Raw genomic sequence first — 72,089 nt, forward strand, 5'->3', positions numbered from 1 at the left:
AGTATTAAGGGCCGTTGATGTATTATGACAAGAAAATATTAGATTCATACGCAAGTTATTCTAATTTCTAGGACATTTTACTTTATATTTGTGAGTCTACAATTATCTAATCCAATAATTTCAAGGCTGAAGTAATTAAAACACCCCTAAACTTGACACGAATTGCAACTATAATCCCTAAACTATTGATGCACTTCAAGACACCCCTAATCTTGACTAGCTGAGTTTTAATTCACCCCCGAATTGACACATGACACAACAAGTGTGCCCAAACTCCTATACGCGCGCGAGAAGCTTCCACATCATTTTTTTTAAGCAAGAAGAATCAACTTTTTTACATTTCCCTTTAATTTGTTTCCTATTCCAACATCTAAATCATCCCCTTCCTCCATCAAAAAGAGGATTTTTTTTTTAAAATCAGATTTTTTTCTTAAAATATGGAAAATCCAATTTTAAAATAAATAAATCTAGACTGGATTTTTATTAAAAAATCTGAAACTTTTTAAATCTAGTGAACTAACCTTTTTGTTTTTAAAAAAAAGAAATCTGGAAAAATTGATTTTTTTTATTAATAAACATAGACTTTTTTAAAATCTAGAAAACTGAATAAACCGTTTTTCTAAAAAAAAACAAATCTGGAAAATTGAATTTTTAATTAAAAACCTGGACTTTTTTAAAATCTGGAATACTGATTTTTCTTAAGAATAAAGTGGAAAACTGACAATTTTTTTCTTGATTTAAAAACTAATCTAATTTACCGATTTTTTTTTTATAAAAAAAATGGTTTTTCCACATTTAAAAAAAATTAGTTTTTCTATATTTGTATAAAACTCCAGTTTTAATCAACTATTTTCCAGTTCTTTTTTAAAGAAGTGTCCTAAAAAATCATGAAAATCTGGATTTTTAAGGACACTTTATAAAAAAATATCAAGTTTTCAATTTTTTTGTAAATCCATTTTTTAAAGATATTTTAATTAAAAATCTAGTTTTTTTTTTTTTCAGATTTAAAAAAAAATCCATTTTTTTAGTTTTTTTTTTAAATTTTTAAAAAATTCTTTGTTTTAGATTTTAAAAAAAAAATCCATTTTACCATTTTTTTAAAAAACAATTTATCTAACGTGGAGGACACATAGGACGAAAATGCCAAGTGGACAGCGAGTGCATTCCACTTGCTGTGGCATGTCAATTCGGGAGTGAATTAAAATTCAGTTAGCCAAATTAGGGGTGTTTTTAAGTGTGGCAATAGTTTAGAGACTAAAATTATAATTCGTGCCAAGTTTAGGAATATTTTAACCACTTCAGCCTAATTTCTAGGGAGGAATCTAGGAACCAGGTCTCTTTAATGTTGAATGTGTAAATTACTTCTAATATTGACCCAAAAACAATCTTTTTTATGAAGCTATTTGCCTATTGTTCCCTTGTTATGAATAAATAAAGTTTGTTGTCCTCCAATGAAAATTCCACAACCCAAAAACTAATTTTGGAAAGCTGATGTATATCATATTTGCTAGTGGAAATTATCCACTCAGAGTCGACATTTGGCCTTTCCCGAGTGCTACCGAACAACACACACCTTAGCAGCACGCAACCATCTGTTCCTACGCACCCTTTACTTGTTCCCCCGGCTGTTAACTACTTCCCCCATTTCTCCCACTCCAAATGTTGCCAACCGACTAAATTGCACAAAATTCTAATTGAAGAGTTCACGCAGCTTCTTTTTTCTTCAATTATCCTAATATTCACTACTACTGAGAATCTGTTATATACCCTGGGTTTTGTATTATTCACAACACTAATGCCCCTGGTGAAAGCAATTAAACAAAGTGTGTGAGTGATGTTCAAAAGCAACAATGTTACCGCCAGGCTTTTTGAGCGCCAGATTTCCACCCCTGCTCCTGGCACCGCCGTATGTCTCCTCTTCTTCCCCCCTTTTCTTTTTCCTTTTTTACTAATTTTATTTATAGTTTACTGTAAACTTAATTAATTATACTGATTGAACCCTTTACAAATTCGAGGTCTTGTCACTTTTTCTTATGAAATACTCTCTCCCTCCCAATTTAAGTGTCTCTTTCTTTCTTTATTTAGTAAGATATATTTTACGTGTCAAGTTTAAGACCACAAGATCTAAAGGACTTTATCAAGGAACCCATTTGTAGAGCCATAGAGTTCTCATCTAAGTTTCCAGACGAGTTAATTGATAAAACTCAGCTCCAAAGATTTCCTAGCAAGTCTCAACTATGTTGCAGATTTTATTCCAAATATTAGGCAGGTTTACTACACACATGCTTAATTTAAGACTACAAGATTCTAAAGTTTCCCTTTATTTCTTATACTACATGCCAGTAAAAGTAAAACACTTAAATTGGGACAGAGGGACTATTTTTCATGCTTATGCTCTTGGTTTTGTAATTCAACTGCCACGTTGCAATTGTTAGACTGATACTTGCTTTGGAAGGTTTCTTAACCTTTTCAATATTGGGTGGTTTTGATACCGAAAAAGTGTTCTGTATTATTACGATAAATTGTGAAAATGTTTTCCAAGAAAAGTATTTCCCTCACTTATGGGAAGGGGCAGGATCACATGGAGATGTATGGGTGCTCCAGGACCATAGTATCAAACTCAAAACTTTATGTACTTACATATGTCATTACTATTAGGATATAATTTTTGTGAGCAGCCATGACAACGATGTTGTTGGGTGCATTGGCTGAAAGGCTAGACGAAGTTTCACAAACATTTTGGTGAGGCATCAGTACCATGCTTTTCCATTTAAAATTCATCTCAGTCTGACATTATACTGAATAAAAATATGAATAAAAAGTACTAGCAGTTTTATATATTTCTACATGACAACAACAACAACATACCCAGTCTAAATCCCTTAAGTGGATTTGGGGTCTGAGGAGGGTAGGATGTACTTGGTGATGTAGAGAGGCTATTTCCGATAGACCTTCGGCTTAAAAAAAGTGTAATCAGAGCAGGATTTAAAGGAAAATAACGACAACAAAATAACAAGATAAACAAAGCAAATGAAGCAACATGTAGTAACAAGAATTGAAGAATAAGATGCTACACTAATACTAAATAATACTACTAAATAAGGAGAAGATGAGAAGAGGAGACTAGCCCCCTGCCCCTCCCACAGAAAAGTACGACAACACTCGGCCACCTACTATCTTTCTACCCTAATCCTCAACCTCTTTACCTTTCTATCTAGGGTCATATTCTTAGTAAGTTGAAGATGGGTCATGTCATGTCTAATCACCTCCCCCTGTTCTTCTTCGGCCTATCTTTACCTCTCCTAAAACCTGCTATAGCCAACCTCTCACACCTATTCACTGGTGCATCCGGCGCACCTCCTCTTCACATACTCGAACCATCTTAGCCTCGCTTCCTTCATTTTGTCCGCCACAGAGGTCACTCCCTCCTTGTCCTGTATATCGTCGTTCCTATTCCTACCCCTTCTAGTATGCCCACTCATGTATCTGAGCATCTTCATCTCCGCCAACTTCATCTTCTAAATGTGTGCGCTCTTGATTGGTAACACTCTGCTCCACACAATTATGTAGGTCTAACCATCACTCCGTAGAACTTACTTTTAAGCTTTGGTGACACATTCTTATCACATAATATCTCGACACGAGCCTTCATTTTATCCACCCTACTCCAATACGATGTGCGACATCATCGTCAATCTCCCAGCTTCCTTGGATTGTAGACCCAAGATACTTGAAACTTCTCTTCTTGAGTATAACTTGTGTATCGATCTTCACTTCCACCTCCGCCTCATGCGTAACAATAACGTCATTGAACGTGCACTTCATGTACTCTACTTTAGTCTTGCTTAACCTGAAACCTTTAGATTCTAGAGTCTGTCCAAACTTCCAGCCTATCTTAACAATAACGTCATTGAACGTGCACTTCATGTACTCTACTTTAGTCCTGCTTAACCTGAAACCTTTAGATTCTAGAGTCTATCCAAACTTCCAGCCTATCGTTAACTCCTCCGCGCGTCTTGTCGATCAAAGCTATGTCATTTGCGAATAACATACACCACGACACCTCACCTTGAATATGCTGCGTCAGTTCGTTCATCACTAAGGCAATAGAAACAGGCTAAGGGATGACCCCTGGTGCAATCCCATCATGACCGAGAAGTTTTCTGAGTCACCTCTCACTGTTCTTACCCGGTCTTGGCTCCATCGTACATGTCCTTAATTGCCTTACTGTAAGCCATATATACACCTTTACACTCCAAACATCTCCATAGAACCCCCCTAGGAACTTGATCGTATGCCTTTTCTAGGTTAATGGACACCATGGGTAAGTTTCTCTTCCTATCCCTATATTGCTCCAACAATCTCCTCACAAGGTTAATGGCTTCTGTAGTTCATCAATCTGGCATGAATCCGAATTGGTTTTTGGAGATAGACACATCTTTCCTCATCCGCATCTCGACTACCCTCTCCCAATCTTTTTTGATGACAAAAGAGTGTACCTGTTATGGATCGGGGGATCACCCTCTCCCAAACATTCATAGTGTGGTTTAGTAGCTTGATTACCCAATAGTTGTTGCAATTTTGGATATTACCCTTGTTCTTGTGCAACGGAATCATTGTACTCTAACTCCACACCTCTGGCGTTCTAGCCGTCCTAAAAATCACATTAAACAACCTAGTTAGCCCTTCCATACCTACTTGGCCTGCGTTCTTCTAAAATTCTACCCGGATCTCGTTTGGTTCGGACGCTCTTTCGCTCCATATCCTACAAATTGCCCGCAGACGTTATGCACCTAAAACACCCAAAATCCCAATGGCTCCCAGGATGCTCTAACTCCCCAGCACAATATCCTATATATTTCTACATGCATTATTAACTTGGCTAAGGTGAACTGGACTATGCCTGAATACACTGCAGACCTTCTAAGCTGTTGGATAAGAAGGGGAGGGAGCAAGAGTCCGAAGATTTGGTGGAAAACAGTTCCTGCCTGCATTTGGTGGAACATTTGGAAGGAAAGAAACGACAGAATTTTTAAGGCAAAGAAAGTTCATTGCAGAAGATCCAATGGAAGGTCATTACTTCATTAAGCTTTTGGTGTAAAGAACAATATGCAGAAGAGCAAGTTTAGTTAGTGGACTTTTTAGGATTACTGTAAGTATTTCTCTTTCAGTAAAGTGTAAATTTTTGGAGGTGGCCAGCATACCCTTATTGCCGAGTAATACAAAGTTAACAGTTTCCAAAAAAAAAAAAAAACACTCTAACAGGCTTAAAAAACTCCTAGAAAGCATATGGCATAAAGTAAATGTATTAACATGACTAAAACATATAATAAAAACAACTACACCGCAATGCCAAGTTAGTTGAAGTCGATTGTATGAATCCTCGATGCCATAAATGATCTTTTTGGGTCCATAATATTTCAATACTCCGTACATAGACTAATACATATTCCCAACTAATTGGAATCGCGTATATAGGTTTTTTTCTTCCATGACGCCTATCTTTCCCTAAGTCTGCACGGACTCAAAGAGATTGCAGGTCTTTCAAGACAATTCTTTTTCATGTGAATTTAGGTTTACCTCATCCCAGTTTAACACATTCACTCATCATGGTTTTACACCTATGGACCCGTTCATTTGGAGGTCAAAACAGGACGTGACCAAATCATCTCAATCGACCTTATCTCATTTTATCCTTAATGGGTATTTGCAACTTCTTGAGAATGTGGTCCATTTTAATTTTGTCTTATCTTATATGACCGCACATCCATCTTAGTATCCGCATCTCTTGCGACCATCATCTTGTGGATGTGTTGACCTTTAGCAGCTCAACATTCACCTCATATAACGTTTTGTTATGAGACTTACTTTTCACTTTGGAAGAAATCCTTTTATCTCATAACACCCGGTATCACTTCCCAATCAGCCGTCTGATTTTGTTCCATTTCAACCATCCAACCACTAATTTTAAAACTTTGCGAACTGCCCTTTGAGCTACAAAGCCTAATTGCGATGTGCCGATGTTCCCTTTTTTTGGCTTTTGTATTATCTATAACCTCTCACCAAATCTGGCTGCCATCTTTCTTTTGTTCTTTTCCGTTTTCTTCATGCCGATTCCTTTTTTTTTTTTTTTTTAACTTTTCCTTTATTCCTTTTTGTTTTTCCCCTTTCTTTTGCTCAGCATGTACAATCCACTGACCTCCCTCTTGGTCTAGATATCGAACACCCAAAGTCGGGTTCTTTTCCTCCTTAAAATGTAAAAAAGGCGACGATCTTCTGTGGTTAATCTGGTTCTTCTCACTCTGTTGCAGCTGCAACAACAGTTTGCTTTTTTTCTTTTCTTGCACATGACTTTCAAGTCCTTGTCTGTCACTGCTTATGGGCAAAATTCATCCTCCTTTACGTTCCAACTATTACTTCATATCACTTATTTTAATCAACACATACATTGTTGTCAATTTTTAATGATAAAAAATACGGTCAACACGTTGTCATCAAACTTGGCCAGCATGTTGCGGTGATACTATATGTCACCAACTCTTATAGCCAACTAGGCATTGGAAAATGATCCAAAAGATAATTTCTAAGGTACAACATTTTCTATAAGAAACAATTTTCTCCATACCAATCAAACCTTTCTCTTTTTCTTCGGATTGTGCATGGTATATTTGGTCAGATTTGGAATCTGTGATGTATAGAATGGTTGCTTAAGAGTGCTGATTCACCTTTTGCAGATTCATCGTGCCAGAAGATTCTATGAGAACATTGTACCAGGTTATACCATATACGATGTTGAATGTCCCGACCATTCATTTCGCAAGTTCACGGATGATGGTCTATATCTTATAAGTTTCAGCCGAAATCATCAGGATCTGATTGTTTATAGACCAACATGGTTAACATTTTCCTGCAAAGAAGAAGATTGTGATTCTCATGATCTTCCTTTGAAAGCCAGAAAGTTTGAGAGCTTCTTCACGCAATTGTACAGTGTTAATCTTGCTTCTAGTGGGGAACTTATATGCAAAGACTTCTTTCTCTATATGGAGAGCAACCAATTTGGACTCTTTGCAACTTCAACTGCACAAATTCATGATGCACCTCCTACTGGAGGGGCAATTCAGGGAGTCCCTTCAGTTGAAAAAATAACTTTCTACCTTTTGAGGTGTGTAATCAGTCTCAACTATTAGTTTCATGAGCACTTGGCATGATTTTTTTGGTCTTTGAAGTTATCATGGTTGCTTTTGTTGTGGTTTGGTTTATTAACTTAGGTTGGAGGATGGAGCTAGACTTGACGAGAGGGTTTTTCACAATGATTATGTTAATTTGGCACATAGCATTGGTGCTTTCTTGTATGATGATTTGCTTGCTATAGTGTCCCTTCGTTATCAAAGAATACACATCCTTCAGATCAGAGATTCTGGAGATCTTGTTGATGTACGAGCAATAGGGGAATTTTGCCGTGAAGATGATGAACTTTTTCTCAATTTCAATTCCCAGGTAACTATGATGCTTCAAGTTCTTTAAGGAAGTTGGGATTCAGTTTCATCCGATCCTCATTTCTTTATTCTAAAGAACGGTAAGGTTGTATAAATGAAGCACAAGATTGTGCCAGAAATTACATAAAATTCAGTTCCTTAACAATTACCGTAGGAAGCTGAGAAAGTCTGTCATCCTATCAACTGTATTAGCATCTTCTAGTCTCCACCAAAAACCCAAAATGGAAATACAGAATACTTTAAAGTATGAATCTTTTCATATTTGCTTTCAAAACATCATCTCTTCGACTTAAAAAGTACCAGGATTTATTCAGTGCGATATTGAAGTGAAACAGAGAAAGGTTCCATTTCTTGTTACTTTGCTGATATAAAAGAGTGGAACAGTTGTAAATGAGCCAGTAGAAGAGAAATGGAGAAAGTCCACTAATTTAAGGAATAACCAAAAGGCAATTGTGTTTTCTTTCTCTCTCTTTTTGTTTAAATGTTCACAGCTTTGGTATAACCTAGAAATTGGACTTCTATTGTTTCTCCACAGTAGTAGACTCACCTAGATGTATGTCTTGTCATTACGTCAAAGAGGTCTAAAAAATCTTGTTTGCTGTTCTTTTAAGCTTTTGAGCGTTCCTTGTTAGGCAGCCTAAAAACCCATTCGTTACTCACCACATTTGAAAGAATTTCAGAAAAATGCATATTTGCTTTTGCCCATTTCTCTCTTTATTTTTATTTTATTTTATTTTGGGTTGGGGTAGGTGAGCAAGCAGGGGATGGTGTATTGTATTTCTCGCTAAGTGTAGGTACCTGGGTTTCTGAAATTGATAAGTGGGTTGTGCATGCTAATCTCTAACAGTAGCCTATTGCTTCAGGTTCTTGTAAATCATGTTGGAAATGGTTTTCATCATAGTATGCCTGAATTGGAAACTTCTTTCATGGGCGGTATAAAGCAGCGGCTACTTTCATTTATATTTCGAGGTATATGGAATGAAGAAACTGACCAAACCATGGTTAGTAATAGAATATTGAATTTTTTTTATATGTTAAGAGCCTTAGTATGTTGTTGTTACTTGATTGCTTATTTAGTTTATTATGTCAACAAAGCTGCAAATCATAGATTATTCTGATTGAAGCTTGAGGTTATTTTACTAATCCTTATGTGTTATCTGATACTGATTTTTGACCTCATACATCTGGAGGTATACAACTATTGGTTTTATATGTGCTTTATGGGGAGGTTTCTCTTTTCTAAATGAAATTTATTTGATAGTTCTGATAAACTGGAATCATATTATAACTGTAATCATCACTTGTTTCGACTTTTACAATATCTAAATGCTAATAATAGAATATCAGCTTGGACTCATTGGGAAGGAGAACAATGTTTCTTAATTAGCATTGGACTGCTGAACAGAAATGAGTTCGTAATTTGATGCCTAACCTGAAAAGCAATTCATCAAGGATCTTTCCTCTTAAAAATTAACCTGTTACAAATGCAATTCATCAAGGATAAGTCTTTCTGGATCATGTGTCCATATATTTTGTGGTACCTCGATCAATAAGAGAGTATTCTCTGATGTTATAAATAATCTAAGAAAATTAGTAAAAAATAGTAAGAAACACTACAAAGGGAGAACTTCATTAGCTTTGAACAACGGTTACTACACTAAAGGCCCACTTACAAGCAAACACTTCAAGCAACACAAAAGAAGCAAGTGTGGAGATCATCTGTACCAAAGCTGGACCCATGCTGCTTCAGAGCTTCATCTTCCTTGAATGCTTCATTCTCTTTTGATCCTTTTGAACTAGAAATTCAAGCTTCTAGTCTCAGGGATTTAGAACTCATGGAGGGGACACTGTCCGAGCCTGAAGCAGATGATGAAGCGGTTCACGCAGGGCACTCGATGGACCCACATATACCCAAACCGATATTCTCAGCACTGTCAGTTTCAAATGAATCTGACTCTGGTATCTCATCTCAGTCCTACAACAGTTTTCTTCCTTTGCCTTGGCATGATCCACAAATTCAAACTGTTGATATCCCTGATGTGGTGGAAACCTCAAAATGGACGAAGTTGACAATGATGAAGGCTTGCAAAGTGTTGGGGGTAAATGTTGCTGGGTTTGAACACGAACTTCTGGGAATTATTCTGAGAATGGAGGAAAAAAGGAAAGTGCAGATTCTTGAGCAAAAAAATAAAACAGGAGAATTAAAGAAAGGGAAAAGCAAAGCAGTTACTGAACTTAAAAGATTGGATTGGGGTCTCCAGGACGGGAGTGGGAAGAAAGAGAGGGGCAGGTCTCAAAAGGCTCATTCCAGATGAGAGTTAAAACACTCAGCTGGAATGTGCAGGGTCTCAACAATAAAGACAAGAGAAGCACTTTGAAATCTCTTATTCACAAGTGGGGAGTTGATATTATTTGCCTGCAGGAAACCAAAATAGAGACATGGAATCCATCTCTAATCAGGCAAATTTGGGGAAACAGATGGATCTCTTGGGCAGAAGTCAAAGCAATTGGTACCAAAGGTGGGATATTAATAATGTGGGACAAAAGAGCTTGGAAATGTGTTGATTTTGAAGCAGGAGCCTTTTCTTTATCATGTAGATTCGAAAGTCTTGCTGAGGATTTCAAATGGGTTTTTACTAGTGTTTATGGCCCTCATACCAATCCAGAAAGGGAGGATCTTTGGCTCGAGTTAGCATCTATCAGGGGATTGTGGTCTGACCTATGGGTCATAGGAGGGGATTTCAATGTGTGCAGATTTGTGGGGGAAAGATTGAACTGCGTTAGAAGATCAAGGGCGATGCTGGGCTTCTCCAACACTATTCTAGACCTGGATTTGATTGACCCTCCACTTCAGGGAGCACAATTTACCTGGTCAAGAGGGGAGGAGTCTCTCCAAGCCTCTAGAATTGACAGGTTCCTTATCTCAACAGAATGGAGCGAGATGTTCAATACTATCAAACAGTACCCCTTGCCTAGAGTTTTTTCTGATCATAAACCAATTATCCTGGAAAGTGGAGATTGGGAGACCACACCTTCTTATTTCAAATTTGAAAACATGTGGCTTCAAGCTGAGGGTTTCATGGACATGATAGAAGGATGGTGGATTTCTTACACTGTATTAGGCACCCCAGACTTTGTGCTAATGCAGAAACTAAGGAATCTCAAGAAAGACATTACTAAATGGAATAGGGAGGTCTATGGAACAATCGAGACTCAAAGGAACAAGGCACTCAAAGAACTTTGGAAGCTGGACCAGTTAGCTGAGCTCAGAGCTCTCTCTACAGAAGAGAAAGGTCAGACATTGAATCTCAAACTTGAAATTCAGCAAATAGCAACCGCTGAAGAGATCTCATGGAGACAAAAATCAAGATGTTTATGGTTGAAAGAGGGGGATAAGAATACAAAGTTTTTCCAAAGAATGGCCAACTCTCATTGAAAGGGCAATACCATTGACAGACTCAAAATAGGGGATGGAGTAATTGAAGACAAAGGAAGGATCAAGGATGGTATTCTGGAGTACTATCAACAAATTTACAAAGAAACTGAATCTTGGAGACCCTCAGCTGTCTTTGAAGGTCTGTCAAGTCTCAACACAGTGGATAAAGAGGACCTTGAACTTCCTTTCACCGAAATGGAGATTTTAGAAGCTCTCATGACTTGTGCCCCTGACAAAGTTCCAGGCCCTGATGGTTTCACTATGGCTTTCTTTCAAAAATCATGGAACTTCATCAAAGCAGACCTGCTAGCAGCTTTTAATTTCTTTCATCAGAACTGCCAAATGGTGAGATCATGCAATGCCTCTTTCATTGCTCTTATCCCAAAGAAGAAAGGGGCCGCAGAGCTTAGAGATTATAGGCCTATAAGTCTTATAGGCAGTGTCTACAAATTGCTGGCCAAAATTTTAGCTAAGAGGCTCGGAAAAGTGGTGGATTCCTTAGTTTCTGGACAGCAGAGTGCTTTTCTGAAGAATAGACAGATCACTGATGCATCTATGATTGCCAATGAAGTGCTAGACTGGAAAATTAAAAGTGGTGAGACTGGGATCCTATGCAAATTAGATATTGAGAAAGCTTTTGATCAGCTTAACTGGGCTTATTTAGTCAACATTTTGAAGCAAATGGGTTTCGGGGAAAGGTGGATAAGGTGGATTTATTTCTGTATTTCGACAGTGAAGTTTTCAATTCTGGTGAACAGAAGTCCAGTTGGGTTTTTCTCTTCTCAAAAGGGACTCAGGCAGGGGGATCCATTGTCCCCTTTCCTCTTTATCATTGCGATGGAAGGATTATCTCAGCTGTTAGCAAAGGCCAAAGAACTTCAGTGGATTCAAGGGTTCCAAGTGGGCAGAAATCCTTCCACCTCAGTCTCAGTCTCTCATCTACTCTATGCAGATGACACCCTTATATTTTGTGGAGCTGATTGTCAGCAGGTCTCTAATCTCAACACTACCCTCATGATCTTTGAGGCCATCTCTGGACTTCATATCAACATGCGTAAGAGCACTATATATCCAGTGAATGAAGTGACCAACCTAGAAGCTCTTGCTGATATTCTTAGCTGCAAAACAGGCTCCTTTCCCACCACCTATTTGGGACTTCCTTTGGGTGCTAAATTCAAATCATCTGGGATATGGAGTGGGGTCATTGAAAGAATGGAGAAAAGACTAGCCACTTGGAAGATGCAATATCTCTCATTGGGTGGCAGGCTCACCCTCATCAAAAGTGTCCTAGACAACATTCCCACTTACTTTATGTCACTCTTCCCTATGCCAACCTCAGTTCTAAAGCAAATTGACAGGCTTAGAAGGAAATTCCTATGGGAAGGTAACAGTGTTACTCATAGATTCTCTTTGGTCAAATGGCAATCAGTTATTCAACCCAAAGGCCAAGGGGGGCTGGGGATTAGAAATCTTAAGTTTCATAACAACAGCCTACTCATGAAGTGGCTTTGGAGATATGGTCAAAATGAGGCAGGGTACTGGAAGGAAATCATCAAAGCTAAATATGGTATTCAAGACCACTGGACTGTAAAGAAAAGCAATGAACCACATGGTGTTGGAGTATGGAAACACATCAGTAGTCTCTAAGAGGAATTCTTCCAGGCTGTCTCATTCAAGGTTGGAAATGGGCTCAAGATCAGATTTTGGCAGGACAAATGGCTTGGGGACACTTTAGTAAAAGATTTATTTCCCTCACTATTTCTGATAGCTTCTAACAAAGAAGCAACATTAGCTCAATATAGAGTTAACAACTGTTGGACACCAATTTTAAGGAGAAACTTACAGGATTGGGAAGTTGATGATTTTCTTTCTCTATTAGAAAGTTTGGGACAAAGTACTTTGGTGGCAGATTTTCAGGACAGAATACTCTGGGGCAATTCTAAGGAAAAGATTTTCACTGTGAAGGAATGTTACAACAACTGGTGCTCTCAAAATAGCCTTTTAGAGGTTTGGCCTTGGAAGCTTGTATGGAGAACCAGACAGCCTCTCAGAGTTACTTGCTTCACTTGGACTGCACTGAAGGAAGCATGCCTAACACAAGACAATCTTAGAAGGAGAGGTGTAATAGTTGTTAACATGTGTACCATGTGCAAGCAGACCAATGAAAGTGTCAACCATCTATTTTTGCACTGCCCTGCAGCAGCTAGCCTCTGGTTTTTCTTCTACTCTATGCTTGGTCTACAATGGGTAATGCCCTTCAACATCAAAGATGCATATGCTAGCTGGATACTCTGGAGAGTTGACAAATCCATTAAAAGAATTTGGAGAATGATCCCAGCAGTAATTTTTTGGACCCTATGGAAGGAGAGAAACAACAGATGCTTTGAAGGAATCTCAACTCCTATTTGCTCTCTAAAGTCTAGGTGTTTAGTTAGTCTTTTTAGTTGGCATTTTTTTGCCCCTGTAAACAATGTGGGTAACTTTCTAGATTTTATCAGCTCCTTTTCTCTAGTTCAGTAGAGATAGGATATCTTTAGATTGTTCTACAGGTTTTGCCAAGCCTGCCAGCTTTTCCCATCTGTAACCTTGCATCTTCTTGATGTTTTACTAATGAATTTTATTACTTTACCAAAAAAAAAAAAATCTAAGAAAATCATTAATGTGAAATGGATGTCTTCGTACTCTATCATGTTATAACTAATTTAAGAAGACCATTGTGAAATGAACGTTTTATTTATGTTGAGCAAGCAGAAACTACCAAGAGGAAGAAGAAACTACCAATCATATTTTCATGTACATTAAACTGAACAGTGAAGTTGGTATACACGTCGTTTTGTTTCGGATGGAATGGGTAATCCCGGGCTCAATTGCTATTTTTATCTGTATGGGGGATCATTTGGGTTGTGAGGTCGTAACCAGACATTGTGCGACGACCCACGTCCAACTGGCAAGGTATTATCCACTCTGGCCCATCTTTTGGGCCTTGTCTCCTTGGTCTTTAACCCAAAAGGCGCTTTGATAGTTGAATCCTGAACTCGCCCCTATGTGGTCCCTAACCTTCCTCCTATTCCAATGTGGGTTTGCTTAAGGTAAGCTTCACAAAGAACCTGCCTTTGAGTTCAATCGCTAGCGGTCTGTGGCTGTTAAACTTAACCCCCTTAAGGACTCAGCGTCCTTTGAGTGCCGTATTAGAGGAGGTATCGGTTCTAATACCACTTGTAACGGTCCAGGCCTAACTGTCAAGGTATTCTTTGCTTAGGGGAGGTATTGGTTCTAATACAACTTGTAATGGTCCAGGCCTAACTGTCAAGGTATTCTTGCCTAGGCGTGAGCTTTGGGCTTCACAGCTTTGTCCCTTCTGATTTTTACCCAAAAGGCGCCTCAAGAGTTGTATTCCTGGTTCCACCTTATATGGTCCTTAACTTTCCCCTCCCATTTTGATATGGGATTTACCTAAGGCACTTCAGTCCTTAACTGGCAGCGGTCCTTGGGCTATCACCCTAAAATATTACACCCTGTAAATTTTAGAAAACATTTGACACACTTAAATGCTTCGTAGCTCAATTTTATTAGTTTTAGCTGTTGGGAATAATGGAGTTCGTTTTCTTTTTGATAAGGTCAAGTTTTATTGATAAAGTACCAAGATGGTATCAGAAAAGTACAAAAATCAACAACATAAGAAACATCAGCACATCAAGTAATCCCCCTAACAAGCCAAGGAAATCCATGTACTGATCCAGGCTATCTGCCCTATTGCTATTACACCAGAAATATAAATTGAGCAAACAAGAGTTCTTAATTCTAAAAGTTACCAGTTTCAAAAAAAGAGTTCTTAATTCTAGGAACATGCATCCTTTTTCCTTCAACTCAAGCCTTATTTCTTTCCAGCCATATAGTCCAAAAGAAGCATATGAAAATGATTCTATTGATCTGCTTCAGGTTTCCTGCATCCTTTGACTTTGCCAGTAATCCATTAAACTCATAATCTTCAAAGGCATAACCCAAGAAACACCAGCTACATACTCCCAACATTCATTGAAAACTCTGCAATGCAAAAACAGGTGCACTGTTTCCTGGTCTTCTTCATACAAAATAGCATCTATTGCTTAAAGCGAAACCTCTCTTCTGTAAATTATTTTGAGTCAAACATGCCTCCCAAGTGACAATCCATCCAAAGCAGGCAGCATTAGCAGGAGTTTAGACTTCCAGATGATGGCCAATTAGATTTTCCCTAACCATTCTGCTGTAATAACAGTTTATAATAATCACCAACAGAGAACATTTTATCCTTGCTATTCACCCAAACCAATTCACCCTCCTTGTTTTGATCAATTAAAATAGTGTACAACTGTTGAGTGAGTTGACAGAAAAGCTTCCAATTCCCAGTCATTTAGGTTTCTTCTGAATTCTAGATTCCAACCACAGAGAGAATAAAACTCAGAAATATATCCATCCTTAAGCACAAAGCAGCTGAATAAATCTGGATAATTGTTTTTCAAATCTGTATTCTCAAATCAAAAATCTGTCCAAAATTTAATTATTGCTCCATTACCAACCTGTAATCTAGCATATTGTAAAAACCATCCTACATCCCACCAATGCCTTCCTATTGCTCTCAGTTGTGAAGGATCTTGTTTCCAACCATCCTTCTTGCCATAAATAGACTCTATGAGCTTTTTCCAGATTTCATCACCACCCCTATTATATCTTCATAGCAATTTAAGGAATAAACTCTTTTTATGCAATTTCAAATTCCTTACTCCCAAACTTCCCTTTTTCTGTTCATTTGTAACCACTCGCCACTTTACTAAATGGATCTTTCTTTTATTAGCATTATCATCCCATAAGAACTGATTCCTAATGGAGTTCAACTTTATATAAGTTGGCTTTCCATCCAGAACTACTATCTTGGGTAACTCTCTCCCCAAAAGATAGATATTGTTTCTTCCATGGGGTTAACTTATTAGACATCGATCAATTATTCCCTGCGAAATATTCTTTCTCCTTTTTCATCCCTAATGGTAAATCCGAAATAGACTGGAAATTTGTCAACTTCACACCCCTATATATCAGCCAAATCCTCAATACAGTTCCAAATTAATTCTCAATCCGAAACAAAACTGAACTCCTCTTAAATACTGTAGTTGTTCTTTTTCAGCTTCACAGAACAGTAAAGTATCATCTGGGTACAGAATATCCTCTCCATCTTGCCATACATAGGCCCTTGAACAATCCCAAATTCTCTGCATTTCTAAGCATCAAACTTTGGATTTCCGTGACCAAAACAAAAAGATAGGGAGATAAAGGATCACCTGTTTTAATCTCCTCCCACACTTGAAAAATCCTTGAGGATCACCAAACAACAACAACAACAACATACCCAGTTGGATCCCACAACGTGAGGTCTGGGGAGGGTAAAGTGTACGCAGACCTTACCCCCACCTTGGAAGGTAAGGAGGCTGTTTCCGAAAGACCCTCGGCTCAAAAGAAAACAAGGAAAACAAGGGAAAAGAGCCAGATACGGACAAGCAAATCAAAACCATGTGAAAATGAGAAATAGCAAGAGCAACGAAGTCATGATAAAATAACAAAGATAGACAAGACCAACAGATAGAAGCAGGATAAAAATACTCCTAATACGAGAAAGGAAACCTCGCGGCCCCCCACTAGCCCTCTACCCTGATACTCGACCTCCACCCCCTCCTATCACCGGTCATGTCCTCGGTAAGCTGGAGTAACGCCATGTCCTGCCGAATCACCTCTCCCCAGGCCTTCTTTGGCCTACCCCTCCCTCTCTTCAGGCCTACCACAACCATTCTCTCACACCTCCTCACTGGCGCATCAGCGCATCTCCGCTGCACGTGGCCGAACCACCTCAACCTCCCTTCCCGCATCTTATCCACCACAGGGGCCACACCCACCTTATCCCGAATCACTTCATTCCGAATCCTATCTCTTCTGGTATGCCCGCATATCCATCTCAGCATCCGCATATCAGCTACCTTCATTTTCTGGACATGTACTTTCTTAACTGGCCAGCATTCCGACCCATACAACATAGCCTGTCTAACCACCTCTTTGTAGAACTTTCCCTTTAGAATAGGCGACACCTTCTTATCACACAACACCCCCGATGCGAGCTTCCATTTCATCCATCCCGCTCCAATACGATGTGTGACATCGTCGTCAATCTCGCCAGTCCCTTGGATGATCGACCCCAGGTACTTGAAACTTTCTTTCTTCGGGATAACCTGAGTATCCAGCTGCACGTCCTCGTCCTCTACTTGACTCCCATAACTGAACTTGCACTCTAAGTACTCTGTCTTAGTCCTGCTCAACTTGAAACCCTTCGACTCCAGAGTCTGTCGCCAAACCTCCAGTCTCGCGTTAACACCGCTCCGCGACACGTCAATAAGCACAATGTCATCTGCAAACAACATGCACCACGGTACCTCTCCTTGAATGTGGCTTGTCAGAGCGTCCATTACCACAACAAACAGAAACGGGCTAAGCGTGGATCCCTGGTGCAGGCCCCCCATCGTGACTGGAAAGTGTTTCGAGTCACCTCCAACCGTCCTCACTCGGGTTTTGGCTCCATCATACATGTCCTTAATCGCTCTAATGTATGCTACAGGAACACCTGTAGCTTCCAGACATCTCCACAGCACCTCTCTTGGGACTTTGTCGTAAGCCTTCTCAAGGTCGACAAACACCATGTGCAAGTTAGTCTTCTTATCCCTATACTGCTCCACCAACCTCCTCACCAGGTGAATGGCTTCTGTAGTCGAACGCCCCGGCATGAATCCGAACTGGTTCTCCGAAATAGAAACTAACTTCCTCATCCTCGCTTCCACCACTCTCGCCCAAACTTTCATCATATGGCTCAACAGCTTGATACCCCTATAGTAGTTGCAGTTTTGAATATCCCCCTTGTTTTTATACCACGGGATCATGGTGTTCCATCTCCACTCTTCAGGCATCTCCGCCGTCCTAAAAATGACATTCAACAACCGCGTAAGCTACTCCAAGCCTCCCCTACCCGCATTCTTCCAAAATTCTGCTAGTATTTCATCTGGCCCGGTCGCCCTCCCCTTGCTCATCTTCCGCATAACCCCCTCGACCTCTTTAACCTTGACCCGCCTGCAGTATCCAAAATCGCGGCGGCTCTCAGAGAGCTCCAATTTGCCTAAAACTATGTTCCGGTCCCCCTCTTCGTTCAGGAGTTTATGAAAGTAGGACTGCCATCTTCGTCTAATAAGGGCATCCTCTACCAAAACTTTCCCTCCCTCGTCTTTGATACACTTCACTTGATCCAGGTCCCGAGCCTTCCTCTCTCTCTCTCTGGCTAGCCTGTACAACTTCTTGTCCCCCCTTTTTTCCCCTAAATCTTCATACAAGCGTCCAAAAGCAGCCGTCTTAGCCGCCGTAACCGCTAACTTCGCCTCCTTCCTCGCTTTCTTATACAGCTCCCTGTTAGTCCTTTTCTCTTCCTCGTCTGTGCTCTCTACTAGCTTTAGATACGCGGTTTTCTTAGCTTCCACTTTACCTTGTACCTCTCCGTTCCACCACCAGTCCCTTTTGTGTCTGCCAGAGTAATCCTTTGAGACCCCTAGCACCTCTCTTGCCGCTTCCCTGATGTTAGCAGCCGTCGTAGTCCACATACTACTCGCATCGCCGCTACTCCTCCAGGCTCCCATCGCCCTCAACCGCTCCCCCAGCTCCTGGGCATTGTCCTTGTTCAAAGCGTCCTACCTAATCTTCGGCTGACCCGATACAACCCTCTTTCTCCTCTTCCTTTTTATCTCCAAGTCCATAACCAAGAGCTTATGTTGGGTCGTGAGGTTCTCGCTCGGGATAACCTTGCAGTCCGTGCATAAACGTCTATCGCACTTACGGGAGAGTAGGTAATCAATTTGGGTCTTGGCCCTCGTACTCCGAAAGGTGACCAAGCGCTCTTCCCTCTTCTGAAAATTAGAGTTCGCTATCACCAAATCGAAAGCTCTCGCGAAATCCAACAGTGCCGTACCTCCCTCATTTCTATCCCCAAACCCGAAGCCTCCATGCACATCATCGTATCCCCTAGCCGACGACCCGATGTGGCCATTGAAATCACCACCAAGAAAAAGCTTCTCTAAGTGCGGAAAACCCCGCACAACCTCGACCAAATCCTCCCAGAATCGCCTTTTGATCTCCTCATCCTGGCCCGCCTGCGGTGCGTAAGCACTAACAACGTTTAAAGTTTGCCCTCCAACTACTATCTTAATAGTCATCAGCCTATCACTCACCCTCCTGACCCCTACCACCAGATCATGGAGCTCTCTATCAACTAGAATGCCAACTCCGTTCTTGCCCTTCGGGCCTCCTGAGAACCACGACTTAAACCCATCTACATCCCGGGCCCTATCTCCCACCCATCTAGACTCCTGGACACATGCTGATCTTCCTCTTCTCAAGAATCTTCGCCAACTCTATAGACTTCCCCGTCAGGGTGCCAATGTTCCAGGACCCAATTCTCAGCCTAGCTGTTCCCTTTCCGCCCTTAACCCTCTTCCTACCTCCCACCCCTCCTTGAGGATCACCATTAATCAATATAGAAAATCTGACTGTAGAGATGCAAAATCTGATCCACTCTGTCCATCTATCTCGAAAATTCATTTGCTTCATGACATCTAACAAACAAGACCAAATTGATATGATCATATGCTTTCTCAATATCTAACTTAGAAGGTACCGTTTTCTTCTTCTTTTTCAAAAGATAATCCACATTTTCATTTGCAAGAAAAGGAGCATCAACAAATCTGTCTTCCTCTAGTAAATGCATTTTTAACTAGGAGACATCAGCTTGTCAATCTTCCAGCCAGCAACTTTGCAATGATTTTGTATACACTCCCTAGTAAACTGATGGGTCTAAAATCTTTAACCTCTACAGCCCCTTTCTTCTTTGGTATTAGTGAGATAAAAGTAGAGTTTAAGCTTTTGACCAAAGTGCCTTTCTGGTAAAAAGCCTCCAGTCCCCAAAACATCCATACAAACCGTTTTCCAGAATTTTTAAAAAACAATAAATTAAATCCGTCGAGTCTAGGACCCTTATCACCTTTGAAAGTTTTAATAACATCTTCCACTTTCTTCCAAAGTAAAAGGGCTCTGTAGCCAATCCTTTTTTTCATCAGATATTCTTCTCAAACCGTCATCTTCCCATCTTGGTCTCCACTCTTCTGTTTCACTAAATAATTTTTCATTAAAACCCAGTATATGTTCTTTTATGAGTTTATCATCTTCCACTAGCTCCCCCTGAATCACCAATTTGTCAATACAATTGTATCTTTTATGAGCATTGGCTTGTTTATGAAAGATCTTAGTATTCCTATCCCCTTGATTTATCCACAAACTTCTGCACTTTTGTCTCCAAAAACATTCTTCAGATTTTGCCACTGACTCCAACTCCCTCAAAATAGAATTCCTTTCTGTTTCTGCCTGTTCTTCATCTAGAGCCACTCTCCCACCACGATCTATTTCCTTCAATTTAGCTAAAGCCTTATTCTTCCCGTCTTCCAGCTTTCCAAAAGCCTCTTTGTTCCATTTTTCAGATCCCCCTTTAATAGTCTTAGCTTCTTTGCGAGAATTATATCAGGTTCTCCTTCTACTTCATAAGATTTCCCACCAGTTCTCAATAAGATTGGTGAAACCCCTATACTCAAACAACATATTTTCAAATTTGAAATGATCTTTCCCTTTTCTCCATTCTCCACATTTCAAAAGTCATCTAACTCTGCCTAGTTAGCTTCCATGGTCATTTTAGCCGAAAATATAACTTCCGGTACCTATTTAATGACGTGATAGCTGTAAGTTTTTCGAAAAATGAATGCTTGTATTTACTGTTAACATCTAGTTATATTTTTGTCTTCTAGTTTTTCATCACATAACAGTTTTAATCTCCTTCTACTTCATAAGATTTACTGTTGACATCTAGTATATTTTTTTTCTTCTAGTTTTTCATCACTTAGCAGTTCATCTTCTAGAGCTACTTAGATTTTTGTGTATTCTATCTAGGTGAAACTGTATTTTTATTTTTATTAAGAAACATCTGCAAAAGAGAAGACTCTCAAGAGAACTTTTTCCTCTTTATGGGCATATGTGTAATAAGTTCTAAACATAGTTTTTCCTATGTACATTTAGTATATTTAGCATTTACCTTCTTTTCCTTTCGCTAGAGTTGGATTTTAAGGTTTTTATAATTTTCTCAAAACTAGTAACTAGTACAACAATAACAACAAAATAAAAGGAAGGGGTTTTTTTTGGGGGGGGGGGGGGGGGGTTGCAGGTATACTGAATCCATCAATTCCAAATTCATGTATCAAATTGTATGCATCACTGCGTCTCTATCATTAGGAAAGTGATAAAGAAAAATGGAGAAAAACACGAGGTGATTTCTTCCAATCTGTCCTACCCTTGGGGGACAGAGTTAATACCTGTTGTTGGTGGAAGGTGACAGGTATCCCGTGGAATTAGTCAAGGTGCATGCAAGCTGGCCCGGACCACGTTTATCTAAAAAAATAATTAAAGATATAGGGAAAAGAAAATGGAAACAAAGACAAACTTACGCCAGAGCAGAGACCAAACTATTCGAGAGTTGGTTGCCTGAATGGTCACTTAACTTATAGTAATTGGCCACTAAAGTCACTTATCTTTCTTTCGTCTTTCAAAACTCATCTAACTTTGCCGAGTTAGCTTCCATTCATTTTAGCTGGAAATGTAACTACCGGTACCTATTTAATGACGTGGAAACTGAGTTTTTTGAAAAAATATTTTAAAAATTAAAATCAATACTTGAATTTATGTAGGACCCAACCCACCCTGAATATTTTTTCTGAGGGTGCACGATTCATCCCTTGTATGCGTATATATGTTTGAATTACTCATTTATTGAAATATTCTTATGTTTAAAGTAAGAATTGTCTTAAAAGGAACTATGAAAATAAAAACAATTTGCTTACTCTGACCAGAACAGTTTCAAACTTCTTCATTTTCTCCAACCATGTCCTGATCAAAAAATAAAAAATTTCTTCAACCATGTATTTCATCTACATTGACTAACGCTTCTGTCATAAGTTCATTAATAGAAAGAAAACATTGGGTCTTCATACTGTTAATGACCAAATCTTGTGGAAATACCTAAGAAAATATTAACGTACACTCATACAAGTCTGTGAAAAAAGAACAAAACTAGAAATAGGAAGAGTAACACACACAACTTTAAAGAAACTGTTGTAGGATAGACATCGTCTCCAAAAATTTCCTAGTTTGTTAGAGAAATACATCCAAACAGAATTATATATAAATTGTTTATGGTAGATTAAGTTAAAATGACAGTTGGGTCCCAAAGCGAGTATTGGATTTCTGGTGGAAAAAAAGAGTAAAAACAAACTGACCCACTGCAGTGAAAGCTTCTCATATTAGCTTTATAAGAAAAAAATATCTAAGTAGGCAAAGTTAGATGAAAAAAATATCTAAGTAGGCAAAGTTAGATGACTTTTGGAATAAGTTGAAGTATTAATTTAATTTTTTAAATTTTCTTAAAAAAAAAAAAACTTACAGTTGCACATCATTAAATAGGTACCGAAAGTTGTATTTCCAGCTAAAAAGACCATGGAAGCTAACTAGGCAAAGTTAGATGACTTTTGGAAGACAAATGAAAGATAAGCGACTTTGGTAGTCGATTACTATAAGTTGAGTGACCATTTGGGTAACTAACTCAACTAACCGGCTATGGTATTCTCACTATGAAAATCGCATCAAAACCGACAAATCTCAATGCCATGAGCATCATCCACGTCAATGAATACTTTCCCTTTCTTCTCGACTAAATTGTTTTCAGTGTCCGTGAATTATTTGAATTAAGATTGAATTGAGTTTCTTATTTAGTATTTCCTTGATCAAGGTGTGTTTAATAGTGCGAAAAGAGGAAAGGATCATAATTTGTTCAACTGAATGTAGAATGTATATATAATCAGAATCTTTCAATCAAACAAATAAGCTAGCCTCGTCCTATCATTCTTTTAGATTAAATGAATTCAGTTTTTGCTTTAGTACAAAAAGAAATTTAAGATATTTCATCTTGAGACGGGATGTAAGTTGCACACTGAACAGTTCATGATTTCACATTCTTCCTTTGCTAAGTTAATGTGGCAATACAACTTCCATCCATCTAGGATAGTAAACAGATCCAATTCATTTATTATTGAACTCCTTTATAAGGTAGAAAAGTTTATGTGCAAACTGTCAAGTACAATCATATCATAAGTATCTGGATCAATCGACAATTATGTCAACACGATAACAGGACTTCAACTTCTAGGGATAGAGGTGATGGTTTGAAACAAAGGTGTTACAAGAATGATACCTGTTAATTCGAAAGCCAAATTACAAGTCTGGTTGTGCACACCTTTAGCACTGCAAGATGGTTAAGACAATATTTTTCCTGACTCTGGTTTCTCTTTTTAATCAGCGAGTGCAGTGCCTGAAGAAGAAGTTTTACTTCCACTTTCAAGATTACATCGACTTGATTATCTGGAAGGTAGTGCGTTAACTTCAGCTTTCATATTTTTTTATATGACCCAGATGCTCTGTTCCAGAAAAACTGGACATATTCAGTTGCATCTGGTAACTTCTGTACATTTCCAGGGCGTGATTCACTTCCCGAATCATTGAACATCTTGCTACTTCTTGACTGCAATATGAGCAGGTGCAATTTTTAGACCGACATCACCTATTGATCAAGTTTGGCAGTGTTGATGGTGGGGTGAGATTTCCTTTTTTGCTCTATGATTTTTGTACTATGATTTGATCAGATTCTGGCGAGTTAGCTTGATATAAGAAACCTCGTGGAAACAATAAGATTTCAGGTTGAAACATTACCCCAAAAAATAAAAAAAGGTTTGGGGTACAAAATTGTTAAAATGATGATTTTTTAATTTAAAATTTTAACATCCACATAGGAAAGTATCTGACTCCTTTATTGCATAACTCTTATCTTAAAATGCATGGTAATAAGTAATTCAACTTGTCTCAGCAGGTATAGCTTGACCAGTAGTTAAAAGAGTAGCTACATCAGACTCTCTAGATATTTGCTTTATTTTGTAGTACATACATATTGCTGGTCTGAACCATTATATTTTGCCCATACGAAATCAATTAGTATTATTCAGGTTTAGCATAGATCGGGTTTGCAACTGAAGCCCATTTTTCTTATCCAATGATGAAGCTACTTTTGGGCTCATTTTTAACTATATATATTTAGAAGCTCATCTTGCCCTCTAAATTTGTTTGGAGTTTCCTATGATGCAAGCGAACATAAGTTGTCGCGACAGCATATACCAAAGTTTTAATCCAATTAATGTTGTTACCCGCAAGGGTGGCTCAGTTGGTTGAGCATGGCTCAGTTGGTTGAGCATGGGGCTTTCATAACGGAGGTCTCATGTTCGAAACCCCCTGCCTACAACAGCAGGGGATTTGCCTTCTGGGTCGAGCGGCTCAATTGGTTGAGCATGGGGCTTTCATAATGGAGATTTCAGGTTCGAAACCCCCTGCCTACAACAGCAGGGGATTTGCCTTCTGGGTTGAGCTCGTCGCACGGGGCTTGCCTAGTGTGGGTTAGCTCTCCTGTGTGGTTTGCTAGCTATTGCACATGAGCTGGGTTTACCCTGTGCGCTTCTGAAGGGTAGCGGTTGCGGGTTCCCATGTCATCAAAAAAAAAAAAAAATCCAATTAATGTTGCAGAGCCGTGTATATAGAATCTATTTATTTCGATCATTTTAATGGCCTGATATCTCTTGTACTATTTAGTTTGAAGCTTTTGCTCTCTATGGGAATAGCCTGACACCCATGCATGTTGACTATTGTTGAATCTGCAGGTATCTCGAAATGCTGATAGCCATCCTTCTTTTTTTGCTGTTTATAATATGGAGACTACTGAAATTGTTGCATTTTATCAGGTATATCTGAGTTTTGATTCAAGTGTTGTACTTTCTATCATGCAAATTTCTCTCAGCTTCCACTGTTTTTGTTTCCTTCAGAACTCAGCCGATGAGCTTTATTTCTTGTTCGAGCTATTCAGCGACCATTTTCATGTTTCATCCAAAAGTTCATTACATATGAACTTCATGTCCTCCCATTCTAACAACATCCACGCCCTCGAGCAACTAAGATGCACAAAGAATAAAGCAACCAGTTTCTCTCAAGTAATGTTCTCCTGAACTGACAATTTTTGAAGTGCTTAAGTGGCATTTGTTTCATGTTACCTTATCTTATATAACAAAAATGTTTTCAGAAATTGTTAAAAATTATTTTTGAAAAACTTTTTCAATTTTCCTAATTTGTTTTTCAACCAAACGCTACTGGAAAAGAGTTTTCAGTGTTTATTTCATATTTTGATTTCCTAAATTTTTTGCACCTGTTTTGAAAGAAACATGACCTAAGTTCTTATGCTATATCTCATTTGTATTTTCTTAGTATGAAGAACGTGACAGTCTGTGCGCTTTGAAATCTAAGTTGTGCGGACTCTTCACTTTCATTGCTGCACCCGTGTCGGATTCTCCAAAAATGCACTACCTTTGGAGTGTCCGACACGCACCCGTCGATATTTTTGAAGATTCCGAGCAACATAATTGAAACTGATGCCATGGTGTTTATAAATGCAGTTTGTTAAGAAGATGATGGCTTCCTTGCCTTTTAGTTGTCAGTCTCAGAGTCCTTCCCCATATTTTGACCAATCTCTCTTCAGGTTTGATGAAAAGGTCTGGTTCTAGAATTCAATCTATATCTATTATGCAAAAGCTATGTAGGAAATCCATACCTGGAATAAAATCATGACAAAGTTCATTCGAATCTCTGACGTGATGACCAGCTAATGAACTGCACGAATGGTATCCTTCCCCATTTTTGTTGGGTTGGGGGTATATTCTAATATTTGGACTAGTTAGCTCGATTACTGAACTTTATATTAATTTGACGCGTTGGTTCTTCCCTATATCTTGATCAATTGAAAGAGTTAGTGGCTAAGTCTTCGATAGAACCCCAAAGGTGCTTTTGATCACCATTTCTAACTGTTATTCTAGTATTTGGACTAGTTAGGTCGATTACTGAACTTTATATTCACGTTGTTTTTTCCCTATATCCTGATCAATCAGAAGAGTTAGTGGCTAAAAGTCTTCGATAGAACCCAAAGGTGCTTTTGATTACCATTTCTAACCGAACCATTTCAAAGTTAACCCCTGATGCATGCATTTTTTCTGTTTGTTGGGATTCATAATACATAACTAAAGAAATGATGCTCATAGTGTATCCATTTCCTGATAAAATGATCTTTTCCAGTAAAAATATAATCACTCCCTTATGTTCGGCTATAGCGGAAACCCCTGATTCTAGAGCTTACGATGGTCTTTGCAGTTTTATAGCCTGTGTGGCCAAACTTCTAAAATTAATTTATTTTGAAAAATGCTTTCGAAAGTACTTTTGGTGAAAAACAGTTTGTGTTTGGCTAATCAATTTGAAAAGTACTTTTGAGCAGCAATTAGTGTTTGGCCAAGCTTTTAAAAAGAGCTTTTAAGTGAATTTTTTCGAGGGTAATGCTAAATGGGCAGAATCTTATGGGCAGGAAATGGGCAAAAAATTTAAAAAGTCTTTATTGTCCTTATTGGTTTTTGGCTCTAAATGCTCATCTTTTCCCTCCAATAAGTTTCCCTCCAAAAAAGTAATAATTACTATCTTAGAATGCTCACTTTTTATCTTCCCAATACATTATATCTAAATTATTTATAATTACAAATACTTAGCATTAAAAGTCAACTGAAAATTCTTACTTATAAGAATTTCTAATGAAATGTTTAAAATTTAATTTTAGTCAATTCAATTAAACAACTAATGTATTAAAATTGAACTACTATAAAATTATTTTTTATTTTTTAAATTTATTTACTAATTCGAATTATGATAATTAATTTATTACACTATGAAATAATATAATACACATCATATATATTTTAAACTAACTTTTCTGCATTTTACATACTCATCATCTTATGTACATTTTACCGGTAAACAATTAATCAATAACTCACATTTTTTCATACACGTTCCTATATATTTTAAATTTAAGCAACTGACTTTCTTACATTACGAATATATGATGCTATACTTTAAAAATAAATAATTGACTCCTCTACACACACACACTCTCTTAAATATTGAATGATTAACCATCTCATATTTAAATATTTGTTTTAATATATGATGCTATACTTTAAAAGTAAATAATTGACTCCTCTACACACACACACTCACACTCACACTTAAATATTGAATGATTAACCATCTCATTTTTAAATATTTGTTTTTCTTATATTAAGAATTATGGTAATTGAGTTATATATTTTTAATTAAAAATAATATATTCAAATTGTATTATTCTTAACCTTAAGTCACATCTATGATCGATATTAATTTCGTTTTTATTATACATTATCTTATCTACCTTTTAATAATTTCATAGATTGATATATATATGCAATTTTATTAGTATATTCTTTGATGTTACCAAACTTATTATTACATCATCTTTTTTATTTAATTATGTGAGTTTTATTTTTAATGCATATTAAATTAATTAAAAATACAATCTTTATGGGATTTTTATTAATACTGAAATTCAAATGTGAAAAATCATTCTACATAAGATAAAAAAGGGCAGCCGGGTGCACTAAGCTCCCGCTATGCGCGGGGTCCGGGGAAGGGCCGGACCACAAGGGTCTATTGTACGCAGCCTTACCTTGCATTTCTGCAAGAGGCTGTTTCCACGGCTCGAACCCGTGACCTCCTGGTCACATGGCAACAACTTTACCAGTTACGCCAAGGCTCCCCTATTCTACATAAGATAAGGTCAAGTTAAATATTTGGTTAACATTCAACAAAAACAATGTAATTATACAAGTATTCAAATATAACTATCTTAGGTTATATTTCTTGCAAAAAATTGTTTTCTACGTATATAACTCTTTTTATAGTGTATAGGTAGTAGACCAACATGTATTTCTTCTATTTTTTTTTTTTAAGGAAGAACCAACATTTAATACAATTATTAGGTAATGAAATGTGAGAAAAAATATAAAAAGACCAGTTCACATTTTTAGACGGATTTAACTGATTTTAAATAAACATATTTAGTTTAGTTACAAAATTTAATGTCACGACCCAACCCCGTAGGCCGTGACTAGTGCCCGAACTGGGCACCCGAACACACTCATCAATTTTGAATCGCATACAAATAGCGTATACGGGCACAAATATCACACGCTGCCACAAATCATATCAAACTGTCTCAGACACATTTCAAACACAACCATATATGTACATATATATCAGAAGCCGACTAGGCTATCAAATGGCACAACGGCCCAAAACATATACAAATGCACGCCGACGAGGCTGCCATGGCGAGTGTGATCATACAAACACACCTGAACAGAAGTAGGCACAACCCACGTATACGTCTACAGACCTCTAAACAGACCAACTGAATCATATGGCGGGACAGGGCCCCGCCGTACCCCTGAACAAATATATACATATGCAACGAACGAAGATATATACCAAAATGTAGGCTCCGGAATAAGAGGAGCACTCCAGACAGCAGAAGAGGGTGTCCTAAACTGGTGGATCACCAAACTGTGCGTCTGTACCTGCGGGCATGAAACGCAACCCCCCCCCGAAGAAAGGGGGTCAGTACGAAATATGTACTGAGTATGCAAAGCAGAAGATACAGGAATCCAACCATAACTGAAGCATAAGGTACAGAACGGAATACCAAATCAGTATATCAAAACCGGTACGGAAATCATATGTATAAGAATGCAAATCAAAATCATGCATAAGGCTCAGGAACGTGGTCACCACTCCGACGCTGGTGCCACAACACAGCATAACTCCAGAAGGTTTCAAATCTCCGTACAACCCCGTACATAACACATCATCACAACAAATCATAAGCCATATCACAGCATAACTCCATAAACGGAACCCGGCCCTATGGCGAGGTCTCGGGAACCGTAACACAGCATACTGCCGAATATATCATAGTGCGCACGATCACAAAATAGGCCCGGGAACCGGCGAACGATATCATAGTAATAGGCACGAGCAGAGTAGTGCGGAAACCAAATTTAATTCCCAGACTCGAAAAATAAATACACGTATATATATATTGCATATACACAATTTAATTCCCAGACTCGAAAAATAAATACACGTATATATATATATATAGGTATCGAGTCTGTCAGAATTAGTATACAAAAATATGAGCCTTTAAATTTACAAAACTTTCGAAAAATACTTCATAAGACAATTTCTGAAAATTGTGAGTCGTTCACATTTAGGAGCTTTCAAATCTCTTATGGAACAAATAAAACGGAGCCTTAAATTCATAGGCAAAAGTCCCATCTTTATATCATACGAAAGTAGATTAAGTAAGACAAACGAAGGACGTCTCGGGACTAGTGGGCCCACCTCGGTCAAATCGAGATGGCGAACATAAATCACGAACATTAGACTCTATGGAGTCATCCAAGGAAGTTTCTAGGAGATTCGGTTACGCTTATGAAATTTACGAATGTTTGATCACTTTTCCAACTAAACATAAGAATTGTGATTCAATTACATTGAATGAATAGTACCCAAAATCTAGCTCGGGTTTCTAAGAACAGGATCATCCCCGAGGTTCACATCTCAACCTAGAATAACTAGGACATGCCAAAAGAAGAAAAGGGATAGCTTTACATACCTCACTTGCGCCTTACGCTCGTCCAAACTCAATCCCCGTTTCGTCCAAAATCTACAATTGGTCATAGTTGCCAAATATAAGTTTCAAGCTTTTAGAATTTCAAGTCTTAAATTCATATTGTCTACCGAAATTTCGGCAGCATTTTCCCTGTAAATACACCATCCCCAAAATTCAACTTGGCCAATTCCAATCAACAACAATGCCAACAACCATGCTAACAATTCCAATAATCAACCCAAGATACATTCTAACAACTCAATCAATAGACTACTTCCTTCAAGACCTTCCAACTCCAATAAGAACAATAACAACCTAATAACTTACGCACTAACAATACTAGCAACATTACATTCCATACATGCAAGAACATCATATTCAATTTTCATAAACTTCTAAAACAAGTCTCCAACTACTACAACTTCGCTAAGCTCATTAAGCTTTTATTAGCAATATAAAATCCACAACAACAACAACAACCAAAACACTAAATAAAATTGACTCATTCTCTCCTATGTTTCCCCACAACCACACGGCCACTTCTAACACATATACACGGCCAAACATCATGCACACACACACGGCTGCAACCTCCCTAGAATCATCCAACCTCCATTATCAACATGGCACCCACAATAACAACAACCAACCACTACATAAAATAATTAAAACATGATTCCTACACACACATACATGCACGGCCACACATGCTTTCACTCTTTCAAGAACTTCATCCCCTTTTCACATGCTACAACATACAAAATCATCCTTAACATACAAGAAAAGAATTAAACCTTACCTTTCTCCTCAATTCTTCACTTGGCTAGAACTTCCAACTTGCAAGAATATGAATTTTTCTTGTTCCAATGAACACTCCAACTTGCTAAGGACCCTTCAATTAGTAGGAAATGATTTTTAAAGAAATTTTTTCCCAAGATTCTTGTTGATTTTTGCTATGGCCGAATGGCCTAGAGCTTTTCTCCTTCTTTTTTGTTCTTGAGACTTCTTGAAATTTCTAGAGAGTTAATGGATTAAGATGACTTGGTCATCTTTTATTTGACTCATTTAACTCTCATGTGGGCTTAAGCCCACCACTAGGTGGACGGTCACATGGCTCAAGTGGTCAAGCCCAATTTTTTTTTTTTTTTTGCACTTCATGAAATTTTTTAATTTTTTCCAAATTTCCAAATTTGCCCTTGGCCTTCTTCCGTATTTCCGCATCCGTATTTCTCATGAATATCACACATATGTTAAATAACATAAAAACATAGTCTCATTTCCTACAAGACAACATTATTTCAAATTTCTCAAACGCGCAAAACACGGGATATAACATTTAATTTAACCCGTTATATTATCCTTTAATGACATAGTTCAAAAAGTTTAAAAAATTATTGTGACGCAGGCTAGACTCGAACCCGTGAACTGGCGGTCGCAAGGTTGGGCTGGTTACCACTGGGCTGGAATAGTTTCATATGTTAGTGGGATTAATCAAATTGTATTTATCCGTTTGAATATTTAGAGGGCACACTAACAAGGTTAAGTTTATAAAATAAAATGATTTAAATCAACCCATAATATACAACAACACATGACATTGGATGATTTATACAAGCGTATGTGAAAAATTAATGATTATTATAACTACATCATCGCACGCGACATTAGCTACTATACGATAATAAGTTCGTGTGTAGAAGTTAGCTGCGTAAGTAAATAATGTGGGTAAGTAGTGAATTTGTTTTTATAATTCAACCAAAACGTATTATCTTCTGTCGTAGTTCTACCATAAAAAGGCCTAGTATTAAAGTCTTAATTCTTTAATTTTTTTAATTCCTATAGTTAATTTAGTTGACCATCAAATGACTGCATTCGACGGATCAACCAAGTTCAAATATTTGTTATCACTCAACAAAAATAATGTAATTATACAAATATCCAAATATGCATTCTTAGGTTATAATTCTACCACAAAATTATTTCTACATATATAACTCTTGTGTATAGGTAGTAAACCAAAATCTGTTTCTTTCAATATATATATATTTTTTAAGATAGAATCTAATTTAATACAATTGTTAATTAATGGAACGTGAGCAAAATATAAAAATTAATTAATTTCACATTTTGATACGAATTTACCTAATTTATAAAAGTAATATGTTTAAAACCTTAATTACAAAACTTCATTTAATCCGTTATATTATTCTTTAACGATGTATGTTCAAATTAAAAAAAAAAAATTGTGACGCGGGTCAGACTCGAACCCGTGAACTGGTGATAACAAAGTTGAGATGGTTACCGTTGGGCTGGAATAGCTTCATCTGTTGAGTGGGGTTAATCAAATCATAGTTATCCGCTTCAATAATTAACAGTGCAGACTAACAAAGTTAAGTTCATAAAAAAATGATTTAAATCCACCGATAATATACCACAACATAGAACATTGCATGATTTACACTAGTGTACATGCAAAAAAATTAATGATTTAGCAAATATGTTTTAGCTACATAATTTGCGCGAGACATAAGCTACTATACGACAACAAGTTCGTGTGTAGGAGTTAGCTTTATAAGTGAGTAAATGTAGGTAAGTAGTGATTTCGTTGTTATAATTCAACCAAAATAATGTCTGTTTCAAAAAAACTTCAACCAAAATAATGTGATTATATATGTTATCAAATGTATTATCTTCTGCCGTAGTTCTATCACAGAAAAGTTATTATTATAGTCTTAATTCTTTTTTTTTTCCTATTCATATAGTTGAATTAGTTGACCATCACATGAGCATTCGACGGATCAACCAAGTCAAAATTTTGGTTGACATTCAACAAAAATATTGTAATTATATAAGTAATCAATATAGCCTCTTGTGCTACATTTCTATCGGAAAATTATTTTCTACATATCGAAGCTACACATATATAACTCTTGTTATAGTATAGGTAGTAAGCCAGCCAAATCTTATTTCTTCAATTTTCTTAGAAAAAAAAAATATTAGTTAATGGAATGTGAGAAATTATAAAAAAGACTAATTTCATAAATTTTAGATGAATTTATCCAATTCTGAATATATTTAAAACCATAGTTACAAAATTTAATTTAACCGGTTATATTATCCTTTAATGATGTATATTTAACCAAGTAAAATTTGTTGTTAACATTCAACTAATTTAATTATAGAAGTAATCAAATATAGTACTATCTTATGATATAGTTTTATCACAAAATTATTTTCTCCATATATAATTCTTGTTATAGTATAGGTAGTAAACCAAATCTTATTTCTTTTATTATCTTAGAAAAATCCATAATTTAATATAATTATTAATTAATGGATTGTGATAAAATATAAAAAAGCTTAATTCTATAATTTGTAGACGAATTTATGCGATTTAAAAAAATTAAATGTGTTTATACATACATCGTTAAAAGATAATATAACATGTTATTAAATATAGAAAATATATCTAAACGTGCAATCAAGTTAGCCTTTCATTATTTTTCAACATTCACGGTTCTTTGAATGAAATTACTATTAAGGTGTATATGCTTTAGCAAATTCTTTATTCTACATCAAGTAAAAAACATTAAAACATTTAATATCAGTAATCAAACTAGGCTTTCATTATTTTCTCCTTTCAGAAAACTTCATAAGATAGTCAATTTTTTAGTTAAGAAAAAAACTTTTAGATGGTAGATATGAATAAAAGAAAATATAAATTTGCTAGTCAAAGTGTTGGGAAGATAACTTATTAAATGTGTCAGAGGAGAGAGAAACTTTGACTACTTTTGTTGCATTGGAAATATAACGTGATAGAGAAAGAATAAAATTCAAAATTTTCATTTTATTTTTTCATGAAGGGTTTCCTTTCATTACGGTATTTTTGAACAAGTTCCTGGATAACAAGCCTAAAGGTTTTCTTCTTGATGAGATCAATATTGATGATAGTGGCGATATTGATGATTGTTACAATCTTGATGCTAGTGACGATATCGATCGTGACCTTGATACGGAGCTGGAACTGCTAACTAGGATGAATGGGCTAACTATGGATATGATGTCAGAAATAGACCGATTTTAAATCACCCTTCAATTTGAATTAGCAAAAGCAATGACTCCTTGCATAATATGGATTCCAAACATTCATGATCTGGATGTCAATGAGTCGAATGACTTATCCCTCGGTCTATTAGTGAACCATCTCTCCAGGGATTGTGAAAGATGTTTGGCACAAAAAAAGTGGGAAGTATCCATAATATCCCCCATAACCCATGTGAAATGTCTTAAACGTCCCATTCTGCCCAAAAATCATTTTCTTTTTTTCAAAGGTGCTTTTAAAAAAGAGTACTTCTGGGGAGAAGCTACTTTTTTTTAGCTTCTGAAAAACAGCTTTTGCTACTCCCCAAAATCACTTATTTTCTCCTAAAAGCTTGGCCAAACACCTCACTTTTTAAAAATAAGCACTTTTGGCCTCCGAAAAGCTTGGCCAAACATGCTATTGGCATTAATAAAAGAACTAGTGGGGGTATCTGCAAAATCTTCATTGAATACCGGGAAATTAGCTAAGCATTAATTTATCTTCTTCTTAGTTCAAGCTAGAGACATTCATAATACTGAGTCTGATAAAACATTCTTTATTAGTTATCAACACTAGTTCCTGAAAATGATTGCAATCATCGTCCATGGGTGGGGAATTAAATGGAATTGCATTTTTATGATATGCAATGTGCATGTGTTGCATGATAGAGGTATTTCTTTTCTTTTCTACATATTAAATGTGGTGAAGAAAGCTACTCCAAAGGAGGTAGAGAGTAGTTCATGAGCTAGGCATGGAGTAGGGTTGTCAAATTTACCTACAAATCCCATCTTGAATGAGTTCGATGAGGGATATATTTATTGATGGGTTAATTTGGGTGACCTAAATTTTCCTGACGCAAGAGTTTGGATCAGGGTAGCCCAAATTAATCGTCAAGAAAATTAGGAAGCGTGTTTTTTGTGTTTAGCATGGTTGGTTGTTTCTCTATACTTCCACTTACGGTGTCCGTGTAAAGAAAAGAAAACCTGCTCTCCTCTATAAGCAAAAGAAGTTTTTCGGTATGTTTGGTAGGTATGTTTATCTTTGTTTGCATAAATTCCTCTACGGTTTTACACACAACGGTGTGTCAGTAAAAATTCTCTTTGGTTTAGTTTGGCAAGTATTTTTCATTCACTACACTTCTCTCACACTTTGTGCCTCTATAAACAAAAGAAAGGAAAATGTTTTTGGTTTGGTTGTTGGATGAATTCTCACTTTACTCTTTTAATCGCTTTCTCCCTACTTTGGAAAGTACAGCTTTTTGCTTTGGTTTAGGGGGTATATATCTCTCAGTACATCCACACACTCTTTCCTATTAAGAGAAGAAAAGGTTTTTTTTTTTTTTTTTTAAAAAGATTTGCTGGGTATAGTTCCCCTTCAACCCTTTTACACGCTCACTCTCCTTTTTTTTTTTTTTTCTTTTCCCTTCTTAAATTTGGTTTCTTACGAATTTCTCTTCACTTTCAGCCCCTTGCTCTCTATATAGAAAGAAACTTTTGTTTGGTTCTGGTATATAGTATACTCTCTACAATTTGATCATATTCTCTCTCAAGAAAAGTAATTCTTTTTGTTTTGTGAATACTATCATTATTTACGCTTCGACCCATTTTTCTCCGTAATGGAAAAGAAAGTTCTTTCTGGTTTAGGTGGTTTGCAAACAAACTATGGAAGAGACAAAACAAATGGTAAAAGGTTTTTGACTTGATCGTGTTAGGTTATGTTCCATGATAACCCAGCGCATATTGATCCCAGTAAATTAGTTTTGTTGGGTCATTTATCATTCATTGATGCAATACGTCTTAACTCGCCAAAATTTGGTTCAACATACCCATTTGACACCCTAGTCTGGGTTAAGAGAGTTATCCATTGCCGATGGACATTTCATCTTTTCTAACAATAAGCCGAATCAGTTAAGGCTTGTTTTCTGCAACAGTGGATAATATTTTGTAATTCTTGAGAAAAGTGATAGCAGAGTATTTTTCTTTCTTTCGAGATTTCAGATCTAAATGCAGTTCTATTATTGCAACCATATTGACAATGTTGAGAATCATTTACAATTAGATTACAGCTAGTCCTCCACGTGCATTCTTCGTTTAATATCATTCTGATGCTTCAACAAATTTTCGGGGCGTCTTGTTTCTTTGCAGCAGTTTGTTGGATCTATGGGGTCCTATTTTCCTGTCATCTCCACCCCAACATGCATTTTTTTGCTTAATTGCAATCTATAAGTGTTGATTCTAAATACAACTTTGGAAATTTCGTGAACCTTTTAAATTCCTGATGAGCCTTCTGTTGCAGCTTATTTCCGCAATTGACCGCCATAGACAGTCTACTGACCATCCAATCAAATTCATTTCTAGGAGACAACCTAATATCCTGAAATTCAAAATGAAGCCAGGTACTGGCCATTTTACTTAAAAATGTTGTGAAACTTGGCTTGTTTTCTTATGCTGCTTATCCTTATGTACATTTATGCCAACGGTATGCTTGTTATTAGGACCCGAAGCTGGAAGCACGGATGGGAGAACTAAGAAGATCTGTTCCTTCCTCTTCCACCCAATATTACCCCTTGCACTTTCTGTTCAACAAACCTTGTTTCTGCAGGCATCAGTTGTAAATATCCATTTTCGTCGATAATGTAAAAACCTATTTTATATGTCACCTATTTGTTTATAAATTTCTCTTTATAACTTCTAGATTGAAACCAACCTAGAAACTGCAAATTGATTAAAACAGACCCGTAGGTGCTAGTTTTCTTCTACCCCTTACCTTTTCTATGCTACAAACACCGGACAAACCATTGATAGAGTGCCAAGAGGGTTAGTATGGTCATAAGGATTTGTTCTTCTGTAAGTTTCTTGTTTATTACAGATTTTTCTTTTTATTGATATACATTCAGATATTTATTTGTGAGGTCCAGGACTGATGAAGACCCCTTTTTAGTTCTCTTGAATGCTGTAAACTATGGTACACAAAATTCTTCTACCAGTTTCGGCTGCGTTAACCGTCTCTTGGGATGTTCTCTTGGGATGTTCTAGTCGGAAAGAAAGCAAAATAACATATAATTAGATTTGCCAGTTGTATTTCTAATGCTGTGCCAAGCGTTCCTTCTAGTTTCAGTTAAAAAAAAAAACCTGCAGAGGGGTCAAAAAATGCATTTTAACATATCATAAATGACTCAAAAATGTCCTCCTTCAACCCGTTACATCAAAAAATGCCATCAACTAATTCTTTAGGTCTATTAATTTTATTAACAGAGCAGTGACATGGAATTGATGACATGGATTATTTAAGGGATCATAACCCAATGTACTGCCTAAACAAACAGTTTATTATGAGCATAGCCCAATAGATTTTTACATCTAAACTAGCTAATATATATCTACATTGAATTTCAAGAAGCCTAATCCATTTTTGTGTTATTTTTTTACCTTCTTCCCAGAGCTATCATGGAATCCTCTTTATTTTTCTCTTTCATTTTAAAAATCCGTGTAACATGATGTATAAAAGTATACATACTCAATTATACATTATATACGTTCTTGTACACTATTATACATTACACACATATTACATATACATCCTTATACACTATTATACATTGCATATAGATTGTATATATAATGTATATTCTTTGTATAACCATGTATAAACAAAGTTAACCAACGAAACATTAAAATATCCCAAGGCAACCACTATTATACATTACATATGCACGATACATATTGTATAAGTATATGTTTTGTATAACCACGCATAATTATAATTAACCAACTAAAACAACAGAATATCCAAAAGGCAACCACCGAACTTGGAGTGTTGTGCTACACTTAGTCGCTATGTGAAAATCCGGCCAGCGTACTGAAGGAAACTCAACGCCTCATGTTTAGTAGCTTGAGATAATAAATTAATGAAACTGAGCTTTAGGGTGGTTGTCGACGAATCACTGTAAAAATTAGTAGCCGGAGTTTCATGCTGAAATCAATGCCAAATGATAGATCCATCCAAGTTCTATCCATTTATTTAGGTTTCGTGTGGTGTAGATGACCGTAACTTCACGAATTTGAGAAGGAAGAAATTAGAGATTTTGAATATTATAAAATTTGTGGAGATGAGGTGATTTTTGAAGGTTTTGGGTTATGGGCCTTGGTAAAGGAGAAGGAGACGATTCAATTGGCGTAATTTGAAGGTGAACAGAGGTTGCAGGTCTGTGCGCGATTTTCGGCCAGCGGAGATAATGCGGCAAACGGTGGTTGTGGTGGCAACGGCAATGGCGATTGAGAACAGAAAAAGAAGGCAAAGAAAGGTATAGGACTTGGGGGCTAGGGTATTACCAAAATCTGGCTAAATGGTGATAAACGAGTAATTGGTCATATCAGGTAAACTTGATGGCCTAATGGACATGAGCCTTTATTTTTCCAATATTCAAACGACTTTATTATATTGTTCCACATAAACTTTTAGACCCAATCCAAAAATCGATAAGATCTATAACTCTATTTTCACTCATGTAAGATGACCATTTGCAGTAATGGCAGAAAAAGAACTAGCAAGTTGTCACGACCCAACCAGAGGGCCATGACGGGCATCCAGAACTATCCTACCGAGCACCTCTGAACATGCATCTCATAATCATCTCTAGGTGGACCACAAAGATAGCTCATGGGTATCATGATCTGTAAGGGCATATATCACAAAATAATGACACATCTCTATGCAATCATCAATAACTATGCCCACAAACATAAGCCGACAAGGCTGCCAAAATATAATACAACAGTATGAACTGATAACGATATGGGACTTCTAGCTACACACATCTGTCTACGAGCCTCTATATAGAATACAAGAATCCATGAAAACGGGCAGGACTCCGCCATGCCCAAGTATACATATACACAAGAGTAGTACCACTAAACTGTAGCTCCAAAGCGACTGGAGCGCTTTTGAAGCTCTGCTGATGAAGCTCCTAAGGGTCTGGTCCGTCTACCAGTCCACCTGCGGGCATGAACGCAGCGTCCACAAGAAGGGACGTCAGTACGAATAATGTACTGAGTATGTAAGGCATGAATAACAACATAACAAGAGATACAGAACATAACATGAGATAAGGAAATAACCTGTACATCTGATTGCTTCGTAAGGCAGATATCATGTATGCTTAGCTTTCTTTTTAAAAAAACATTTTTCATATATATATAACATAATAGTGTTGCGGAACGTGCAACCCGATCCATAACTATATTATATCATCATCATATATGTTGCCGCGGAACGAACGGCCCGATCCATTTATCCTAATATCCCGCGTCCGGGACGATATCATAATATACCAACTGATCAGGTAGTTATGCGTATATAACGCCTCACCTCCCCCCCCCCCTATATATATATATATATATATATATATATATATATATATATATATATATATATAAGTAGCATGCATGAGAGCCCAAATAAAAGTTACCACTTTATCAGAGTGACGTAAGGTCGGTAACCTCCAATTTATATTATGGAATAATCATCATCACTATATCTCACCTTGAAGGGACAACTATCATAAGGTGAGATCAACAACCATGAATAAAATCAAGAAAATCATGAAATAAGCTCAATAATCTCTTAATAGCATCAAATCTATAAGCCTTGGAATCTCTAGAATGGGATCATCATCATCATCATAGAAAACATCTGTCTTTGGCATCATAAGAACTTTGGGAATCATGAACTTCTAGTTTTTTTGGGAATAAGGATGTTAAGGAAAACATGTATGGGTTCATGCCTTTAGAAAGAAAGGGATAGCCTTAACATACCTTTTCAGTCTCCTTAACTACCTATCGCTTGTCCTCCCAAGCTCGTATATCTCAAAATTCAAGAACACTTCAATTCCATGGTTACTCCACTTTAAAAATACTCAACCAAGCATCTTCAAGAAGAGGAGACAAGTTTAGACCTTACTTGGAACCCTTAACCACTTTAATCTTCACTTTGATCCTTGGTTTAGGCTTAGACATATGTTGGAATATGTTTGCAGAGGTTTCTAGGACTTGGGGTTATGTTAAAAATGAAATAAAAATGACAAAAATTGTCATATAGACTTGTAGGAATATATGTGCATGCTGTGGAAGTTGGAGGAATGTTTTAGAGGATTTGGGATATGTTTAAGGGGGGTGGGGGTGGGGGGGGGGGTGGGGTGGGGTTTGGATGAACAAGTAAGGGGTAAACCCCCTTTTATAGTGCTCTAGGGTCGGGTGGAACCGACCAAGAATTTTCCACGCACTGTCGCGCGCGTGTTGCGCACTGTAGCTGCGCGTGTCGCGCACTGTAGCTGCGCGTTTCTGCTTTGCCAGCCTGACTTGTAACGTCCATAATTCTCTACTCCGATGTCGTATCGACGAGCGGTTTGTTGCGTTGAAAACTAGACTTCATGAACTTTAATTTAGGCTTTTGCTTTACTTCAAAACTCCTCATATACTAAAAGCTTTTCTTTCCCCAAGTTGGCTCATACTTTGTTGTTCAAAGTAACGCTCATCTTTTTCCAAAGTCATACTAATTCAACTCCTTCCACTCAATTCCTTATAGGACCTTCCGGAATTCCTCATATCTCATAAAATATACTTAATAATTCTTCGTCCCTTATACTCCAAAGTTATTTTACTTAGCCATAGTTCAACATACTTACGCTCAAATTTGATCAGTGCTTCTCCGCAAGTACGGGGTGTAACACAAGTACTCCTTATCAATCAGTGGCATGAGGGGTAAGAAAAAGATGCACCAAAATTAATGCCAAACTAAACAAAATGATCACCAGATATTATCTGTCATTATATTTTTGCTAACATACCGTAAAATTTTCTTTTTTGGCCTTCTTGTTTGTGAAGGGTAGAAATTCACTGCTACAGTTGCTGAGTATGATTTTGATCTTCACTAAAGTACCTAGATTTTCTATCAAGATCAGATCGCTACATTTACCGTTATCAGAAGGCAAAATAGTCATAAGCCTGAACCTAAGTTATTAAAACTCTCCTGTATGGAGAAAATATCTTGAGGATATCATAATCTTTACTAAAGTACCTATATTTTCTATCCAGGTCAGATCGCTACACTTACCGTTATCAAAGGCAAAATAGAGTCATTAGCCCAAACCTAAGTTATTAAAACTCTCCTGTATGGAGAAAATTTCTTGAGGATTGCTGGATAGGAGCCCCTTTCTATTTTTCAAGAATTCTATCTTAATCAAACATACCAAAAATTCTATGGCATTAATTAAAAGGAAAAGTGGGTCAACAAGTTTAGAATCCAAGTAGATAGCACAAATTGAGTATAAAATCTGTCTTCAACTTGAACCCAAGATAATGTACAAGAAAATCTAAAGAAAAAGAAGAAAGAAAGAAATTTGAAGAACCCCCTATATTGGGAAAAACTGAACTGGACAGTTGTACGTAGCAGAGGTTGATGCGCGAAAGATAAAGACGGATTGGATGTGACTCAGCAATCAGCAACCCCTACCTTGGCTTACAGACCAGTCCGGGATGGTTGATTAAACCTATTGAAGATCCCGATCCATCGTACAGGTTCGTCAGAACCCGGAGGTACGTGATCATGATCAAGAAAGTGTCTGGTCAAGATAAGTCTCGACGATAACCGACCCCGAAGAGTCCAAGATTCTCTCATGAAGAATCTCAATTGTGTAGCAGACGTGCAGGTAATGGTCATCGAAGTGGGCCGAACAAGACGAAGGAACATTGCTTAGAGTTATGCTATAAAAGTATCCCTTCCCCTCACTTGTATCCCATATGATTTTTCATCACTGAATCACTGAGTACTATTACACTTTCGCTCCATTATTGTTTTTCTCGCTCTCAGGTTCTAAAGCTCTCATAGCCATTGTAATTCGGAGACGTTGCCATTCAACAACCCCGAAGTCATCTCAATAAGCATCACTTACTTTGCTTTATTCGATTACTTTGTTCATTATTACTTGCATATTATTTTACATTGCTTCCCATTTAGTAAGTTAGTATGATTAAGCCATTGTTTGGTCGACCTTAACCTATTTGTCCTTAAGCCACTAAACACGTTCAATTGTTACTCTAAGTTGTGGATTTAGGGGTACATAGTTTGACGTCGTATGTGGGAATAGGAAAATTGTGGTGTTATTTCGACCAATTACCAACTCTTTTCTAACTTACATTAATCTGTTTTTCAAGAGAAACCGATATCATGTCTGTAATCGAGGGAAATGTGTTGACTTCTGGCTAGGATGACAACACAGTGAATCTGACACTGTCCTATTGCCTACAAATAGGGCTGATGTATCCCCTGGCTTCACGGGAGTGCCCCAGACTGGGGAGCGGGACCGGGATCGGGACCAGGACCAAGACCAGGAAGAAAATCTTATGCGATCTTACATATGATTTAATATGTGGCCCACCTAGATGTAAATATAAAGGTATGTTAAGAGGCGCCCGAGTGGGCTAGCATCGGGTACCCGTCGCGGCCCTCCGGTTGGGTTGCGACAAAAGTGGTATCAGAGCAGTTCTGTCCTAGGGTGTGTCTATGAGCCGTGTCCAGTAGAGTCTTGGTTATGGGTGTGTTGCGCGCCACACTTATAAACAAGAGGCTGCGGGCATTTTTAGGGATGATTGACCTTCTTTCTTCATAGCATCGTGCGATAGAGCTATGATATAAGAACTTCCTTCTTCTTAACCGTGTATTGTGTATTTCAGAGATGCCTGTAAATAGAAAGGCCACAACAGCCCAAAAGGGCAAGACAGTGGCAGAAAAGCGGGCTGAAAGAGCACCGCCAACAGTTGTAGAGGAAAGTGAGTCCCAGAATGTGGCTCAATCTCAGTCCTCCCAGACAGTGCCTATTTCTGAGGAGCGTAAGGGAGCCTTAGCTCCAGCTCCAGCACCTCCGGCTCCTCCACCGGATGCTTCAGGCCAAGATGTAAAAGAGGCCATTCATTTGCTACTCGATTGGTTGCTGCTCAGACTCAGCGGCAAAGTACAGGGCAAGGTGATAGGGCTGTTAGTGCAAGGGCCCGTGACTTCATTAGCTTGAACCCTTCGAAATTCTTTGGATCAAAGCCGGATGAGGACCCTCAGAATTTTATTGATGGAATGTTGAGGACGCTTCATTTGATACATGTTTCGGACACCGAATCGGTGGATTTAGCGTCATATAGATTGAGGGATGTCACGATCCATTGATACACGGTTTGGATGGCTTCACGGGGGGCCAGTGCACCTTTCCCGGTATGGCAAGAATTTGTTGATGCTTTCCTCCGACATTATTTGCCTCCAGAAGTTCGGCGAGCTAGAGCCGATAAATTCTTGAATTTGAAGCAAGATAGCATGAGTGCTTTAGTGTATAGTCTCCGCTTCAATTCTTTTGCTAGGTATGCTTCGGCCATCGTAGCGGATATGGGTGACCGGGTGCACCGATTTGTGAAAGGCCTAGGGCCACATTTGATGGATAGGTGTTTGATTGCGTCCCTTCAGGACAATATGGATATTTCACACATTTAAGCCCATGCTCAGAATTTAGAAGAAAGCCTACAACAACAAAGAAGCGAGCGTGAGCATGATAGGGGACATAGCAAGAGGGCTAGATCTTTGGGCCCGATGAGTGAGTTTAGAGGAGGGCACAGACAACAGTTTTCTAGGCATTCAGGCCATTCTATGACTAGTGCGCCTCCACGGTTCTCAGGCCAAAGATTTGATAGATCCACTCATTCCGGGCAGAGTCAGAGCTTTTCGGGATCTCAGTTCAGAGGTGATTCGGGTCAGGTGAGGACACACGTGCCACGATGTTCCCAGTGTGGGAAGTTACATTGGGGTCCATGCTGATTGGGTTCAGAGGTTTGCTATTCATGTGGTCGACCAGGCCATGTTATGCGTGATTGCCCCTCAGTTGAGGTAGAAATGTCACGACACGACTAGGGGCCGCACGGGCACCTGGTGCTATCCCACCCGGGCACCCCTTATCATACACTAACACTTACATCTAGGTGAGCCACATAATAAAACATACATTTCTACTCATTAATTGTACTAGTCCCATTGTACAACGATACCTTTATATCATCATTGGCGTCTATGCCATACCAATGTACATAAGCCGACAAGGCTAACAAAATGATGTACAAAATATAGGCCGACAAGGCCAAATATATCTAACCATATACACATGTCTACGAGCCTCTAAGGAGAGTATAACATATCATATAGGCGGGACAGGACCCCGCTATGCCCATAATTATGTACACAAAAGAATCAATACCAAAAGCTATAGCTCTGAATGAATTAGAGCCCGGCTATGTAGTCCCTGAGAATGTAGCTATGGGTCAAGTCTGTCTCCTTGTGCACCTGCGGGCATGACGCAACGTCCACAAACAAAAGGACGTCAGTACAAAGAATGTACTGAGTGTGTAAAGCATGATCAACATCAATATGGAAGCATAATAAACAATATGAGAAATAGCATAGGATGGGAGATAGTAATATCATCGTCATAAGCACTTACTTGCCTCTCATAGGGACCTTCCATTTCTAACGCGTATTCGTGTACATACATCCATATCCGTATCCGTACTCATTTATATATCCTTATTCACATTCATATCCTGTACATATTCTTATTCATAATCATATCATATTCGTATTCATACTCATATCTATATCATATACCTACCCATAGCATATACATATTCATATCATACACATATCTTTTACATAGCATACCCGACCACGAATGTTCGGTGTTTCGCGTACCCGACCATAGCTCGGCTCAGTGATCATACATACCTGGCCAACCAAGGCTCAGTGTTACACATACCTGGCCCTACCAAGGCTCAGTGTTGTCCGTATCCAACTGCAGTGGTGCGCGCGCGTTACATAACATACATACATAGTAGCTCATAAGCATCTTTACTATTACATCACTATCATCGTCGTCATCGTTATCGTCATCGCTATACCATTATAGTCGTCATCAATATCATTATCGCTATTATCTTCATTCATTACATCTATCTTTATAGGCTTACTCGTCATATGAGGAACTTAGTACAATCGTAGCATATCAAGAATCGTGAGCTTACTAGCTCGGAAGATCGAATCATTTGAAGGACATCATAGACTTATAGAAGATTTAGATGTTTGGCCAAAGAACCATGCCTTATGAAAGAAGGGTTAGCCTTACATACCTTTCCGTTCAACTATTCTACACTTGCACGTTCTCCTCTGAAGCTCACGTTTCTACCTTCATTAAAGTCATACTATCATTAGAAATCGATAACTAGCATACATGACTAAAACTAGAGAAAATCAGACGGCATCTCCTTTATTTATACGACATCCCTCCATAGCGTATATCAACTCCCAAACGCCAATAATACATTCACAATATCCTAACAATAATCTTTATTCATCCACATTATCCACATTTCTCAATTCACTTTCAATCACCCATATCCATGGTCATAACACACGACTACGTTCATTTATATACATTTTCCATGTTCTCAACATCATTTATAACATATTTATCTCACAACACATTAAGAATCATGACTCAATTCAAGTTATTACTCAAAATGGCACCATTCCACATTCATGACCCATTTTTTCTATATCCTTCTACAATCCAAGTATTTCAACTCTCAAATACCTTAAACAACATAGAAACACCATAAATCTTACCTTAGGTGTTGTAGGAATGGGCCTTTGTTGGTAATACTTCACTTGAGCAAAAACCCTAGTTCATCTCCAATGAGATTTCTTGACTTGAATGATCTTTAATGGGTTTTCTTACACTTGATTCACGTAGTTTATGTTGTTGATCACTAATACCTCTTGAATTCTTGTGGAATAAATGTAGAGAGATGTTTTAGAGAGAAGGGGTGTGATATGGAAGTGAAATGAAATGAGCTTATATCCCTCATTTAATGATCCAAAACTGATCCCGACCAGGTATACGGACCAACATACGGTCCGTACATTTTATACGGGCCGTATGTTTGGCCGTATGTTTGGTCCAGAAAGTCATGCCATTCTGGGATGATTATACGGTCCTAACATATGGATCGTATATTTTATACGGCCAATATGTTTCGCCGTATAATCCCCAGTGTTCCGAAGCTCGTTTTCGTCGACTCGTTTGATGTCCAATCCTTATGGAACCTTCTTAACACTTGTTTAACACCTCAATTCCAATCTAAGGGACGTTATCACTTTTCCCCAAGACATCATTAAATCCTCGTTAACTCGTATGCCTTGCCTTTTCTTGGCCAAATCTCTTCCCCTATTCTAACATCTTTGAAATCTTAACTAGGGTCATCGAATGTCATTTCTTACTTATGGAAATATCGTATGCTCTTACTCTTCACTAGCCTATTCACTTGTGCATCAACGGAAAATTTTCCGAGGTGTAACAAGGACCCAGCCTTCAGGGTCGGTAGCCGGATCTTCATTATCTGTACGCCCTATGGGGCCAGGTTCACATGCGCCAGTCGGCCATAGCAGAGTCAGAGGGAGAGTCCCCAGTTCTAGCGGTCCTCAGCACCGTATTTATGCTTTAGCTGGACGCCAAGATCTTGAGTCTTCTCCTGATGTGGTCACAGGTATATTATTGGTATTTTCTCATGATGTATATACTTTGATAGATCCAGGATCCACATTTTCATATGTTACTCCGTATATTGCGGGTCGGTTTAGAGTCGAACTGGAGTCGATCAAACCTTTTGAGGTGTCTACACCCGTTGGTGAATCGGTAGTAGCTAGCCGAGTATATAGAAACTGTATAGTTGTGGTTTGTGACCGTCGTACTATGATTGAATTGCATGAGTTAGAAAAGGTAGATTTTGATGTTATTATGGGCATGGATTGGTTGGCTTCTTGCTATGCCAATGTTGATTGTAGAATGAAAATGGTTCGTTTTCAATTTCCGGGAGAACCAGATTTAGAATGGAAAGGGAATACTGCGTCACTAAAAGGTAGGTTTATTTCCTATCTAAAGTCAAGGAAAATTATCACAAAAGGTTACATTTATCATCTAATGCGGGTTCAAGATGTAGAAGCTGAATCGCCGACTCTTCAGTCAGTTCCCGTAGTAAATGAATTTCCGGATATATTCCCGGAAGAGCTTCCAGGCCTTCCTCCTGAGCGGGAGATTGATTGTGTTATTGATGTGTTGCCAGACACTAAGCCTATATCTATTCCTCCTTATAGAATGGCTCCCGCAGAATTGAAAGAGTTGAAGAAGCAATTGAAAGACTTGCTTGAGAAAGGCTTTATTAGTCCTAGTTCATCCCCGTGGGGAGAACCCGTATTGTTTGTCCGAAAAAAAGATGGATCCTTGAGAATGTGCATTGACTATCGACAATTGAACAAGGTGACGATTAAGAACAAATATCCTTTTCCGAGGATTGATGACTTATTTTATCAATTACAAGGTGCCAAATGGTTTTCAAAGATAGATTTGAGGTCTGGATATCATCAAGTGAGAGTTAGGTAGAAAGATGTCCCTAAGACAGCCTTCAGAACGAGATATGGTCATCTTAAGCTCCGAGTAATGTCATTTGGGCTAACTAATGCACCGGCAGTATTTATGAATTTGATGAACAATGTGGTCAGGCCCTTCCTAGATATATTTGTGATTGTATTCATCGACGATATCTTGGTGTATTCTAGATCCGAGATAGAGCATGCAGATCATTTACGTGATATCCTTAGAGTTCTTCAAACTCGAGAGTTGTTTGCAAATTTTTCTAAGTGTGAATTTTGGTTAAACTCAGTGACATTTCTGGGGCACATTGTTGCAGCCGATGGTATTCGGGTAGATAGCCAAAAGATTGAGGTCGTGAAGACTTGGCCAAGGCCCACAACTCCTACGGAGGTTCGTAGTTTTTTGGGTTTAGCAGGTTATTATAGGAGATTTGTTGAAGGTTTTTCTTCTATTTCTGCACCACTCACGAAGCTGACCCAGAAATCAGCAAAGTTTCAATGGGCAGATGCTTGTGAACGTAGTTTCCAAGAGCTAAAAGATAGATTGACTTCTGCCTCAATCCTGACACTTCCAGAGGGATTGGAAGGATATGTTGTTTATTGCGATGCTTCAGGTATTGGGCTAGGTTGTGTGTTGATGCAACATGGTAAGGTGATTGCGTATGCTTCAAGGCAATTACGGAAACATGAGAAAAATTATCCAACTCATGATTTAGAATTGGTTGCAGTGATTCATGCATTGAAAATGTGGAGACATTATTTATATGGTGTCCATGTGGATATTTATACAGATCATAAGAGCCTTCAGTATATCTTCAAACAGAAAGAGTTGAATTTGCGGCAACGACGATGGTTGGAATTGCTAAAAGATTATGATGTTGATATCCTATATCACCACGGAAAGGCAAATGTTGTGGCTGATGCTCTTAGCCGTAGATCTATGGGAATTTTGTATGATGTACGACCCGAGAAGAGAGAAATGGCTCGTGAGCTCTAGCAGTTAGCTAGCCTAGGAGTTCGAGTAGTGGACTCAGGTAGCAGGGGAACTACCATTCAGAATTCAGCAGTCTCGTTGCTAGTAGCGGAAGTGAAAGAGCGACAATACGAAGATCCCATTTTAATGCATTACAAAGATACGCTCCCTCAGAAGGAGTCATCATCATTTGAGGTTTTAGGAGACGGAGTTCTTCGATGTTAAGGCAGATTATGTGTTCCTGATGTGGCAGGTTTACGCCACCAAATATTGAGAGAAGCCCATTGCTCCCGTTATTCTGTCCACCCCGGAGCAACGAAAATGTACCATGATCTTAAGTCTATATATTGGTGGAATGGAATGAAGAAAGATATAGCGGAATTCGTAGCTCAATGTCCCAACTGCCAACAAGTGAAAATCGAGCACCAAAAGCCGGGCGGATTGCTACAAGCTATAGAAATTCCAACTTAGAAGTGGGAAGTAATTAACATGGACTTCATTACAGGCTTACCCCGTTCTCGACGTAAGTATGATTCTATATGGGTGATTGTGGATAGACTCACGAAGTCAGCTCATTTCTTACCAGTCAGAACGACGTATGTGGTGGAAGATTATGCAAAGCTTTATGTTAAAGAGATAGTGCGACTCCATGGTGTCCCAGCATCTATTATCTCTGGTAGAGGGACTCAGTTTACAATTAATGTTACACCTCGAAAAATTTTCCGTTCATGCATAGTGAATTTACTGACGAAGGGCATGGTGCATACGATGTTTTGAGAAGTAAGAAATAATATTTAATGATTCTAAATGAGATTTCAAAGACATTTGAGGTAGGAGATGAAAGTTGTTAAGGAAAGCAAGATATATGTTGTGTGTCGGGCAAGAATTACGAGTATCAAATTAATGATGGCTTAATGACATTTTGGAGAAGAGTTATAATGTTACTTATATTGGTAATGAAGTGTTAAGTAAGTGCCGAGAAGGACCCATAAGCCAAATATGTGCATAAGCCATCCAAAAGGACGATTTAAGGAAACATTTTCGGATGATCTGAATTGGAGGGGCCAAAAACTCCATTATAAGTTTGGAATTTGGAAAAACACTAAGAATGAAAGTTGTATATAATTGAAAGATATTTCCAACAATAGGTCGTGGGCTATCACACAATATCGGGATCAAGAGTTATGACCTTTTTACTGAACGAAACAACGCGGACAGCTTCTTCCACGACCATGTTTCACGACCCGTGAAACTTTCCACGGACCGTATACTGGTCCGTGGAATACCCAGCAGAGAGGATGAATTACTGGTGGTGATCCACGACCAGATCCATGAACCATACAATATTTCACGGACCGTGGAAGTGTCCGTGGAAGTCCCGATGGCCTGAACTAAGTTCAATTATGTAATGATGTTCCCACTTCATTTATTTCATTCCCACACTTTTCTTCATCTCTCAAGACCTCTAGAAGGTTCCACAAACATCATATACAAGAAATCAAGGGAAATCCATGATCAAATACATCAAGCCAACAAGAATCAAAAGTGTGAAACCCATTAAAGTCATCTAAGCCAAGAAATTTCAAAGGAAGTGAGTTAGGGTTTTTGGTGCAAGAAGAGTATTGCTACTCAAGGCTTGTTCCTAAAATATCTAAGGTAAGTTTTATGATATTCTCATGATGTTTAAGATATTGAGAAGTTGAAACACTTGAATTGTTGAAGAATATAGAAAATGGGTCATAAATGTGGGAATAGTGCTATTGTTGAATATTAGTTTGAAATGAATCATGAATATGAATATGTTGTGATTGTAGGTAGATTATGAATGACATTTAGAACATGGAATGAGTATTATACGTAAAAGAACGTAATAGTGAATTATGACCATGATTATGGGGAAATTGAAGTGAAATTGGGAGATGTGAATAACATAGATGGATGATGAATGTTGTCTATTATGTTGTGAATGTTGTTATGAATGTTTGGGAGTTGATATAGAATATGGGAAAAGTTGTATAAACAAAGGAAATGCTGCCCTAATTCTCCTAGAAATAGTAGGCACATTTAAGTAACCGATTGGCTAACGTTCATGCGACTTCTCTTGAAGGTAGAAACGTGGGCATCAAAGGAAAACAAGCAAGTGACATATTAGTAAACGACAAAGGTATGTAAGGCTAGTCCCTTATTTCTAAGGTATGAATCGTATGATATGATATTCCTTCCTTCTTCATGATCTTTCCTACGTATCGAAAACTATGAGTCTACGATCATAAAGAACTTCATACAAGATAAAGAAAAGAAACACGTTACGAGCATGACGATATTGATGATGAATCTAAGTCTAGGAGTCCTAAAGCTCATGAATGACGTTCCTACGAAGATGGTGATCCCTATACGATTCCTATGATATTATTTCCCTACCCCTCCATGACTTTCATACATCCCTGGAACTATGAGTCAACATTGATAGAGATCTTCTTATAAGATGAAGATGAGGAATATGTCATGAATGAGATAATAAGGATGATAAGCTGAAGCCTAGAGATTCTAAAGCAAGGAGCGATGTCTATGAAGCTAATGATCCTTACGTAACTTCTAGGATATTATGTTCCCTACATTTCCATGGCTTCCTTATATTCCAGAACTAAGAGCCTATGTTCATAGATAGCCACGTGAGATAAGGATAAGAGACATGTTATGAGCACGATAATGAAGATGATAAGTTTAAGTCTAAAGATTCTAGAGTTCAGGGTATAATGTTTATACAAAGCTAACGACATTAACTACAATCTATTGGTGATGCTTGATGTCTACACTCACCTTATATACTAGTTCTTTCAAGGTGAGGCAGAATACCTATGAATGCTCCATAATGTAATCGGGGGTTCTCGACCTTACGTCACCCCGACATGGTTATAGATTGTCCTGAAGCCTTAATGCATGTCCTATGACCAATGTTCCAAAAGATTACGAGTCTAGGTTCATAGAGGATTTCATATGAGATAAAGGTAAGAGATATGCTACATAAACGATAGCGGTAATGTTGAGCTTAAGCCTAGAGATTATAAAGTCTATCGTACGATATTCATACGAAGTCCATGCTACGGATATGATGTGATTTTCATAGATTGTCTTTAAATTTAAATGTATGTATTAATGAAAGGTTACGATACGCTTATAAGATGTATGTGATGACAATGATGATGATGAGATATACCGATCCTTGTTATGATGTATGTGATATGGTTGAGCCACTACGTGGCCGAATACGGAAGATATGTATGTGATATTGTCGAGCCACTACGTGGCCAAATACGGATACTGTCGAGCCATTACGTGACCGAATACGGATATTGTGCATGTGATATTGTCGAGACACTACGTGGCCGAATTCGGATATTGTCGAGCCCTACGTGGCCGAATACGGATAATGTTTTATGTGTATGAGCAGATACGGTATTACGATGATGAATTATATGACATAATGATGTATATGCTATGATGATTCATGTACGACGATTATGTATATATGATATATGTATGAAATGTATTTATCCCTAAAGGTCGCGCAGGTTTTTCCTTCACCTTATGACTTATGATTTCTCTATCATGCTTATTTCATTCATGCCTTACATACTCAGTACAATATTCGTACTGACGTCTATTTTCTTTGGACGCTGTGTTCATGCCCACAGGTAGACAGGGAGACGGTGCAGACCTTTAGGAGCTATCAGCAGATTGCTAGAAGCACTCCATTATTCCAGAGGTGCTAATCGGGTTTACACTTTTGTTTATATATATGTATATGTATTTTGGGCACGATGGGTTCTTGTCCCGTCCTTATGTCTAGTACTCTAGTAGAGGCTCGTAGATACGCAGTGTGGGTTATATGGTCTCACGAGGTTTCTATTATGTATGTATGTGTATATATTATTTTGATGGCCGAAAGGCTTATGTATATAAAAGCATTTATGTTCTCAAAGGAAAAATGATTTTCTTATGATTTGTATATGAATTTGATAAAAGAACGTTTAACGAGCATGATGAGTAATAGAACGAGTGGTGCTCGGTGGTTAGCCCCGGGTACCCGTCACGGCCCCTAGTCGGGTTGTGACAACTAATTTTTTAAAGTCCTTCCAAGAGGGTTTAGGGAATCAAGTGAGCCTTAGCATGACATTTTACCCGCAGACTGATGGACAAGCTGAACGTACCATTCGAACACTTGAGGATATGTTACGGGCATGTATGATAGATTTTGGAGGTAATTGGGATGATCACTTACCCCTCATTGAATTTGCTTATAATAATAGTCATCATTCTAGCATTCAAATGGCACTGTATGAGGCTTTATATGGGCGAAAATGTAGATCCCCAATTGGGTGGTTCGAGGTAGGAGAGACTAAATTGATAGGGCCAGACTTGGTCCAGCAAGCCATAGAGAAAGTCTAGCTCATACAAGATCGGTTATTAGCAGCTCAAAGTCATCAAAAGTCCTATGCGGATAACCGTCGAAGGGACTTAGAGTTCCAAGTGAAAGATTGGGTATTCTTAAAAGTATCACCAATGAAGGGTGTAATGAGATTTGGCAAAAAGGGGAAACTTAGTCCCCGATATATTGGGCCATATGAGATTGCGCGCAAAGTAGGCAAAGTGGCCTATGAGTTAGATCTACCTTCTGATTTGGAGTCAGTTCACCCAGTTTTTCATGTCTCGATGCTTCGTAAATGTGTTGGAGATCCTACTAGGATCGTGCCAGTGAATGATGTTCAAGTAACAGAAAATTTGACTTATGAAGAGGTACCCATTGCCATACTAGATAGGTAAGTACGGAGGCTTAGAAACAAAGAAGTGGCCTCAGTTAAGGTTTTATGGAGAAATAATAAACGAGAAGAAATGACATGGGAAGTGGAAGAAATTATGAGATCCAGGTATCCGCATTTATTTCATCCCCTAGAAGAGATCCAAGATGATACTTCAAGATCATAAGGTATGCATGTTTTCCTTTTATGCTTTTGGGTCGTGTGTGGCCAAACTCTATTACTATTATGTTGTGGCCCTGTGAGGCATTGTTATTATGGGCTGTTGTGACAGGATGGTAGTGCCATATTATAGGGGAAACTCTGGCGAAATTTTTATAGAATCCCCGAGGACTTAACATTCGAGGACGAATGTTCTTAAGGGGAGAAGAATGTTACACCTCAAAATATTTTCCGTTGATGCACAGTGAATAGACTAATGAAGAGCACGAGTATACGATATTTCAATAAGTAATAAATGACATTCGATGACCCTAGTTAAGATTTCAAAGATGTTGGAGATAGGGGAAGAAAGTTTTCCAAGAGAAGGCAAGGCATGCGATAGGTATAGAAAAGGAATTACGAGTAACAAGTTAACGAGGATTTAATAATTCTTTGGAGAAGAGTTATAATGTCCCTTAGGTTGTTAATGAAGTGATAAGAAAGTGTTAAGAAGGTTCCATAAGGATTGGAGATCAAACGAGTTGACGAAAACGAATTTGGGGAAACTGGGGATTATACGGCCAAACATACTGGCCGTATAAAACATATGAGCCGTATGTTGGACCGTACAATCAGCCTAGATTGGCACCCCTCTCTGGACCAAATCTATGGCCAGACATACGGTCAGTATAATTTATACGGACCGTATGTTGGTCCGTAGAACTGGTCAGGACAAAATTTGGTGTATTTAATAAGGGATCCAAGTCTTATTTCATTTCATTTCCTTTCACACCCATTCTCTCTAAAACATCTCTCTACACTTCTCCCACAAGAATTCAAGAGATATTAGTGATCAACAACATCAAACTAAGTGAATCAAGTGTAAGAAACCCATTAAAGTTCATCCAAGGCAAAGAATCCAAGTGAAGGTGAAACTAGGGTTTTGCTCAAGTGAGGTGTTTTTGCCCAAGGTTCATCCCTACACCATCTAAGGTAAGATTTATGGTATTTTCATATTGTTTAAGGTATTTGAAAGTTGAAACACTTGGATTGTAGAAGGATATAGAAAAATGGGTCATGAATGTGGAAATAGTGCCATTTTGAGTAATAGCTTGAATTGAGTCATGATTCTTGATGTGTTGTGATATGGATATGTTATAAATGATGTTAAAGAACATGAGATAGGTAATGTATATGAATGAACGTAGTCGTGTGTTATGACTGTGGATATAGGAGATTGGAAGTGAATTGAGAAATATAGATAATGTGGATAAATAAAGACTATTGTTATGATATTGTGAATGTATTATTGACGTTTGGGAGTTGATCTACGATATGGAGAAATGTCGTATAAATAAAGGAGATGCTGTCCAATTTTCTCTAGCCTTAGTCATGTATGCTAGCTATCGGTTTTCTAATGATAGTATAACTCTAATGAAGGTAGAAACGTGAGCATCGAAGGAGAACGTGTAAGTGATAAAATAGTTGAACGGAAAGGTATGTAAGGCTAACCTTTCTTTCATAAGGCATGGTTCTTTGGCCAAATATCTACTCTTCCATGAGCCTATGATGCTCTCCAAATGATTCTATCTCCAAAAAGCTACAAAGCTTATACTTCTTGATACATATTACGATTGTACTAAATTCCTCATATGACGATTAATCCAATAAGGATAGATGTAATGAACGACGATGATAGCGATAACGATAATGAGGACGATGATAATAGTGATAATGTTAAAGATGCCTATGAGCCTATATGTATGTGTGCCTATGTATGGTTATTATGAAACCCGAGCTTGTATGGCCGGGTAGAGTATACATAAATGTATATATTTATGAAACGCGTGCGCACCTCTGCAATTGGGTACGGATAACCCTGAAGCCTTGGTAGGGCTAGGTATGTGCAACCTTGAAGCCTTGGTTGGCCAGGTATGGGTATGCTATGTATATGATGTGAATATGTATACGATATAGATATGAGTATGAATACGAATGTGATACGAATATGAATAAGAATATGTATATGATATGAATATAAATAAGGATATGTACATGGATACGACTATGGATACGAATGTAAACGAGTACGGATACGAATGCGGATGTATGTACAAAACCTCGCATTAGAAATGGAAAGTCCCTATGAGAAGCAAGTAAGTTCTTATGACGATGATATGACTATCTCTCGTCCTATGCTATTTCTCTGTGGTATATTATGCTTTCATAATGATATTGATCATGCTTTACATACTCAGTACATTCTTCGTACTGACGTCTTTTTGTTTGTGGACGCTGCGTCATGCCCGCAGGTGGCCAGGGAGACAGACTTGATTCATAGCTACAGTACTCAGGGACTACATAGCGGAGCTCCATTTCTTTTGGAGCTACAACTTTTGGTACTTATTCTTTTGTGTATATATTTGTGGGCATAGCGGGGTCCTGTCCCGCCTATACGATATAATATACTATTCTTAGAGGCTCGTAGACATGTGTATATAGTTAGATGTGTTTGGCCTTGTCGGCCTATATTTTGGATATCATTTTGTTTGCCTCGTCGTCTTATGTACATTGATATGGGCATAGTTGCAAATGATGATATAAAGGTATTGTTGTCAATGAGATTTGTTATATCCCGTATTTTTGAACGTCAGATTATTTGCTGGGGTGGGGCCCACACACCGAGATTTTTTTTTGGAACATCTGAAAAGTCATATGAATCACATATGTAAAGTTAAACACAACTCATGAAGTAACCTTGGGCCAAATCAAAGTGGAAGCCCTCCAAACGAATATTTTTAAGAAAACATTTTCGGGTGACCTGACTTTGAGGGGAAAAAACGGTATTTTAAGTTTGGAATTTGGAAAGATACCATGAAATAGAAGTTGTAGATAATTGAATTAGCTTTCTATCCATAGGTCGTGGGTTCCTAGGTGATGTAGGTACAAGGAGATATGAACGTTTTAAGGTCGAAAGGTCAGTGGGCTAGGCCCAACTCGGGATCAACCGAGTTGACCCAAAAAAATAAAATGAAAATTTAGGCCCAATGTTTAAGGGGTGGCCGGCCAAGTGAGGCCCAACCCATGGTTTTAATGAATATTTTCATGTGCTAATTAATTATAAATGATCACTATCTAATAGAAGTTTCAAGAAACAAAGAAAGAAGAGAAAGAAGAAAAACCAAGAGCAAACATAAGAGCCATTTCGGGTTGGCCATAGAAAAATCACCCTCAAAAAAATCTTGACTCTAAAATTATTTTCTTGTTGAATTCCTACTTATTCAAGGTCCCTCTACAACTTGGTGTAGTTGTTTTGGAAGATTGAGCATTAGTTTCATCAATCTCACACTTTGGACAAGTGAAGAAGATTGGAGAAAAAGTTAGGAATTCATACCTTTTTATTATGTTATGAAGGTTTGTTTGTGTTGTAGTATATGGAAATGAGTAGAAACTATGGAAATATGGAAGTTTACAAAGTGTATATATATATATATATATATATATATATATATATATATATATATATGTAGCCGTGAGTGTATGTATGTTGTATACATATATGAGTTGAATTTTATGTTGTATTCTAGTTGTGGTTATGGTGAAAATTATATTGGGAATGAAAGTTGAATGAATTTTGGTTGAAGTTGGAATGTAGAAGATTATGTCACTTTAGAATGATTTTGTGATATTATGGAAATGAAGTTAAGATGTGAATTATGATTATGGTTGATGAAATTGGAAGATGGAAATATGTTATGGACATGTAGGTTGAATATTAGAAGTTTTGGATGAATTATGACTTTGGTGGAAAGTTTGTATATTTTGTATATCTTGTGAATATTTTGTGGAAATGATATGAAATGCTTCCAAATTATATTGTGATAATCTAGATTAATAATGAATATGAAAACATTGAGATTGGTTTGGAAATGGGAAGTCAGAATGAAAGTTCTTGCATTATGTCGGAAAGAAGACTAGTTGTGTTATATTGTGTCCTATATTGATTGTTGTCGTTGTTGGTGTTGTTGTTGGGTTGTTGTTGATTGTTTTGGCTGAGTTAAATTCTCGGGGATGCTATATGAATAGGGGAGATGCTGCCCAAATTTCTGTAGGCAATTATGAATAAAGGTTGAATACTTAAAGATTGGAAATTGAGAATTGGTAAATGTGACCAATTGCAGATTTTGGGCGAAACGGGAATTGAATTTGGAAAGACGTAAAGAGCATATAAGGTATGTAAAGCTATCCCGATTCTTCTTTTGGCATGTCCTAGTATACTAGGATCGGATTTGAGCCCCGGAATATATTCTGTCCATCGGAATCCGCGTTTGAAATTGTCACTTTTTCATTCAATAGAATTGAACTCTTTAGGTATGCTTTGTTGGAAGAATTAGGCAAACTTTCACAAATTGTTTAGAAAGTTATGAAATGTCCCTAGTACCTCTATAGGTGACCCCATAAGCTTAAAATACGTAATTTGAGCCCACCGCTTCGTTTGTCCGAGGTGGGCCCACTATTTCCGATTTTACCCTTTTGTGTTTATGACTTGTCTTCGAGCTGCTTTAAAAGAAATGTTTTAACTACTCCTCTAGCTATTATCTAAAAGATTGTTTTAAATATTCCGTTAAGTCTTATAAACTGTTTTGGAACTTGGAAACGATCTCAGAAAGATTGTGCCTCCGTAACCCATTATGACATCTGAAATTCACTTACTATGATTCCGTCCGATTTCATTGCTTTGATTTGTCATTCGATATGCCTCATTGAGTCTCTGGAAATATATATGGTATTTTATTGCATTTAATTTCTCACTACTCCGTTCGTGGATGCCTCAATGTTTCCCACACTGAGCTCGGGCCAGGATATGTTGTCAAGCGTCTTCCTCTGCATTGTTCGCCGTGCCTCGATGTGAGGGGGCAGGTATATATGTACATGGGTTGTGGAGTATGCTGTGCCATGTACACACATTATGATATGATATGATCTGATATGGCCATCTGATATGATATGTTATGTTACGGGGTTATTCCCCCTCTTCTGATCCTTATGTGTTGTGGCACCAGCGTCGGGGGGTGGCCACGTTCTGTCTGCCGAGTCCCTTAGCAGGGGCCGGATATGATATGACATATGTTTCTGTACACACTCTTTATGTTTTGAAAATATGCATTTGATACTCTGGATATCACACTCACTTTTCTGTACGTTCTGTTTCGATTATGATTTTGTTCCGTAATGGGACCAGGTATGACCTACATTTTCTGCAAATACTATTTATGCGTTATGATCAGTATTTTGCTATTATGGATATTCCGTTCATTTTCTGTATCTTCTGCTTCGATTATGACTTTGTTTACTACGTTCCATGCTTTACATACTCAGTACATATTTCGTACTGACCCCCTTTCTTCGGGGGCTGCGTTTTCATGCCGCACAGGTACAGACTACAGATTTGCTGATCCGCATGTTTAGGACTATATTCTGCCATCTTGGAGTGCTCTATTGTTCGGAGCCTATGTTTGGTACAGTCCTTGCTATGGTACATTTGTATGTTGTTCAGGGGTATGACGGGGCCCTGTCCCGTCTTATGATTCTGATGTGTTCTGTAGAGGTCTGTAGACATACATGTGGGTTCTGCATATGATTTGGGTTGGTATGATCTGTGACAGCCTGATCGGCTTCCTTGTGCTTTATCCGTTAATCTGTGATAATTAATAACGCCAATTGACTTTTACATTTAAATATTCTGCTTATATGCTGGTTTGGGTTATTGGGTACGTTCAGGTGTCCAGCACGGACACTAGTCGCGGCCTACGGGGTTGGGTCGTAACAAAAGTGGTATCAGAGCGGTTCGTCCTCGGAGTGTCTACAGACCGTGTCTAGTAGAGTCTTGTTTATCGGTGTGTTGTGCACCACATCTATAAACAGGAGGCTACAGGACATTTAGGGTGTTACCTTTCTTTGAATCTTAGATCGTGCGATAGAGCTAGCTGTAGGAAATGAATTCCTTTTTACTAACCTCTGATTTCAGCTGGAGAACGGTATCGACGTAAGACAGTGACTGATGATATTGGAAGCTACACAGTACACAGGTAAGCAATGGTATGAAAGACGTACGCTGGGTAAGGTATTTGAAGCACGATTGAAACATAAAGTTGAAAATTAAAAGGGAAGTAAACAGGAAAGTGTAACAGGTGTAGTTTGAGTTGGACATGTGAGGTAAGCCTCGGCATCTTTATATTTTTATTTGAAATTGTTAGCCCTGGGTGGCGATGATGTGATAGGATATAATATATATATACGTAGATGTGTTGGTTCTGTGAGGCATGGTTGGTATTTCCTGTGTGCAGGTTTTGGGATAGTAAAAAATACAGAGGAACCTCTGCCCAAATTTTCCTAGAAATACGAAGAGGAAGATGAGATATAAATTCTTAACATGTCTTGAAGGTCGATACCGATAGGGTAAATTCATTATGTTGGATTAAAGTTTGAGAGATACCCTCCGTGTCATTCGTAAGAAGTATTATCCGTATTTGGAAAATTTTATCTCGAGAAAGCATATATGAGTAGCAGATTTGCAATTTATTTAAACGAACCGGAATATGTTCCGACCCCATTTTGCTTTAGGACAGCATATGTGGAAGGGCAAAAAATGTCCAACGATTAAGTTTCCTCTAATTGGAAGAATACAAAGTGTATGACAGGCAGTGGAAATTGAGTGGTCCGTTTACGACTCAAAAATATACATATACACAAATATGGAGGTAATTATGTGAGTTAAGTGCTAAGAGATTCCGCGAAGTTCGTCGGATTCTAGTTTGTAACATTTTATCAGTTCTCATCGACTGGTTGGAGATGGGATCTGTGGAATAAAAACCTAAACCCGTGAGCTGTCTAAAAGTATATATATACACATGCATGGAGGTAAATATTGAGGATTTACAAGGGCGACACGGTAACTATATAGTTAGAAAAGTAAAAGAATCCCCTCTAAATCGGGGTGGGACCCGCTACGAGAACTTTTTGAAAGTCGTTAAGACACCGATTTGCCTTAAATTACGTGACCAAGGTCGCGCGGGGCAGTTGACGTGATTATACCGGCCTTAACGCACCTAAATGTATTAAAGTTTTAAGGTTAAGCGTGCTAGGGCCAGAGAAATTTTGGGATGGGTGACCCCCTGGGAAATGTACCAATTTTTTTGGCAAACATAGATATAAGAGACGAATAGGAAATTCGGGGTAACCTAAAGGGAATTAGGATGTGTGGAATGGTTAGAAACCTTATAGGGGTCACGTGAGCTGAGACGGATTAGATTGGTAAAAAGGAAGGAAAAGCAGCGCATCTCTGGAATTAGAGTAAAAATTTGAACAGGTGATTGAAGATGTATGGTGAAAGAAATGGTAGTGATATATGTACGTATGTGTAGGACCCCCCATTTACGACTATGTCGATCGATTGGTGAACCCTAATAGCCAGTGTTGTAATATATAGAAAGGATTAACTGGGCAGAATTTACGAGGAAAAGGGAAAGGTATGGTACAAATGTTACGAAATAGACCGATACTCATTTTGCTACTGGTTGAGTTTAGAAAATTCTAATACAACGATGTTTGGAAAGAAAAGAGAATAATTGAGTGGGGGGGGGGGGGGGTAAGGAGATCAAATACCAGAAAAAGTGAACCGTAAGAAACATAGTTAAGCAGAGTCTTTAAAAGAGTTGACGGGCAAAGCACGAATGTTAATTGCGAAAACGAGCTAGAATGAAATAGTGCAGGGCAAAGGAAAACTTATGGCATGAAACGATGAATCATGTGAGTATCAAATAATTCGATTATTGAGGAAACAGAACGACAGATAAGGAATGGGTGTGAAGGAAGAATGTGATTACTAAGAGATAAGCTTCTACATTAATTATATTACTTGAGTGCCAGCTATCGGATAAGATTTTGTACTATATAATCGTGATTCTGTTAAGGTTTCGTACGAAGATAATCAAGTTATAGGTTAGAAAGAAAAGACATGGATATGGTAGAAGTATTGCTCCCTATGGGTTATTGTTGATAGGCTGACAAATCAGCCCATTTTCTCCCCGTCAGAACCACTCATCCAGCTGAGAACTATGCCAGGCTATATATATTAAAGAAATAGTGAAACTTCATGAAGTTCCTATATCTATTATCATTGACAGAGGTCCCAGTTTACGACAAATTTCTGGAGATCTTTTCAGGAAGGATTAGGGACTCAGGTGAGCCTGAGCACAACATTCCATCCTTAGGGCGACGGACAGGCCGAGCGCACTATACAGACGTTAGAAGATATGTTATGGGCCTGTGTTATCGATTTCAGAGGTAGCTAGGATAATCGTCTGCCGTTGATACAATTTGCTTATAATAACGGCTACCATTCCAGCATCCAGATGGCTCCGTATGAGGCTTTGTATGGCAGAAGATGCAGATCACCGATCGGCTGGTTTGATATCAACGAAACAGAACTAACAAGCCCAGATATGACCCAACGGACGGTTGATAAGGTGAAACTTGTCCGAGAGAGACTATTAGTAGCTCAGAGTCGACAGAAGTCATACGCTGGTAAACGACGTCGACCCTTGGAGTTCCAGGTCGGTGATTGTGTATTTTTTAGAGTATCGTCTATAAAAGGCGTGGTACGATGCGACAAAAAGGGTAAGCTCCGTCTGCAATATATCGGACCTTATCAGATTATTCGAAAGATTGGGAATGTCGCCTATGAGCCAGATCTGCCATCTGATTTGAAAGCGATACATCCGGTATTTCATGTGTCCATGCTTTGCAAATGTGTTGGTGATCCCTCCAGAACATTTCCAGTGAATGATATTCAGGTGATGGAGAAATTTTCTTAAGAAGAGCAACCTGTAGCTATTCTGGATCGTCAGGTGAGGAGCCCGCGTACCGAAGATATACCCTCTGTTAAAGTCTTATGGCGAAACAATAATAAAGAAGGAACGACCTGGGGAGCAGAGGATGAAATGAAGAAAAAGTACCCTCACTTGTTCTCTACACCTACAGGTGATCTAAATCTCTAAACTTGTTATATTACTTGGTAAATAATTCATGTGTGCTACTCATAAGAAGAAACTCCCCCAGAGTGTTTGTAAGACCTATAAGGCTAATTTAACATTCGAGGACGAATGTTCTAAAGGGGGGGAGGATGTTATATCCCGTATTTTTGAACGTCGGATTATTTGCTGGGGTGGGGCCCACACACCGAGTTTTTTTTTTGGAACATCTGAAAAGTCATATGAATCACATATGTAAAGTTAAACACAACTCATGAAGTAACCTTGGGCCAAATTAAAGTGGAAGCCCTCCAAACGAATATTTTTAAGAAAACGTTTTCGGGTGACCTGACTTTGAGGGGCAAAAACGGTATTATAAGTTTGGAATTTGGAAAGATACCATGAAATAGAAGTTGTAGATAATTGAATTATCTTTCTATCCATAGGTCGTGGGTTCCTAGGTGATGTCGGTACAAGGAGATATGAACGTTTTAAGGTCAAAAGGTCAGTGGGCTAGGCCCAACTCGGGATCAACCGAGTTGACCCAAAAAAATAAAATGAAAATTTAGGCCCAATGTTTAAGGGGTGGCCGGCCAAGTGAGGCCCAACCCATGGTTTTAATGAATATTTCCATGTGCTAATTAATTATAAATGATCACTATCTAATAGAAGTTTCAAGAAACAAAGAAAGAAGAGAAAGAAGAAAAACCAAGAGCAAACATAAGAGCCATTTCGGGTTGGCCATAGAAAAATCACCCTAAAAAAAATCTTGACTCTAAAATTATTTTCTTGTTGAATTCCTACTAATTCAAGGTCCCTCTACAACTTGGTGTAGTTGTTTTGGAAGATTGAGCATTAGTTTCATCAATCTCACACTTTGGACAAGTGAAGAAGATTGGAGAAAAAGGTAGGAATTCATACCTTTTTATTATGTTATGAAGGTTTGTTTGTGTTGTAGTATATGGAAATGAGTAGAAACTATGGAAATATGGAAGTTTACAAAGTGTATATATATATATATGTAGCCGTGAGTGTATGTATGTTGTATACATATATGAGTTGAATTTTATGTTGTATTCTAATTGTGGTTATGGTGAAAATTATATTGGGAATGAAAGTTGAATGAATTTTGGTTGAAGTTGGAATGTAGAAGATTATGTCACTTTAGAATGATTTTGTGATATTATGGAAATGAAGTTGTTAAGATGTGAATTATGATTATGGTTGATGAAATTGGAAGATGGAAATATGTTATGGACATGTAGGTTGAATATTAGAAGTTTTGGATGAATTATGACTTTGGTGAAAAGTTTGTATATTTTGTATATCTTGTGAATATTTTGTGGAAATGATATGAAATGCTTCCAAATTATATTGTGATAATCTAGATTAATAATGAATATGAAAACATTGAGATTGGTTTGGAAATGGGAAGTCAGAATGAAAGTTCTTGCATTATGTCGGAAAGAAGACTAGTTGTGTTATATTGTGTCCTATATTGATTGTTGTCGTTGTTGGTGTTGTTGTTGGGTTGTTGTTGATTGTTTTGGCCGAGTTAAATTTTCGGGGATGCTATATGTATAGGGGAGATGCTGCCCAAATTTCTGTAGGCAATTATGAATAAAGGTTGAATACTTAAAGATTGGAAATTGAGAATTGGTAAATGTGACCAATTGCAGATTTTGGGCGAAACGGGAATTGAATTTGGAAAGGCGTAAAGAGCATATAAGGTATGTAAAGCTATCCCGATTCTTCTTTTGGCATGTCCTAGGTATACTAGGATCGGATTTGAGCCCCGGAATATATTCTGTCCATCGGAATCCGCGTTTGAAATTGTCACTTTTTCATTCAATAGAATTGAACTCTTTAGGTATGCTTTGTTGGAAGAATTAGGCAAACTTTCACAAATTGTTTAGAAAGTTATGAAATGTCCCTAGTACCTCTATAGGTGACCCCATAAGCTTAAAATACGTAATTTGAGCCCACCGCTTCGTTTGTCCGAGGTGGGCCCACTATTTCCGATTTTACCCTTTTGTGTTTCTCACTACTCCGTTCGTGGATGCCTCAATGTTTCCCACACTGAGCCCGGGCCAGGATATGTTGTCAAGCGTCTTCCTCTGCATTGTCCGCCGTGCCTCGATGTGAGGGGGCAGGTATATATGTACATGGGTTGTGGAGTATGCTGTGCCATGTACACACATTATGATATGATATGATCTGATATGGCCATCTGATATGATATGTTATGTTACGGGGTTATTCCCCCTCTTCTGATCCTTATGTGTTGTGGCCACATTCTGTCTGTCGAGTCCCTTAGAAGGGGCCGGATATGATATGGCATATGTTTCTGTACACACTCTTTATGTTTTGAAAATATGCATTTGATACTCTGGATATCACACTCACTTTTCTGTACGTTCTGTTTCGATTATGATTTTGTTCCGTAATGGGACCAGGTATGACCTACATTTTCTGCAAATACTATTTATGCGTTATGATCAGTATTTTGCTATTCTGGATATTCCGTTCATTTTCTGTATCTTCTGCTTCGATTAAGACTTTGTTTACCACGTTCCATGCTTTACATACTCAGTACATATTTCGTACTGACCCCCTTTCTTCGGGGCTGCGTTTTCATGCCGCGCAGGTACAGACTACAGATTTGCTGATCCGCATGTTTAGGACTATATTCTGCCATCTTGGAGTGCTCTATTGTTCGGAGCCTATGTTTGGTACAGTCCTTGCTATGGTTCATTTGTATGTTGTTCAGGGGTATGACGGGGCCCTGTCCCGTCTTATGATTCTGATGTGTTCTGTAGAGGTCTGTAGACATACATGTGGGTTCTGCATATGATTTGGGTTGGTATGATCTGTGACAGCCTGATCGGCTTCCTTGTGCTTTATCCGTTAATCTGTGATAATTAATAACGCCAATTGACTTTTACATTTAAATATTCTGCTTATATGCTGGTTTGGGTTATTGGGTACGTTCAGGTGTCCAGCACGGACACTAGTCGCGGCCTACGGGGTTAGGTCGTGACAGGATTAGTATGATTGATGAATAGGAATGTATGATTTAATATGTGACCTACCTAGATGTAAATGTAAAGGTAACTTAAGAGGCGCCCGGGTGGGCTAGCTCCGGGTGCCCGTCGCGGCCCTCCGGTTGGATCGTGACATGTTGTGATTGTAATTATGTTATGAATGATGTTAAGAGCATGATAGAAGCATTAGATGAGAATGAATGTAATGTTGTGCCATGATCATGATCATGGATGACCTTGAGAGGAAATTGTGGGGATTGGATAATGATGAATTTGACAAAAGTTATTGATGATGATATTATGAATGTTATTATTGATGTTTGGGAGTTGATATATGATATGGAGAAAGTATTATAAATAAAGGAGATGCTGCTCAATTTTCTCTAGCTTTAGTTCAAACACGCTTATGTTATCAATTATCTAATATGAGTATGAACTCTATTGAAGGTAGAAACGTGAATATTGGAGAGGGACGTTCAAGCGATAGAGTAGCTAAACGAAAAGGTATGTTAGGCTAACCCCTTCCTTCTAAGGCATGAATCTTCCTAATTTTCCATAATCTTCCTAAATAATGGAAATTATGAGTCCATGACTATAAAAAGATACTTACGCACATGATAAAGAAAGGAGATACGATACGAGCAAGATAACGACGATGATGAGTATAAGTATGAAGAATCCTAGAGTAATATAAGATGTCCATGAAGCTAATGATGCTAAGTATAGTTCCAATGATGATTTTCCTTGTGTACACTCACCTTAAAATGCTAGTCCCTCCAAGGTGAGACATGACGATTATGATCACTCCATAACGTAGTCGGGGGTTCACGACCTCATGTCACCCCGACATAGCCATGGTTGCCTCCAAGATTTAATGTAGGATTAATGATGAATGTATGATACTAATGATGAATGTATGACGATGTTAAGTTATGATAAGACTATGATATGCCTATGAGATGTGTAATAATGATGAGTTTATGTCGATTATATGACGATACGATTCCACCATGGCTAGTTGGCCGGACATGACACCGCTAAGGCGGGCTGCTTATGATTCCACCGTGCCTAGTTGGCCGGACATGTCACCGCTAAGGCGGGCTGCTTGTTACTCCACTGTGCCTAGTTGGCCAGACATGTCACCGCTAAGGCGGGCTGCTTGTTATCCCACCGCGCCTAGAAGGACGGACATGATCACCACTAGTGGGCGGCATATGATGGTTACCCGGACGCGGGTTAACGATGATGGTATATATATACGATATTGTGATGTGTGTGCTATGACGGTATACGTACTACAAATATATATATATATATATATATATATATATATATATATATATATATATATATATACACACACACACACATATGCTACATGTATGAAATGCAACCACTCTTAAAAGTCAAGCAGGTTATATCTTCATCTTATGACTTATGATTTCTCTATTATGTTCATTTCGTTCATGCCATACATACTCAGTACAATGTTCGTACTGACGTCCGTTTTCTTTGGACGCTGTGTTCATGCCCACAGGTAGGCAGGGAGGTGATCCAGACTCGTAGAAGTTATCAGCAGATTTACAGGAGCACTCCATTATTCCGGTGGTGCTATTTGGTTTATTCTTTTGTGTATATACATATTTGTATTTTGGGCACGACGGGGTCCTGTCCCATCCATATGTCTACTACTCTAGTAGAGGCTCGTAGATACGCATGGGTGGGTAGTATGGTCTCACGATGTTGCTTTTGTGTATATATTATTATTTTGATAGCCGAATGACTTATGTATATAAAAGTAATTATGTTTCAAAATGAAAAATGGTTTTCCTATGATTTGAGTATAAAATTAATGAATGTACGCGTAATGAGTATGATGAGTAATAGAATGAGTGGTGCTCGGTGTTAGCCCCGGGTACCCGTCATGGCCCCAAGTCGGGTGGTGAAAAAAGTGGTATCAGAGCAGTTCAGTCCTAGGAAGTGTCTACGAGCCGTGTCTAGTAGAGTCTTGTTTATGGTGTGTTCGGCGCCACACTAATAAGCAGGAGGCTACAGGACATTTAGGAAAAATAACCATCTTTTATCTTAAGAGATTGTGCGATAGAGCTTCGTTATAAGATTTTCTCCTCCTTAATAGTGTGCTATGATTTCAGAAATGCCGCCAAAGGAAAAAGCTACAACCGCCCAGAAGGGCAAGACTACGATGAAAAGGCAGGTAGAAAGAGAGCCGCCAACGAATGTAGAAGAGGGCGAGTCACATAATGAGGCTCCATCTAATACTTCCTCCACACAGCCTATTATAGAAAAACAAGAAGGGGTTTCAGCTCCAGCTCCTATGCCTCCAATTCCTCCACCGGCTACTTCGGGTCAATAAGTGACCGAGGCTATTCATCTATTGACGCAGTTAGTTTCCGCCCAGGCACAGCGGCAGAATGCGGGTCCAAGTGATGGGGCAGCTAGTACCAGAGCCCGTGACTTCATGAGTTTGAATCCTCCGGAGTTTTTCGGGTTAAAATCGAATGAAGACCTGCAAAGTTTTATTGATGAAATGTTGAGAACATTGAAGATTATTCATGCCTCCGAAACCGAATCTGTGGAGTTGGCGTCTTATAGACTCCGAGATGTAGCGGTATTATGGTACAATAATTGGATATCATCAAGAAAGGAGAATGCGCCTCCTTCCGTTTGGCAAGAATTTGTAGATGCCTTCATCCGCCACTATTTGCCACCCGAGGTCCGCCGAGCTAGAGCGGATAGATTTTAAAATTTGAAACAAGGAAATATGAGTGCCCGTGAGTATAGCCTTCAGTTTAATTCATTTGCTAGATATGCTCCGACTATGGTGGCCGACATGGGAGATAGGGTGCACAGGTTTGTGAGTGGCTTAGGGCCACATTTATTCAAGGACTGTTTGACGGCTTCGTTGCAAGATGGGATGGATATTTCCCGCATTCAAGCCCATGCCCAGAATTTGGAAGGACAACAACATCCGCAAATGGGTGATCATGATACTGATAGAAGACAAAGCAAGAGGGCCAGATCTATGGGGGCAGGTAGTGATTACAGAGGGGGATCGAGGTAGACATATCCCAGACATTCAAGCCAGTCGGGGACTAGTGCGCCTCCATGATTTGCAGATAGGAGATTTGATCGATCCTTTCCTTCAGGACAGGGTCAGAGCTCAAGACCTTCAGGTTCTCAGTTTGGGGGTAATCATAGTTAGAGGAGACCACCAGTACCGCGATGTGGTCAATGCGGTAAATTACATTCGGGGCCATGTCGCCAGGGCACAAATGCTTGCTATGTTTGTTGACTGATTGGGCACTTGATGCGAGATTGTCCCTCGAGGTATGATAGAGGTGGGGTTCAGCCAACAGGATCAGCAGCTGGTTCCTCTTCAGTGTGCCCGGTAGGGCAGACTCCCAGATTCTAGTAGGTTGAGGTAGAGGCAGAGGGGGAACATCTACTTCAGGTGCCACTCAGCACCGTATGTATGCTTTAGCTGGGCGACAGGATCTTGAGTCCTCCCCAGATGTGGTTACAGGAACATTATACGTATTTTCCCATGATGTGTATGCATTGATAGATCCGAGTTCTACCCTATATTATATTACTCCATATGTTGATGGTCGTATTGGGGTGAAACCCGAGCCAATAAAACCTTTTGAGGTATCTACTTCGGTTGGTGATCCCGTGATAGCTAGACAAGTGTACAAAAATTGTGTAATTGTGATATGCGACCACTAGACGTACGACTTGCTTAGTGCAGGGCTACTTGTCATGATTGGTTGGACACTCTCTTCGTCTAGATCTTTATACTATTCATCCTAAGAAAAGAAGTTTTCACTCGGGGGCTGGGCTAGAGGATGGTGTGGCTCAAGACGCAATGAATGGCTAAGGAAAGTCACCAGCTTAGGTGGAAAGCGCACTTCTTTCTTGACGAAGGGAATGACATACTTAGGTCTCAGGATGGTTAAGGAATGTTCCTGATCTGCGAATAGAACCAAAGGAGGTTACCGCGATAACAAACCAACATGCATGATTTAGAGAAGGATGATGATCTATCGTGTACGTAGGGATCGCTATTGGATAGATTCACGTGAGATACATTCTTCAATCGCGAGCCAAGGGTTTACAGTACTATCGCCAGGTTGGGAGTAGAAGCGTTGGTCCCCTTCGGTCAACTTGCTTGTTCCTATTGTTACCTACCGTAGGACCTCCGTCCCTGAAGCGAAGAAAGAGGAGCAAGAATAAGAAGTTGTCCTCTCCTTGCCAGCGGTATGAAAGGAATAGTCTTGAATCTTGAGAATGAGAATGTAGGGATTGTTGTCTTTGGTAGTGATACTGATATTAAAGAAGGAGATCTTGTCAAGCGCGCTTTCTAAAAACCACCCTAGCCTTCCACGCAAGCTGTAGTACCCCCGGGAATCTTTTCAAACCTTAGTCAGGGATACTTGAAGATCCTTTCATCTCTTCTTTCTTTATGTCGGAATGCATTCCCCACCGCAGACAAGAAGACTCGAGGAAAACTATTGATCCCTTTGATGACTCCCCTCTTCATCTTCCCGGGTTGCAGAGAAGAATCCGAACTGAGGAAAGATCACAACTGGTCTAGGAGCAGAAAGAGCTCAACTGACTTAGTTGTATAGGGCGACTGAAAAGGAGGCTCGACCCACAGGGAGAGCGGTGGGAAGAGCAAGTAAACTAGCCATAGTCGTCTATTTACGGGCTTGCACTCAATAGTCAATCAATTCCTTTTTCCACTTTCTATCGCACGCTTCAACTATTAGTTTATATAGTGTGTGAAGTAGCTGACAGCTCCCCATACTCCCAAAAGTGGAACCCACGGTTTATCGCCACAAGCATACAACAGTGGATGAGGATGTACCCAAGTAACATCTTCCGCATTGATATTATGAAGAAACGCCACCTAGTAAATCGAACAAACTGTAAGAAAGCTCATTCAAGTAAGGAAAAGTCCGTATCATCCCGATCAGGATAGACGGGCCTGCCTCGCTGCGGGTCAGCACCTCGGGCTCTATTTCTGCTTTCTGTCTGTCTACAAGTGGAAGGCGTTAATGAAAACGTTCAAGTAAAATATCCATCAAATGCGAAATGTTAGATTTTGATGTGATTATGGGTATGGATTGGTTGGCCTCATGTTATGATAATGTTGACTGCCGAATGTAAGTAGTTCCATTTCAATTTCCGGGAGAGCCCGTGCTTGAATGGAGGGTAATACAGTGTCTCCAAGAGGTAGGTTTATTTCCTACCTTAAGGTAAGAAAGATAATAGCTAAGGGATATATTTATCACTTAGTCTGAGTTCTTGATACTGAAGCAAAGTCGTCAACTTTCCAGTTTGTTCCGATAGTGAATGAATTCCTGGACGTATTTCCAGATGAACTTCCAGGTCTTCCACCAGAAAGAGAGATTGATTTTTCCATTGACGTGTTTCCGGACACCAAGCCTATTTCTATTCCTCCTTACCGAATGGCTCCGGCAGAATTGAAAGAATTAAAGGCATAGTTGAAAGATTTGCTTGAGAAGGAGTTTATTAGACCCAGTTCATCACCGTGGGGAGCGCCAGTCCTATTCGTGAGGAAGAAAGATGGTTCCTTATGGATTTGTATCGATTATAGGCAGCTGAATAAGTTGACGATAAAGAAAAAATATCCTCTCCCAAGGATTGATGATTTGTTTGATCAACTACAGGGAGCCAAGTGGTTTTCCAAAATAGACTTGAGGTCAGGTTATCACCAGGTGAGAGTTAAAGAAGAAGACATTCCCAAGACAGCTTTCAGAACAAGATATGGCCATTATGAATTCCGGGTGATGTCGTTTGGGTTGACTAATGCTCCGGCAGTGTTCATGAATTTGATGAATAACGTATTCAGGCCTCTCTTGGATTTATTCGTAATAGTGTTTATTGATGACATTCTGGTATACTCTCATACAGAGTCAGAACATGCTGACCATTTACGTATTGTTCTTAGCATTCTTCGAACTCGAGAATTGTATGCGAAATTTTCAAAGTGCGAGTTTTGGCTGAATTCTGTGACATTCTTAGGTCATGTTATTTCAGATGATGACATTAGAGTTGATACTCAGAAAATAGAAGCTGTGAAGACTTTGCCAAGGCCTACGATGCCTACAGAAGTCCGTAGTTTTTTGGGATCGGCAGGGTACTATTGAAGGTTCGTAGAAGGATTTTCCTCTATTTTAGCCCCATTGACGAAACTAACCCAAAAGTCAGCTAAGTTTCAGTGGAATGATGCTTGTGAACGCAACTTCCAAGAGTTGAAGGATAGATTAACCTCAGCCCAGTCTTGACACTCCCAGAAGGGCCAGATGGCTATGTTGTATATTATGATGCTTTCGGTGTTGGGTTAGGATGTGTATTAATTCAGCACGGCAAATTCATTGCTTATGCTTTGAGATAGCTGTGGAAACATGAAAAGAGCTACCCAACTCATGATCTCGAATTGGCTGCAGTTATTCATGCATCAAAGATGTGGAGACATTACTTGTATGGTGTGCATGTGGATATCTATACAGATCACAAGAGTCTTCAATACATTTTCAAACAAAAGGAGTTGAATCTGCGACAGAGGCGGTGGTTAGATTTATTGAAAGATTATGATGTGAGCATTTTATACCACCCCGAAAAGGCAAATGTAGTAGCTGATGCGCTTAGCCACCGGTCAATGGGCAACCTATATGAAGTTCCTC

General features: G+C 38.5%; 1 protein-coding gene across 7 annotated transcripts; it reads left to right on the top strand.

Annotated features, from left to right (window-relative positions):
• The first annotated feature begins 1,509 nt into the window (after positions 1 to 1,509).
• On the top strand, positions 1,510 to 36,752 carry LOC132626565 (light-mediated development protein DET1). 7 transcript variants are annotated; one of them, XM_060341472.1, is made up of 11 exons: positions 1,513 to 1,906; positions 6,735 to 7,162; positions 7,269 to 7,497; positions 8,360 to 8,497; positions 23,438 to 23,506; positions 23,675 to 23,731; positions 24,843 to 24,923; positions 25,005 to 25,169; positions 25,629 to 25,724; positions 36,138 to 36,237; positions 36,337 to 36,752. In XM_060341472.1, exons 1-11 carry the CDS (start codon positions 1,835 to 1,837, stop codon positions 36,474 to 36,476), a joined length of 1,575 nt encoding a protein of 524 aa, XP_060197455.1. In that variant the 5' UTR covers positions 1,513 to 1,834; the 3' UTR covers positions 36,477 to 36,752. The 7 variants fall into 7 exon arrangements, with proteins under 7 accessions (XP_060197461.1, XP_060197457.1, XP_060197459.1 ...); XM_060341474.1 differs by lacking the exon at positions 25,629 to 25,724 and having other exon boundaries at positions 1,511 to 1,906; XM_060341476.1 differs by lacking the exon at positions 25,005 to 25,169 and having other exon boundaries at positions 1,511 to 1,906.
• The last annotated feature ends 35,337 nt before the right edge of the window (positions 36,753 to 72,089 follow it).

This window comes from Lycium barbarum, chromosome 2 (assembly GCF_019175385.1).
Source record: "Lycium barbarum isolate Lr01 chromosome 2, ASM1917538v2, whole genome shotgun sequence".
In the NCBI taxonomy this organism is placed as follows: domain Eukaryota; kingdom Viridiplantae; phylum Streptophyta; class Magnoliopsida; order Solanales; family Solanaceae; genus Lycium; species Lycium barbarum.

Excerpts from the sequence above, each read along its gene's own strand:
- LOC132626565 (XM_060341472.1), top strand. The coding sequence starts at position 1,835 with ATGTTCAAAAGCAACAATGTTACCGCCAGGCTTTTTGAGCGCCAGATT. Across the intron at positions 8,498-23,437 it reads AAGAAACTGACCAAACCATG|CGAGTGCAGTGCCTGAAGAA; the intron begins GTTAGTAATAGA and ends CTTTTTAATCAG. Across the intron at positions 36,238-36,336 it reads GAAATTCAAAATGAAGCCAG|GACCCGAAGCTGGAAGCACG; the intron begins GTACTGGCCATT and ends GCTTGTTATTAG.